This window comes from Dendropsophus ebraccatus, chromosome 8 (genome assembly GCF_027789765.1).
Source record: "Dendropsophus ebraccatus isolate aDenEbr1 chromosome 8, aDenEbr1.pat, whole genome shotgun sequence".
Classification (NCBI taxonomy): Eukaryota; Metazoa; Chordata; class Amphibia; order Anura; family Hylidae; genus Dendropsophus; species Dendropsophus ebraccatus.
In genome coordinates this window covers 81,772,496-81,844,584 of record NC_091461.1, presented here as the reverse complement: position 1 = coordinate 81,844,584, position 72,089 = coordinate 81,772,496, and the positions used below count along the sequence as shown (strand labels likewise).

The 72,089-nt window shown below is 44.5% G+C and overlaps 1 protein-coding gene across 1 annotated transcript; it reads left to right on the top strand.

Moving 5' to 3' along the window:
• The first annotated feature begins 13,191 nt into the window (after nt 1–13,191).
• On the top strand, nt 13,192–67,285 carry PRPF19 (pre-mRNA processing factor 19). The gene is made up of 16 exons (XM_069980762.1): nt 13,192–13,579; nt 26,565–26,714; nt 28,156–28,232; nt 35,919–36,060; nt 52,284–52,354; nt 52,456–52,518; nt 52,609–52,650; nt 53,461–53,535; nt 54,051–54,126; nt 55,635–55,744; nt 57,058–57,213; nt 57,300–57,369; nt 58,018–58,103; nt 59,031–59,201; nt 62,953–63,058; nt 66,685–67,285. The coding sequence occupies exons 1-16, from the start codon at nt 13,561–13,563 to the stop codon at nt 66,780–66,782; spliced, it is 1,512 nt and encodes a 503-aa protein (XP_069836863.1). The 5' UTR covers nt 13,192–13,560; the 3' UTR covers nt 66,783–67,285.
• The last annotated feature ends 4,804 nt before the right edge of the window (nt 67,286–72,089 follow it).

Genomic DNA, 72,089 nt, shown 5'->3' with positions numbered 1-72,089 from the left:
ACAGGGGGGCTATATACTATTGGGGGGAGCACAGGGGGGCTATATACTATTGGGGGAGAGCACAGGGGGGCTATATACTATTGTGGGAGAGCATAGGGGTCTATATACTACAGGGACACCTTAAAACTATGCGGGCACAGAGGGGTGTAACTATGTAGGGGTACAGAGGGGTGTAACTACTGTATAGGGGTACAAGGGACCTAACTACTGTATGTGTTGGAGCCTAAAATATTTGTCTGGCAGATTCTGGAGAGAAGATTCACAGCAAGGGGAAGACTTCAAGGTGGCCCAGGCTGGATGGAGAGAAAAAGAAAAGGTGACAGACTCTGATCGGAGAAGACGCCCCCGGTGAGTCACTGGATGTAACTGCACTCTGTTATAGGGTTGTAGTGTTAGGGGTCATGATGTGGCGGTATTATGTAATGGTATCATTGGTGATATCTTTCTGTTTTGTTAAGTGCAGTTTTTATGTAATATGTAATCACTGTATGGTGGAAATAGTGTTATAAGGGCCATCCGATGCATGTACTGTATTATTTTCATGCCTCCTTGTTTTTAAATATATATTCTTTTTTCTATATGTGACAATAAAGTATGGATTGGATTCATTTGATTTGGGTGTACTGTCTAGCATCATTTTTGTTGTAGGAGATATACATTTCTAAGCCCCGTAACACCCTAAAAAAGTGAAGTATGTTTACGAAATGAAGCCAGAATAAAGAGGACATATTGATAATGTGACTTACTAACTAATTTTTGTCATGTGCCTTTTTTTTTTTTAGAAGCAAAGAATTCCAAAGTTCGTAAAGTGCAAAATTTTCACATTTTTCATTATATTTTGATGTTTTTCACAAAAAACACACAAGACAGTGACCAAATTTTGCCACTAACATAAAGTACCATATGTAACGAAAAACAATCTCAGAATTGCTAGCATACGTTAAAGCATCACTGAGCTATAAGCGCATAAAGTGAGACAGGTCAGATTTTGAAAAATGAGCCTGGTCATTAAGGCCCAAACAGGGTTGGTCCCTAAGGGGTTAAAACTAGGAAGTCAGTTTGTTTGTAGATAACTTTCCAAAGTAAATGAACTCCTTGTGTGGAGTGTATAGTTGTTAGACCAATATAATAGATACCACTGATCCCTGGTGTTCTGTCTTAGATGTACTGCAAACACTGGATCTCTCTGGCTCTTTCACTGTTTGTTGTCATAGGGGAGGATTTATACACATTCACATAGTTTGGTGCATGTGCACCGCTCACCCATACAGCATCTGCGTCTTCTCCGGGGTCACTGGCGTCCCGGTCTTCCCGCAATGAATGCAGTGGCGTCACCAGTCTTGTTCCTGGTCTGTGTCAAAGCGTGGCCCCACTGCCAGTGGTGCAGTAGGCAAAGTGACTGTTGAGCCAGCTCCTCCCAGACTTAGAGGGATGGGGAATAGATCCAGGCGTATGTTCAGGTGACTGTTGAGGGGTGTAGGCAAATGTTAGGTGGCTGACAGACGCGTTTCGAAGCTGCTAGCTTCTTCCTCAGTGGCTGGGAAATGGTGTGAGGTATTGCATTAGTCTCAGCTCTCTCTTAAAAAGTCTTGTAGGATGTTGGGTAGCCTCCGGATTGGCTGCCAGCAGTGGCTACACAATTGTTAACTCCTTCCCTGCCGGGCAAATCTTTTACACCCTGCATAGAGGTGTTGTACCTCTCTATTCCATAGGTTGGTGGGGTACTTTTAACGTACTGCAAGTTCAACGTAAACATCTTAATAAACATAACTGACTAGATATGAACCAATAGTAGTGTATGGATAAATGAAATGGATACATAGATAGTAACAGTCTTGCAACAAAAATACACTGACAGAGGGTGGCTATATGGTATAATAAATAATTCACACTATAGCAAATGTGACGTGGGGCTGCACGTGGTGGCCTCAAGACTCGGTTCTGGCACTGATAATCAGCCAGGCACAGAGCTGTCTGTGGATACCAACAGGGCAGCCCATGGTCACGTAAACCCAAAAAGTTCCACCTCAGCATTTAGGCCTCTGGGTTGTAGACTCCCGAATTCTCAAATTATTTCTGGGTTTCAGCTCTGGACATGCTGGCGATATGATCTCTCCCTTTCCATTTCTTGTGTATTTTCTGTAGTGCTGTAAATGTAAGTCCTGATGGGTCCCTATTGTGGTGTTCTGCAAAATGCGCTGACAGAGGATGTGACAGGTTCCCTTTCCTGATGTTGTTCAGATGTTCTGCGACTCGGACCTTTAACTGTCGCTTTGTCCTGCCTATATATTGTTTGTCGCATTTACACTGTAAAATATAGATGACGCTGTTGGTGTTGCAGGTCAGGAGGTTTTTTATCTCCCATTTGAAATCGGTACATGTAGATTTGACATGAGTGATTTTTCGGGGGAAGTTGGTACTCTTGCAGCTGATGCATGTGCCACAACGATAAAAACCAGAACTTTGTAGGAATGTAGATGATGGAATATTAGTCATATTTTTGACTGAAGGGGCTACTTTGATACCTAGATTTGGTGCTTTGAAATACACAATAGAGGGTCTCTCGGGGAGTTGAGCGCCTAGCAGTTTGTCTTCCTTTATTAGATGCCAATGCTTTTGTATGATTTTCTCGACCCTTTTGTATTCTCGGTTATATGGGAGAATGATTTTGGAGTCAGAGTTCTCTCTGTTAGCTGACTGGTGGGTTCAAAGAAGGTGTTCCTATCATTCCTCTAATAAAGACTGTAAATTGTCTATGGGGTAAAGTTTTTCTTGGAATTTCTTAGTAAGGGCCTCAGCTTCTACCTCAAACTGTTCATTGTAGGTACAATTACGTTTCAGTCTTCTATATTGTCCAGTGGGAACATTCAATAACCATCTCGGTAGGTGGCAGCTGGTGTATAGTATATAGCTGTTACGGGAAGTCGGTTTGTGGTAGGTCTTGCATATGAGTGAGGTTGTGGAGGCTGTGATACATAAATCCAGAAATTCTATGGTATGGGTACTGATATTTGGGGTGAAGCGTAGATTACAGTCATTTGTGTTAAGATGTTCTAGAAACTGGTCAAGTTCTGTTCGGGATCTATCCCATATCCCGAACAGAACTGAAGGGGCTTCAGTCAAAAATCTGACTAATATTCCATCATCTACATTCCTACAAAGTTCTGGTTTTTATCGTTGTGGCACATGCATCAGCTGCAAGAGTACCAACTTCCCCAGAAAAATGGGAGATAAAAAACCTCCTGACCTGCAACACCAACAGCGTCATCTATATTTTACAGTGTAAATGTGACAAACAATATATAGGCAGGACAAAGCGACAGTTAAAGGTCCAAGTCGCAGAACATCTGAACAACATCAGGAAAGGGAACCTGTCACATCCTCTGTCAGCGCATTTTGCAGAACACCACAATAGGGACCCATCAGGGCTCACATTTACAGCACTACAGAAAATACACAAGAATTGGAGAGGGGGAGATCATATCGCCAGCATGTCCAGAGCTGAAACCCGGAAATAATTTGAGAATTTGGGAGTCTACAACCCAGAGGCCTAAATGCTGAGGTGGAACTTTTTGGGTTTACCTGACCATGGGCGGCCCTGTTGGCATCCACAGGCGGTTCTGTGCCTGGCTGATTACACTGGTCAACAGCCAAAAAGGTTCCAACATGAAAACAGTCGAACTTAACTAATTTTGGGGTGCTGAGATTGAAAATGATGTTCAAATTTTTAAATTGGCTCTAATTTTCAAGATATAGACGTACTTTCTATACTTCCCACAGCCTGTGACACAATACAAGGAAAAGTTTGCATCATCAGTACTGCATCATCAACTGGTATATTGGATCATCTTAGAATGACCAATAGCTATGGTATAAGGCTAGGTTAGGCTAGGCTAGGTTAGGCTAGGCTATCCGTTTTTTCATCCGTTTTTTGCGAAAAACGGATTAAAAAAAGGTGCATTTGTGTGCATCCGTTTTGATCTGCTTTTTCATTGACTTCCATTATAAAAAAAACAACAAAAAAAAAACGGATCCATTTTTTCTAACGGACACAAAAGTAGTGTCAACACTACTTTTGTGTCCGTTAAAAAAATCGGATCCGTTTCAATCCGTTTTTTTTTTTTTTTATATAATGGAAGTCAATGGAAAAACGGATCAAAAAGGATGCACACAAATGCATTCGTTTTTCATTCGTTTTTTGAAAAAAACGGATTGCAAAAACACAGTGTGAACCTAGCCTGGGGCGGTGGCGTAGCTACAGTGAAGGCAGGGAAGGCGACTGCTATGGGGCCCCTGCATGAAGGGGGCCCGAGGAAGCCTGCCCTGCCTTCATGGTAGGTACCCCACTCCCCCAGGGGTCCAGAGAGGAAGAGGGACCCCCACTGCACTGTTCAGCCCCCTCACTGTAGTGCCGGGTGAGCGGGCTGAACAGAGGAGCAGGATCTGCCAGACGGCACAGGAGAGGGATTAAGGACCTTTGGGTCACATGACCCAAAGGTCCTTAATACCTATGTGAAGATCAGCCCGGACTACAGGAGGGGTTGAGACTAGAATGTAGTTGCCAGAGGTAGGTCCTACCTCTGGAGACCGGAATCTAGCCCATTCAGTGTGAGCAGGCTAGAATGTAGTTGCCAGGGGTAGGTCCTACCCCTGGAGTCCGGAATCTAGCCCATTCACTATGAGCAGGCTAGAATGTAGTTGCCAGGAGTAGGTCCTACCTCTGGAGTCCGGAATCTAGCCCATTCAGTAGGAGAAGGCTAGAATGTAGTTGCCAGAGGTAGGTCCTACCCCTGGAGTTGCTAAAAAGTAATTTTTACCCCTGAAGTACAGAATTTAGACTGTTCTCTACTGAGCAGGCTAGAATGGAATTGCCAGAGGTAGGTCCTACCCCTGGAGCCCGTAGTTGCCAGAAGTAGGTCCTACCCCTGGAGCCCGTAGTTGCCAGAAGTAGGTCCTACCCCTGGAGCCCGTAGTTGCCAGAAGTAGGTCCTACCCCTGGAGTCCGGAATCTAGCTCATTCACTGTGAGCAGGCTAGAATGTAATTGCCAGAGGTAGGTCCTACCCCTGGAGCCCGTAGTTGCCAGAAGTAGGTCCTACCCCTGGAGTCCAGAATCTAGCTCATTCACTGTGAGCGGGCTAGAATGTAGTTGCCAGAGGTAGTTCCTACCATTGGAGTCTGTAGTTGCCAGAAATAGGTCCTACCCCTGGAGTCCGGAATCTAGCTCATTCACTATGAGCAGGCTAGAATGTAGTTGCCAGAAGTAGGTCCTACCCCTGGAGCCCGTAGTTGCCAGAAGTAGGTCCTACCCCTGGAGTCCAGAATCTAGCTTATTCACTGTGAGCGGGCTAGAATGTAGTTGCCATAGGTAGGTCCTACCATTGGAGTCTGTAGTTGCCAGAAATAGCTCCTACCCCTGGAGACCGGAATCTAGCTCATTCACTGTGAGCAGGCTAGAATGTAGTTGCCAGAGGTAGGTCCTACCCCTGAAGCCCGTAGTTGCCAGAGGTAGGTCCTGGCTAAAAAGTAATTCCTACCTCCGGAGTCTAACCTATTCAGTGTGAGCAGGCTAGAATGTAGTTGCCAGAGGTAGGTCCTACCCCTATAGTCCCTGGTTGTCAGAGATTGGGGGTGGGGGTCTTTGGTAACCTACATGGCAACTCATCACTCACTAAAAAGCTGAGCCTGACAAGCTCAGAGAGACAGACACAGTCCTTACACCACACAGAGGGAACTGATCCATCTACAAGGAGAATGGGAGGTGGATGGAACTCACTGATCCATCTGCCACATTATACAGGCAGGAGAGATGTCAGCACATGGGTATTGTAAGGGTTAGTGCCAGAGATATGTAATTTCCTTAACAAACATCCAACCTTCCAGTATATATCAGCTGCTGTATGTCCTACAGGAAGTGATGTATTCTCTTTAGTCTGACACAGTGCTCTTTGCTGCCACCTCTGTCCGTGTCAGGAACTGTCCAGAGCAGTAGAAAATCCACAAAGAAAACCTCTCCTGCTCTCCAGACTGGAAAGAATAAAGTAATCTAAGAGGTTGCAGGACCATTCTATGGCCTCCCTTCCCTGCTTGCGCTCGCTTTGCGGGGTTTGCGGTCACTGACTGACAGTGTGTAGTGTAGGGACTCAGGGGACCTGCACGTGATACACGAGGCAATATGGTTTAATCAAATTATATACCATCATCCTGGCGTTGGTTTTTAAATGTAGCCGAGAAGCATTAGGGCCCATTCACACAGAGCAAGAGCGGCGAAATGCCGCCAGCCTTAGTGTCTTAATGACACTCTATGGGAGGTGCGCACTGCCTCTCTCGGCACTGAAGAATGAACATGTTCATTCTTCAGCACGGGGAGAGGAGCCGCGTGCGCCTCCCATACAAGGTCATTATGACACGGAGGCTGGCGGCATTCCGCCGTTCTTGCTCTGTGTGAACAGCCCCTTAGTGTCAGCCATAGGTGTGAGGTGCAGCAGCTCCTTTCTCTCCATGCCGTATAATCTAAAAGAGGTTGTTTCTGATAGGCAGGCTTTAAAGGCAATCTGTCAGCACCAGGCCAGACCCAAGGTGCTGACAGTGTAGTATAGGTGTGCATGGTTACTTTCTACAAAGCCTCCCTGCAGTAATTTCTTTAAACTCCTTACAAATGCATTCTAACCAAGTGTCAAAGAGTACTGGCTTGGCATTTGGGCCACACCTTGGCCCGCCTCACCCCATTTTCATGCATTTTACCTATTAGCCTGCCTCCTGCTCCCTGTCGTAGTCACGTTGTTGCACGTCTGCCCAGACAATTCCCTCTGAGGGTGTGCTCCTGATAACACCATTCCTGCATGCACCATAGGGCGGAAGAGGAGGGTGCAGAGGGCATTGGCTTCAGGCCCTCAGCATGTGTGCACCGCACTTCTGTCCAACAACGCATGCACGATTAGCTACATAATGATATCGGGGAGCAGGAGGCAGGCGAATAGGTATATATGCATTAAAAAGGGGAGGAAGTAGTGGCAAGGCAGGGCGAGATGCGGCACAAATGCCAAGCCACCACTCCTCTTTGACGCTTGGTTAGACTGTTTGTAAAGTGGAAAAATCCCACTGCACAGAGGCTTTGTAGACAGGTTCAATGCACACAAGGGGATACACACTGTTAGCACCTCGGGTCCAGTCACTGACGGATTCACTTTGGGGCTATGTTCACACTGCGTATTTTTCCGTCCGTAGTGCAAACCGCGAATATACGCACGTAGTTTTGAGGTTGATGCGTTCGCTTGGAAGTATACGATATACGCCTGCACAATGCACACTACGTATGAGCTTACGGCCCGATCGTATATGGCGCCATGAAAAATTAACAAGACCATTGTTTGAGGACGGAAATGTTGTAACTCACGGCCGTGGATTTCAGTGCGGTCCCGTACAAAGTACTTATTTCAGCCAAATTGAACTTGATTTTTCGATCCAAAAGATTCTGTGTGTTTTATTGGGCTGGGCGAAGATTTCCAAGTAAATGACCTGTTTCAGATCACTACGAAACAAGCTAGGGAAGCATAACTCTACTACGGGCGTATGTTCGCAGTTTGTATCATCCGGGCACATGTCAATTTTTCCCACGCCCGTAGTTTCGGCCGCACACGTACGGCGGCGTACAAACTACGGCCGGATTCATACGCAGTGTGAACATAGCCTAAAGCTTAAAAATGTAGAAAAATAAAAAACTAACCCACATGGGAAAATTTTGTAACTTTTACATTCTGAACCCTGCCAATGCGCAGCACGCAGGGAGACACATCCCCCAACTCACTCGGAATATATATGTATATGTGTGTATAGGGTACTCAGCAACCTTGGTGCAGTGGGTACTGGGGTAATAATGGGGGAAGGTGGGGTTAGTGTTAGCCATTTTATACCAGCTAACACTAAGCCCTGACTCATGGATGCCATCTGTCAGCCTGTAAAGTAAAGATGACAAATTGCAAAAAAAAAAAAATTTTATTCAAAATATAACCCCCCCACACACACACACACACACACACACACACACACACACACACACACTCCTCGTTGACCACACTGGTCATTGACATTGTCCACCGAATCAGACACAAGCCTGTTTACCAATATCTGAAAAACAAAAGTGGAGACACAAAAAAAGGGCAGGAGCAGAACACCCATCATTTTGACAGGTGTTTTGCACCTTACAATATACAGCATTTTGCCAGATGCTGCTTACAGTCCGGTACACAAGGGGTTAAGTGAGGATGCATCACATCTCCCCTTAACCCTTTTGGTGCCATACTGAACAATGTGGCCCACGATGGGGTTGTGAGGATGCACTGTATCCACACCTCCAACTCCCTAGTGGCCAGACCAATCTCACTCTTTACCCATCCCCGCAAGGAAGGGGGGTTAAACGCCCCCTTCCTTTCTGGGATGGGTGCAGTGCGGGTAAAGCGTCCGTACTCACCTTCAACATCTTCCTTCTCCAGAGCCCAGCACACCGAGCTTTTAGTGTGCTGTGCTCTGTCTCTTCAAATCTACCATCAACCACTCAGCGGCTGAGGCGGGGCATTGCTGCAGGCGATGACTGGCTGAGCAAAGACTTATGCAGTCAGCTCAGCCAATCAGCAGCTGATCACCTCTCCCCCACCCCAATAAACACAATGAAACAACACCCCCAGCTCTCCCCCACCCCAATAAAAACATGAAACCATTTTTTTAAACAAACTTTTATTACAAACAATTTAAAGATGAATATTGCACAGTGATCTGTCAGCAGGTTCTGGTTGTACAGACTAATAGTGTGTACAAGGCTTTTTATGCAATCAATATTATACCTTTATTTTGAAAATTAAGGTTATATTCACAGTTTTTTTTTTGTATCCGATGCAGGGATATGTCGCAAAGATGTCTGAGACAGCCCATAGAGGTCTATGGGAGTGCCGGAATTCTGGACACTTTTCTGATGCAGGAAAGTGTCCGGAATACTGGTGACAGGCCGGGGTGGGCGCCTGCATGGAGCTGCAGGCACCAGCCCCCCCCCTCCCAGGCAGATACAGTGCCAGGGCAGCAGGCACTAGGCTGGGAGCAGACCACAGGCATTCTTGGCAGCATTCCTCTATCTAGCTACCCCCCCCCCCCCCAACCTAAGCACAATGATGATCGCTAAGTCCCCCTGGACCACAGCAGTGATGTTTGCAGCCCCACCAATCTCATTCTCGCCAGCAGTGATAATTGCTAAGAAACAACTCCTCCCCCCCCCCCCCCCCCACACCTATCATGTGTCACAAATCCGGAAAATCTGTCCAGATTTCCAGACCCATAGGGGTACATTAGTCATGGACACCCTTCAGGATTTTTTCTGAAGGGTGTCTGTTCCAGAAAATAGGTCAGGATTTTTCACATTCTGTCCTAATTTCATCCGAAATTCTGGCACAGACGCTCCCCGTAGAACTATACGGGAGCACCAGAACTCCGGATGCTTTCCTGATGCACACCAGGAAAGCATCCAGAACTCCTGATTTGTTGCCCCAGTGTTCCTTTTACAGACCTCACTGTGCAACGATGAGTTCCCCTTACCCACCCTAACCCCTGCCACCCGGACCCTACCCTGCAATAATGAGCACACCCCGTACCCTGATTGAGTAGCACCCCTTGTATCTCCCGGCTGTGTCAACGCAGAGCACAGCGCACTACTCACTCTCCCGTGTCCCTGCCGATCCACAGCAATCCTCCACCCTGGACCCTTTGGAACCTTAAAAGTGCTCCCCTACTTCCCCACCAGGACCTCAGGAGTGATCATCCACATCCCAACTGTCCCCAACTACCCCACCTCAGATCTCGGCAGTGAAGATATCAGCAGTGATGGACAGCCTGATCGAACTGGAGGTGGCCTGACCAGGAACCATGAGAGCAGAAAATACCCCTTCAGCCGGGGGCGACAGAGGAGGGGGGGGGGGGGGGGGGGGCTGGGGCAGCTGGGGGGAACAGAGGAGACTGGGGCAGCTGGTGGGGACTGGGGTGGCTGGGGGTGAATGGGGGGACATCTGGGGGGAACAGAGTGAAGTGGGGCAGCTGGGGGTGCCAGATGGGACTGGGGTAGCTGGACACACCTCCTCCGGGCCGCACATGGAGCTCCTCGGTCTCTGGAGGCCGCGGGGACTGCAGGGTAAGGTGATCGCATTGCTGCAGGTTCTGGGGCTGTACAGCAGGATTGGGGGTCTACTCTGCATCCCCTGATCCTGCTGAAGCTCCAGGACTCATAGCAATGTGATCACCTTACCCTGCAGCCCCCGCGGCCTCCTCCAGAGACCGGGGAGCAGGGCTGTATTTACCCGTTCCGCTTGCTCTTCCCCCGGCTGCCAGTGTGCTGTGACATCTGGGGGCGCTCCGCTGCCGGCTGTACAGGGAAGCGGTAGTCCCCATGTGGCCGGCACTCTCTGGGACATGTCCTTCTCCCCTGCAGTACGGAGTGCACCCTCTGCTCCCGGGCACCGCTCACCTCTGAACCCGCACTGCTCGGGTTCAGATGGTCACTCGCCTGCGGCGGTAGAGTGACTGTGATGGGCGTCTCGCTCCTGGTGTTTGGCCGGTAGAGAATGCCGGCCACAATAACCACGTTCAGCGGCCCCATGTTCTGCCTTGTGCAGCTCTTTCTCTCCTCGTACACCTCACCGCCCGCAATGATTTTTACGATGAAATTACGATTTTTACAAAAAATTCTAATCAATTCTAAAATTCTGGGCAAATTAATTGAATTTGATTAATCGCCCAGCCCTATGGTCTAGTGCGCCAACATGCATTCCACACACATCACATGTCCCCTTGTACTGTAGTGCTTCATATCACCACACCATGCTGGGAGATGTAGTTCTACTGTGCCACTGCCTCCTCCTCCTCCTATGCTGTCATTCCCAAATAATCAGCCTATAAGCATGATGGGGGTTGTAGTTCTGGATGGCCACAGGCTGCAAAACTACAACTCCCATCATGAGCTGTTAGCAGGACATGGTGGGGGTTGTAGTTTTACGGGGTAATCTCACCTCTCCTGTCAATTTCCGGTCCTGTCAGGCCGTCACTGCTGATATTTTCACCGCTGAGGTCCATCAGACCTGGGATGGAGGATCAGCCCCTTTGTCCGGGGGACGGTTGGACTGCTGAGGTTCGGGTGGGGGTCCGGGGTATGGTGAGGTAGGGGGAACTTCGCCTTCAGTTTGGGGGGGGGGGGGGGTCAGAGAACTTCTGAGGTTCAGGGGAAGGGGGAGTGTGGAGGTGGATGGAAAGGAAAGCAAGCAGGGTGCTATACAAGGGGCACCACTCCATCGGGCTCCCGGTCAGAGGGGCACTCATCACTCTGCACTGTGAGGTCCCCCATCTCACCCGCTGGGGCCTTCCTTTAAAGCTGCAGTTGGGCACCATGGCAACAATCCAGGAATGGGGGCCCGATCATTAATCATTACAGCTGTCCAGGAGCCCAGGGCCCGTCTTCATCAGTGAGGGGGGAGTTGTGCCACTCAGGGGGCATGATCTTAACTGCGAACCCGGGTGGGGGGGGGGATGATGGGGGGGGGGGAGGGTGCAGGCTGGTTAGGGGCTGTGACGGCCAGCACCGCAGAGGTCCGTGGGGGGCATAGTCAATCATTACAGCGATTCAGGAGCAAAAGCCCAGAGCCCGTCTTCATCAGTAAGTTCAGGGGGGGTGTAGTTGTGCCACTCAGAGGGCTGGTCCTGGATGGGGGTGGTCGATGGTGTCCGGTCTTTGTGATCATCACTGGGGGGGGGGGGGTCCAGGTGGCAGGGGAGTTGGGGGCTGTGGTGGCCAGTACTGAAGGTCCAGGGGACAAAGGGGTACGGTCAGTGCCCCAGGGTGGGGGTATCACTGCTGGCGGCTGGGGTGCACTGGGCTTTCAACCAAAGCAATGGATCCACACACCCCTGACCCTGCAGATCATCTCACAACAGTGCATCCACACACCCCTGACCCTGCAGAACATTGCATACCAGTGCACCCACACACCCCCCTGCAGACCATCTCATAACAGTGCACCCACACACACTGACCTTGCAGAGCATCACATAACAGTGCACCCACAAACCTCTCCCTGCAGAGCATCACATAACAGTGCACCCACAAACCTCTCCCTGCAGAGCATCACATAACCGTGCACCCACAAACCTCTCCCTGCAGAGCATCACATAACAGTGCACCCACAAATCTCTCCCTGCAGAGCATCACATAACAGTGCACCCACAAACCTGTCCCTGTAGAGCATCACATAACAGTGCACCCACAAACCTGACCCTGCAGAGCATCACATAACACATAACAGTGCACCCACAAACCTCTCCCTGCAGAGCATCACATAACAGTGCATCCACACACCTGTCCATGCAGAGCATCACATAACAGTGCACCCACAAACCTGACCCTGCAGAGCATCACATAACACATAACAGTGCACCCACAAACCTGTCCCTGCAGAGCATGACATAACAGTGCACCCACACACCTGTCCCTGCAGAGCATCACATAACAGTGCACCCACACAATCTGACCCTGCAGAGCATCACATAACAGTGCACCCACACACACTGACCCTGCAGAGCATCACATAACAGTGCACCCACAAACCTCTCCCTGCAGAGCATCACATAACAGTGCACCCACACACACTGACCCTGCAGAGCATCACATAACAGTGCACCCACAAACCTGTCCCTGCAGAGCATCACATAACACATAACAGTGCACCCACAAACCTGTCCCTGCAGAGCATCACATAACAGTGCACCCACACACACTGACCCTGCAGAGCATCACATAACAGTGCACCCACAAACCTCTCCCTGCAGAGCATCACATAACAGTGCACCCACAAACCTCTCCCTGCAGAGCATCACATAACAGTGCACCCACAAACCTGTCCCTGCAGAGCATCACATAACAGTGCACCCACAAACCTCTCCCTGCAGAACATTGCACCCACACACACTGACCCTGCAGAGCATCACATAACAGTGCACCCACACACCCCTCAAAACAGTGGTTTACCTCCTGCTGATCATATACACTGCACTCACTATACTGCTGCCTCATGAAAAGCGCGGGAAACCTGCCGCCTCATAGAAAACCAAGCAGAGGAAGAGAGCTCCTCCCACACATGAGGCTGGTCACATGGGCATGACGTCATCAAAGGTCCTCAAGACCTACCTCTGGCAACTACATTCTAGCCTCCATGTAGTTGGGTAATGTACAACCCTGCCGCTAAGGTTGAGACTAGAATGGAGTGGGTAAAAGGAGGCTAACCACAAAGCTCGCACGAAGTATCTGGGCGTTCTCTCCAGCAGCCACCGTCAAGCAAAAGCCATTCACCGGAAGTGCACTCTCTGTCGCGGAAGCGGAAGTCGGGCATACGGTTCCGTCTTGCTAGTTGGCGGCACGTTTTCCTATTCTTTTCGACCGTCGTAAGGAGAGTGCTTTTCAAAGCGGGGTGGGTGATAGGAGAACAACGCTAAGAGAGCGGTAAGGAGGCCTGCTTACGCCAAGAAGCCCAGCGACATGTCCCTCACATGCTTCAGTAAGTGTCCTTAGTACGCGCTCTGTCTTTCTACAAACAGTAAAGCCGTGTGTTCGCGGTTGTGCCAGTGCAGCGGGATTTCTGGGGTATGCATCCCCACTGTAGTCAATCGGTTCATGATACCTCGTCTTTACACCGCATCGTAACGGTGCTATGGCTGCAGATCTTTAGATCTTCGCTGAAGCTTCTCTGTTGTAGATGAAGCAGCAGCTGCAGGCATTTCAGCGATGAAAGTCCTAGGAAATAGTTCTGTATGTAACTTCATTACAGTTAAAGGTGGTTGCAGCTGAAGTATGCAGCAGTGTGTACATGGGTGGGTGTGTATATATATATATAATTAGTGTTGGGAATTTTAAGTAAGATATCTAAAACCAGAAAGTAACATAAAATAAAGGACCCATTACTGGCCTGCAGTTAGTAGTCCCTGCCAGTTGTACGGTGATAGCATCACATGTCTATGTACCCAATCACTGGCCTCTGTAGTCTTGTGCCATACAGGCAAGCGTCACTGCTTAGAATTGGGTGCTCTGGGCATATGAATAATGTATGTGGTGCTATTGCTCCAGAACCAGAAAACAATTTAAAGTGGTTATTCGGCGTTACACAACTTCTAATATATTTAATTTATTGCTGTTAAAGAAAACAATAAACATCTTATGCTTACCTCTTCGCGCTCCCCTAGTGTCCTGTCTTGCTGTTGTCACTGTACTAGTGTTGCACGATGCACCGAAATATCGATACTACTATCGATATTTTGGGCAGAAAAACGGTTCGGTACCGGGATTTCCTGGTATCGATACTTTATGTTAAGCTGCATAATAGCGCAGCTTAATATTTATATTAAGCTGCGCTATTATGCAGCTTAACATAAAGTATCGATACCAGGAAATCCCGCTACCGAACCGTTTTTCTGCCCACGGCCAGAGACCACGGCCGGCAGCTAGCTGAGCGCCGGCCGTGTTCTCTGTGTGCCGCCCCCTGGTGTCCCCTCCTCCGCCCGCGCACTCTCCGCTCCCGGTGGCGCCAACTTCAAATAACCGGCACATAGCGATCGCTAGTGCCGGCTATTTTACAGGGTAGATGCCGCTGTCACAACTGACAGCGGCATTTAACCCCCCCCCCCCCCCCCCCCCCCCCCCCCCCCCCAGAGCCACTCCATATGCAGCAGAAGTCTGCTGTATATGGAGCGGCCCCCACTGCTAATGACTGCAGCCCGCGATATTACGGGTGGCAGTTATTTAACTATTCCCCTGCGTCCTTCCAGTCCTGCCCCCCATTGTCAGCCCGGCAGCCACCTCTGCACCGCCAGTCCAGCCCTTCATCCTCCGTCCCCCGGGACCCGCCGCTGCACTTTGCGGTCCCTCACACCGGCCAGTCCCCTCCCAGCATACCTGCTTGTGCACAAGAAGGTATGCTAGGAGTTGTAGTGCACGGAGGTATGCTGGGATCGGGAGGCTGCTGCTGCACAACTACAACTCTCACCATACCTTCTAGTGCACTTCAACTCTCAGCATACCTCTTTGCACAAAGAGGTATGCTGGGGGTTCTAGTGCACAAGAAGATGCAGTTGTGCAGCAGCAGCCTTCCGACACAACTCCCAGCATATCTCCTTGTCCACTACAACTCCCAGCATACCTTCTTGTGCACTACAACTCCCAGCATATCTTCTTGTGCACAAGGAGGTATGCTGGGGGTTGTAGTGCACAAGAAGGTATGCTGGGAGTTATAACAAACAAGGAAATATGTTGGGAGTTGTAGTTGTGCAGCAGCAGCCTCCCATCACAACAACTCCCAGCATACCTCTTTGTGCACTACAACTCCCACCATACCTTCTTGTGCATTACAACCCCCAGCATACCTCTTTGTGCACAAGAAGATATGCTGGGAGTTGTAGTGCACAAGAAGGTATGCTGGGAGTTGCAGTTGTGCAGCAGCAGCCTCCTGACACCACCCTGACACCACAACAACCCCCAGGATACCTCTGTGCACTACAACTCCCAGCATACCTTCTTGTGCACAAAGATGTATGCTGGGAGTTGTTGTGTTGGGAGGCTGCTGCTGAACCACTGTACCTCCCAGCATACCTTCTTGTGTACTACAACCCCACCATACCTCTTTGTGGACAAGGAGGTATGCTGGGAGTTGTAGTGCACAAGAAGATATGCTGGGAGGTACAAGGGAATTAAAAAGTGTAAAAAAAAACTAGGGAACCTAGGGAAATCCTACTGTGCTGATCCAGGGGAAGGCGAAAACCCCTATGAGGCAGATGACAATAAAAAAAATTTCAGAATAAAAGTTCTAATAATCCCCGCCTTTCCCTTTTATTCATGTCAAAAAATAAACATTTGGCATCATTGCATGCGGAATTGTCCGAACCATTAAAAGTAACAAAAAAAAGTGATCAAAAAGTCACACAAATAAAAATGTGGTGCATGGGGGCATCATACCCACAGTCTGGGTGAGGGGGGGGGGGGGGGGAATGTCATTATATTTGTATTTTAAGTGTTTTTTTTCAAAAGTATCGAAATGGTATTGAGTATCGGAAAAAAAAAGATGGTATTGGTATCGAACTCAAAATTCTGGTATCGTGACATCCCTACACTGTACCCTGCTCCACTTTGTACCCTGCTCCACTTCAGAGTCTAAGAGCTTATTACCACATCCCATATTTTGCGGAAGTGGGAATTTCATGCCGTGAGTGGGGCAACTCTTTGAATCTCCCCAAACTGTAATGATAGAGCTGCATCGATTCAAACAGTTTCCCTATGATATTGATACATCATGCTGGGCAAGGAAACACTCCACTACAGGGATGTGGGAATAAGCCCTAAGGCCATGTTCTTATGACGTAAGACACTGGCTGTTCTGTGACCCAGCCGGGTCACAGAAGATCATCCTGGCCGGTACTGCAGTACCAGCCACATGATCGTCATTTTTGATTAATTAGGATGCGGGCGCAGCTGCACACAATAGAGTGTGCGGCCGGAGCTGCACACTCCATTGTGTAAACTGACATGAATAGCGGCCGCAAAAAACTGACCTGTAATTTTTTTGTGTGGAAGGGATTCCATTCATTCACATACAACTAGTGTGCTGCATAAATCACAGCCGTTGTTGCAAATTGGGGGGGACCGACACACTGACAACACTACAACAGGATACCGGGGGAGATTGGAGAGGTAAGAATAAGGTGTTCATGGTTTTCTGTATAACAGCAGCAACATCAAAATCATGTTGAAAGACAATTGACAGTAAGGATCAGCAGACATCATTCATGTCGGCTGATCGTTGCCTTCTATTATACGGGACGAGTATCGGCCAAATACGGCGAATAATCATTCCATGTAATAGGGCCTTAAAAGAGACTCCATGACCTTTAACCCCCCACTCCAACCTTTAGTTGTCAGTAAATAAACTACAACCACTGGAAACAAACGTAAACCATGCAAAAATCTACATCAGCCTCAGAGCAGGTGTAGATTCTTGCACAATCCCTGTGATAGGCGCAGGTCTGGCCAGCTTTACTTGCGCCTCTTAGTAATTCCAGCTGCATAAATGGGGGTGGGGCTTTATTTAACACTGGAGTATAGTCTTGATACGTCGTCCCCCCGATCGCTATATATCTACATTGTATCCATATGTACACCAGCCAGACCAAAACTTTTAGAGCTGCCATCCTCTAGCTCTCTTTCCTACAACGTCACAACCTGGGTGATGAATGCCGTGATGTACTAGGAACCCAGGAGAAAATAATGTGGTTAGGGATGGAGATGATCGAAGCAAATCCCGTCGTTCTGCTCATCCGACTGCAGGCTTTAAAAGTCTGCTCCGCTCCATGACGCTACTCCTTGGGTGCTGGGAAAAAATGGATCCAGTCCTGGGAAACTGATTAAGCCGTGCTACCCACACACAGAAGATCCTCCAGCAGCAGACAGACCCTGAGTGCCATTACTGGAGAGCAGCAAGGACCCAACTTTACATTCTGCCCTCACTATGCCTACCTTTACTACTGCTACTACTACTTCCCTCATTTACTGCTACTACTCCCACTCCTACACCCAATACTAAGACTGCTACTACAGTCATGGCCAAAAGTTTTGAGAATGATTCAAATATTAAAGGGGTTATCCAGCGCTACAAAAACATGGCCACTTTCCCCCTACTGTTGTCTCCAGTTTGGGTGGGGTTTTGAAACAGTTCCATTGAAGTAAATGGAGCTTAATTGCAAACCGCACCTGAACTGGAGACAACAGTAGGGGGAAAAGTGGCCATGTTTTTGTAGCGCTGGATAACCCTTTAATTTTTACAAAGTCTACTGCTTCATTTTTTAAAATGGCAATTTGCATATACTCCAGAATGTTATAAAGAGTGATCAGCTCAACAGCAATTACTTGCAAAGTCAATATTTGCCTAGAAAATGAACTTTATCCCCAAAACACATTTCAACATCATTGCAGCCCTGCCTTAAAAGCACCACCTAACATCGTTTCAGTGACTGCTCCATTAACACAGGTGTGGGTGTTGAAGAGGACAGGGCTGGAGATCAATCTGTCATGATTAAAGGGGTTATCCAGCGCTACAAAAACATGGCCACTTTTCCCCCTACTGTTGTCTCCAGTTCAGGCGTGGTTTGCAATTTCATTTACTTCAATGGAACGTAGTTTCAAAACCTTGACCAAGCTGGAGACGAGAGGGGGAAAAGTGGCCATGTTTTTGTAGCGCTGGATAACACCTTTAAGTAAGAATGACACCACTGGACACATTAAAAGGAGGCTCGTGCTTGGCATCATTGTTTCTCTTCTGTTAACCATGTTTATTAGAGATGTGCGAACCGGGTTTGGGTTCGAGTCGATCCGAACCCGAACGTTCGGCATTTGGTTAGCGGTGGCTGCTGAACTTGGATAAAGCTCTAAGGTTGTCTGGAAAACATGGATACAGCCAATGACTATATCCATGTTTTCCACATAGCCTTAGGGCTTTATCCAAGTTCAGCAGCCACCGCTAATCAAATGCTGAAAGTTCGGGTTCGGATAGACTCGAGCATGCTCGAGGTTCGCTCATCTCTAATGGTTATCTCTAAAGAAACATGTGCAGTCATCATTGCACTGCACAAAAATGGCCTAACATGGAAGAGTATCGCAGCTAGAAAGATTGCACCTCAGTCAACAATCTATCGCATCATCAAGAACTTAAAGGAGAGAGGTTCCATTGTTGCCAAAAAGGCTCCAGGGCGCCCAAGAAAGACCAGCAAGCACCAGGACCATCTCTTAAAAGTGTTTCAGCTGCGGGATCGGGCTACCAGCAGTGCAGAGCTTGCTCAGGAATGGCAGCAGGCAGGTGTGAGTGCATCTGCACGCACTGTAAGGCGGAGACTCTTGGAGCAAGGCCTTGTCTCAAGGAGGGCAGCAAAGAAGCCACTTCTCTCCAAAAAAACATCAAAGACAGACTGATATTCTGCAAAAGGTACAGGGAGTGGACTGCTGAGGACTGGGGTAAAGTAATTTTCTCTGATGAATCCCCTTTCCGATTGTTTGGGACATCTGGAAAACAGCCTATTCGGAGAAGACGAGGTGAGCGCTACCACCAGTCTTGTCTCATGCCAACTGTAAAGCATCCTGAAACCATTCATGTGTGGGGTTGCTTCTCATACCATGGAATCGGCTCTCTCACAGTCTTGCCTTAAAACACAGCCATGAATAAAGAATAGTACCAGAATGTCCTCCAAGAGAACTTTTCCCAACCGTCCAAGAGCAGTTTGGCGATCAACAATGCCTTTTCCAGCATGATGGAGCACTTTGCCATTAAGCAAAGGTAATAACTAAATGGCTCAGGAAACAAAGCATAGAGATTTTGGGTTCATGGCCTGGTAACACCCCAGATCTTAATCCCATTGAGAAATTGTGGTCAACCATCAAGAGACGGGTGGACAAATAAAAACCAACAAATTCTGACAAAATGCAAGCATTGATTTTGCAAGAATGGACTGCTATTAGTCAGGATTTGTTCCAGAAGTTGATTGAGAGCATGCCAGGGAGAATTGCATAGGTCCTGAAGAAGAAGGGTCAACACTGCAAATATTGACTTGCTGCATTAACTCATTCTGTCAATATAAGCTTTTGTTACTCATAATATGATTTCAATTAGATTTCTGTATCTGATAAAACATCTGACCAACACACATAAAAACCAGAAGGCAGCAGACCATGTGAAAATATAATATTTGTGTCATTCGGAAAACTTTTGGCCATGACTGTATTTCCTTTATCTTCTACTGCTTCTCCCCTCATCTACTGTTACTTTCCTTATTTACCACTATACCTCTCATCTACTATATATCTACTACTACACCCTCATCTACTACACCCCTCATGTACTATACTTCTACTACGACAACAACACCCCTCATCTACTATACCTTTACTGCTACCCTCATTTACTATATATCTAATACTACTACTACCCTCATCTACTATATCGCTACTACTACTGCATAATTTTGGGAAAAAATGAGATTAAATTTTTTGGCCTTATGGCCCAGCCCTAGCGTTCAAAGTACCCAATGTTTTACAGGTTTGGCAGAGACCTCTCCATGTGTTGCTGAAATTGTATGTGTTTGTTGGTGAAAAGCATTGCTTGTAAATAGATTATTGTATTGGTTCATTCACTACAAGTGCAGTTGGTTTGCAGTCTTTCATATTAAATGGGTACTCCTGACAAAGGTGTTTAAAAATTTTTTAAAAAAAGGGGAGGGCAGGGGGTGGTGGGAACATAGTAATAAATTTATACCTCCTTACTGTCACTCTCTGGTCTCCTAAATCTCCTAGCCAGTCAGCGACTACAGAGGTGGCCTGCCTTACTTGCTGATTGGCTGAGCAGGCATTTCTGAGCCAGGTTGTGAAATCAGAGGATCAGGACACCCGTGGGTGGATGCGAGAGGTGAAGCTGCGCTCTGGTGACAATGTTTTTTTTCCTCCTTGTGTTTTTTAACTTTTTTAGGTCATAGCACTTGCATTTTTTCACTTAGAAACCCACACGAGCCCTTATTTTTTGCGTCACTTATTGTACTTTGCAATGGCGACTTAATTTTTTTAATAAAACATTCAGCAAAACCAGGAAAAAATGATAGGCGCTGTAATATTGTAAAAAAAGTAATTCTTTTTCTTTGGGTGGGGGGGGTCGTTTTTACACCGTTCGTCCTGTTATATATTACAATATGCAACTTGCATAACTTTTATATTATTTGATGGCTTTTAAAAGAAATTAAACCTTTTACAGAAAAAAACATTCCTTAAAATTGCTCTATTACCATGCTTATAACGCTTTTATCCTTTGGTCTATTTGGCTGATTGAGGGGTCAATTTTGGCGCCATGATGTGTTCTTTCTATTGGTATCTTGATTGCATATATGCGACTTTTTGATTGCTTTTTATTACAATTTTTCTGGATTTGATGCGACCAAAAATGCGCAATTTTTGTACTTTGGTGGATCTTTGCGCTTACGCCGTCTACCGTGTGAGATCAGGAATGTGATAAATTAAGTTTGCGTAATTTCGCACGCGGTGATACCAAACATGTTTGTTTATTTTTACTTATAAAATGGGAAAAGGTGGGTGATTCATTCTTTTATTAACCCCTTAGGGACCAAGCCTGTTTGGGCCTTAATGACCAGGCTCATTTTTCAAAATCTGACCTGTCTCACTTTATGCGCTTATAGCTCAGTGATGCTTTAACGTATGCTAGCGATTCTGAGATTGTTTTTTCGTAACATATGGTACTTTATGTTAGTGGCAAAATTTGGTCACTGTCTTGTGTGTTTTTTGTGAAAAACATCAAAATATAATGAAAAATTAGAAAATTTTGCACTTTACGAACTTTGAAATTCTTTGCTTCTAAAAAAAAAAAGGCACATGACAAAAATTAGTTAGTAAGTCACATTATCAATATGTCCTCTTTATTCTGGCTTCATTTCGTAAACATATTTCACTTTTTTAGGGTGTTATGGGGCTTAGAAATGTATCAGCAAATTATCAAATTTTCATGAAATTTCCAAAACTGATTTTTTTTTAGGGACCAGTTCTTTTTTTAAGTTGATTTAGGAGGCTTGTATACTGGAAACCCCTGTAAGTGACCCCATTTTCGAAACTAGACACCTTAAAGAATTAATCTAGGGGTATAATGAGCATTTTAACCCTACAGGGGCTGGAGGAAAGTATTCACAATTAGGCCGGAAAAAAATGGAAAATAGAAATTTTCCAATAATATATTTGTTAAGATTAAAGTATCTCATTTTCATAATAAACATGAGAGAAAATGCACCCCAAATTTTGTAATGCAGGTTCTCCTGAGTAGAACGGTACCCCATATGTGGACGTAAACCACTGTATGGGCACACAGCAGGCCTCAGAAGGAAGGGAGCACCTATTAGCATTTCCAGTTCAGATTTTGCTGAAGAAATTTCTGAGCGCCAGGTGCGTTTGCAGAGCCCCTGTAGTGTCAGCAGAATAGAAAACCCCCCAAAAGTCACCCCATTTTGGAAAGTACACCCATCAAAGAATACATCTTGGGGTGTGGTGACCATTTTGACCCCACAGGTATTAGAGGAAAGTATTCAAAAGAAGACAGTAAAAATGAAAAAATAGAATTTTTCCAATAATATGTTTGTTTAGTTTGAAATTTCTCAATTTCACGAGGAACAGGGGAGAAAACTCACCCCAATATATGTAACGCAGGTACTCCTGAGTAGAACGATACCCCATATGTGGGCATAAACCACTGTGTGGGCACACAGCGGGGCTCAGAAGGGAAGGAGCGCCAATTAGCATTTCCAGTTCAGATTTTGCTGAAGAAATTTCTGAGCGCCAGGTGCGTTTGCAGAGCCCCTGTAGTGTCAGCAGAATAGAACCCCCCCAAAAGTCACCCCATTTTGGAAAGTACACCCATCAAAGAATACATCTTGGGGTGTGGTGACCATTTTGACCCCACAGGTATTAGAGGAAAGTATTCAAAAGAAGACAGTAAAAATGAAAAAATAGAATTTTTCCAATAATATGTTTGTTTAGTTTGAAATTTCTCAATTTCACGAGGAACAGGGGAGAAAACTCACCCCAATATATGTAACGCAGGTACTCCTGAGTAGAACGATACCCCATATGTGGGCATAAACCACTGTGTGGGCACACAGCGGGGCTCAGAAGGGAAGGAGCGCCAATTAGCATTTCCAGTTCAGATTTTTCTGAAGAAGTTTCTGAGCGCCAGGTGCATTTGCAGTGCCCCTGTAGTGTCAGCAGAATAGAACCCCCCCAAAAGTCACCCCATTTTGGAAAGTGCACCTCTCAAAGAATTCATCTTGGGGTTTAGTGACCATTTTGACCCCACAGGTATTAGAGGAAGGTATTCAAAAGAAGACAGTAAAAATGAAAAAATAGAATTTTTCCAATAACATGTTTGTTTAGTTTGAAATTTCTCAATTTCACGAGAAACAGGGGAGAAAACTCACCCCAATATATGTAACGCAGGTACTCCTGAGTAGATCGGTACCCCATATGTGGGCATAAACCACTGTGTGGGCACACAGCGGGCCACAGAAGGAAGGGAGCGCCAAGCATTTTCAGTGCATGATTTTCCTGAAGAAGTTTCTGAGCGCCAGGTGCGTTTGCAGTGCCCCTGTAATGTCTACAGAATAGAACCCTCCCCCCCAAAATCACCCCATTTTGGAAAGTACACCCCTCAAGGAATTTATCTTGGGGTGTGGTGAGCATTTTGACCCCACAGGTATTGGAGGAAAGTATTCAAAACTAGACCGTAAAAATGAAAAAAATTGAATTTTTTCAATAACATGTTTGTTTAGTTTGAAATTTCTCAATTTCACTAGGAACAAGGGAGAAAAAGCACCCCAAAACTTGTAACGGAGGTTCTCCTGAGTACAATGGTACCCCATATGTGGGCATAAACCACTGTATGGGCACACAGCAGGGCTCAGAAGAGAAGGAGTGTCATTTTAGTTACAGGCAATATGTGGGTGTTTACTGGTTATCTGGGGTGGTAATAGACAATCTCAGGGTGTTTACTGGCTATCTGAGGTGGCAGCAGGCAATCTGGTGGGGTTATGGGCAATCTGGGGTGGTTACGAGCAGTCTGTGCCAATCTGGGGTGGTTACGGTCAATCTGGGGTGGTTACGGTCAATCTGGGGTGGTTACGGTCAATCTGGGGTGGTTACGGTCAATCTGGGGTGGTTACGGTCAATCTGGGGTGGTTACGGTCAATCTGGGGTGGTTACGGTCAATCTGGGGTGGTTACGGTCAATCTGGGGTGGTTACGGTCAATCTGGTGGTGTTCACTGTCAATCTGGTGGTGTTCACTGTCAATCTGGTGGTGTTCACTGTCAATCTGGTGGTGTTCACTGTCAATCTGGTGGTGTTCACTGTCAATCTGGTGGTGTTCACTGTCAATCTGGTGGTGTTCACTGTCAATCTGGTGGTGTTCACTGTCAATCTGGTGGTGTTCACTGTCAATCTGGTGGTGTTCACTGTCAATCTGGGGTGGCGACTGGAAATCTGGGGTGGCTACGGGCTGTCTGGGGTGGTGATGGGTAATCTGGGGTGGTTACAAGTATTCCAGGGTGGTTACGGGTAATCCAGGGCACTTGACTTTGGTGACAGGCGTAAAAAAGTGCCGGCACCATTTGGAACAAGCGATCAGTGGTATATAGTATATACCGCTGATCACTTGTACTAGGACCACACCGGGTGGTCACCGATCATTGCCCCATGCTCTCCGCCACCTCCGGTGGTGGAGAGAATGAAGCTTGGATCATTTTTAGGAATCCATCACTGTGAACAGAGTCCACTCCAGGGAGTGGAGGGTCAGTGGCCAGGTCACTAGGGTTAATTCTGGGGATGGGGGGACATGTTTTCATCTCCTCTCACTGTGGATTCACGGTGAGAAGAGATGAAAGCGTTCAGCTGCGCTGGCAATGCCCGTTACCGGTAGCCGCCTTTATACTGATAATAACGGCGATCACCGGTGAGGGGACTGGCCGGGACTGACCCCATACTCTCCCCCAACCCCTCAGCTACCTCCGATAGCTGAGAGGAGGGGGCTGCAGGCATTACCGGCGCCGCTGCACTATTCTGCACCATCGCCATAAAGAGCTGATGGCAGCAGAATAGAGCCCATTAGTGATCGCCGTAAAAATCCGTATCGGCGGTCACTAATAACATAATACATGTATTCTCTGGGTCGCTACGGTTACGGCGATACCACATTTGTATAGTTTTATTACCACTTTGGCGCAATAGAAACTATCTTCCTAGCCAAAACCCACAAAAACTGTCCCTGCATTGCAAGATCCATAGCGTTCTCATCTTTTGCGCGACAGAGCTGGTTTTGGGCTTATTTTTTGCGGGAAGATCTGTAGTTTCTATTGATACCAAGTTTTATATGTATGACTTTTTGATCTCTTTTATGACGTATTTTCTAAAGTGGATTGATAAAATACAGCTATTCTAGTACTGTTTTTTTTTATATATTTTTTTACAGCGTGTGTCGTGCGATATAATTATTGATATAGTTTTATAGATTGGGTTGTTACGGACGTAACGATACCAAATATGTATAGGATTTGTGTTTTTGATCACTTTTATGTAATGTTTTATAGTGTATGGGGAATGTAATGCATCTTTATTATTGGGGGGGGCTGTGTTGTGTTTGGTGCACCCTTTTTGACTTTTTTTTACTTTTACACTAGTGTACATTACTGTACACTAGTGTAAAATACTTTGATCACTGATACAATACATTGCAGTACCTGATGTACTGCAATGTATTGTATCATGCCTCATGCTGACAGGCAATAGCCGCGGCCACCCCTGTCAGCATCAGGCATCTCCATGGTGACCCCGGGGACCTTCATTAGGACCCCGGAATCACCATGGAGACATCGGGACCCCGGAAGGCGCCGCGGGACATCGCGATCATGTAAGTGACCCACGGCGCCGTCCGGGATCCACCGGGACCCGTTAGATGCCGCTGTCATGGTTTGACAGCGGCATTTAACGGGTTAAACTGCCCGGAGCGGAGAATCCTCCGCTCCGGGCAGTTACAGGAGGGTGTCAGCGGTCACACTGACCGCTGATCACCCGTCCTGCAGCCGCCGCCGGGCGGTAATTTATTCCGATGCGCCCGCCGTTAAAAGGCATACGCATCGGAATAAAGCCCATTAGTGGCCGCCGTGAAAAGGCAGCATGGCGGTCACTAAGGGGTTAAAGGAGGGGGTTTGTATTAATGAAAACACTTTTTTTTTTTTTTTTTTTTTTTTTTTTTTTTAACTTATACAGTAATTAGAAGTCCCACTGGGGGACTTCTAATACAACTACACTGATCTCCCATAGAGATCAGTGTAGTAATATTACACAGCACCGCTCCATGAGATCGGTGCTCTATTGCTTTGGCCTGCTGCAGACCACTGCAATAGAATACCAAGCTGGGATCATTTCGACGCTGAGTCCCGGATCGGTAAGACGAAGAGATCCCTCCTCTGAAATCGCATTGAGTGGGGGGGGGGAGGAGTATCCCTCCACTATACACCAGGGAAGGTTGCATATGAGACCGTTAGATGCAGCTGTCAAACAGCTGCGTTTAACGGTCTTGATTACAACGGGCGGCGATAGCCCGCTCCCGCTAATAGCCGCGGTCCAGTGCTGCAGATAGCAGTCGGGATAGCGACAGTTCAGAGCGGGTTAGTGGCGCGGCACTCCTCTGAATTTGCCTTGCGGACGTATGACGTACCCTTTTGGCGTACATCCTCAAGAGGTTAAGTTCCCACCATCCCCCGTTTAACCATAATAGTGTGAAACTATATACAGTAGAAGAGGCAGCCACCAGGTAAATGTTAAACATGAGATCAAAATGAGACTGCTTTTAATAGTGTCTGCAGTTTTTTTGTTTAATTCTCCCAGTGACTTTTGTGTGCTTTTCTTCTTACAGTCAGTAATGAGGTCACAGATCGACCTTGCGTGTCTCCATTATCGGGTCACGTCTTTGATAGACGCCTCATTGAGAAATATCTGGCTGAAAATGGGACAGATCCAGTAACTAATCAACCACTGAGTGAAGATCAGTTGATTGATATTAAAGGTCAGTTTTGTCCTTTATTGAAAGTTTTGTTACAATATTAGATTTTGGATTTTGTAACCAAACCTGGTAAAGCACAGTTTAAATGGGATATGGCAACACTTTAGGATCTGTTTGTGTGTGTGTGTGTGTGGGGGGGGGGGGGTACAATCTCCCTTAAAGTGTACCTCCAGTGTGTTTTTATTTTAAATGACGGCACTTTACATTTCACTAGTCTAAGGGTCCTTTTCCACGGGCTGATGGGTGCCCGATCAATGATGGAAACTGGGCCTATTCCACGGCTCGATAATCATTTAGCAAGGGCTGTAGGGACATCGTTACCGATGTCCTTGCAGCCCTTGTTGTTAAACACCATACATTACCTCACCAGGCTGCAGGGCTTCTCCTGCGCTTTTTCTCCCCGGGTCCCGTGTGCAGCAGCGGCTTCAGAGCGGCCTGTCTGAGCTGACAGACCGCTCAGCCAATCACTGACCGCGGCGGTCCCGGTCAGTGACTGGCTGAGCGGTCTGTCAGCTAAGACAGGCCGCTCTGAAGCTGCTGCTGCGCGCGAGACACGGGAAGAAGCAGCGCAGGAGAAGCCCTGCAGTCTGGAGAGGTAATGTATGGTTTGTTAAATCGTCGGTCGCCTGCCACTCACTGCTATTCCATGTAGTGGTGCGCGTTTGGTGACCGATGATTTTAGGCTTGCACCTAAATAAACGATCAGCTGATGACACGATCATCGGCTGTTGGTTGTCGAATTATCGCTCCGTGGAATAGGCCCTAAGTGTATTTAGAATTTGGTGCTGAAATAAGCTTCTAAAGACATGTTCTACCTTCTGCATACAGAGGAACTGAAGATGAAGATCTCCACTCCATCTCCATAGCTCCAGTGAGAGACTCAGCGTCATGCAAATCTATGGCGCTAGGTCTTTCACTGGAGGCAGTAGTGGAGACAGAGTGCTTCAGTTCAGATAGTTATTTTTTGGGGAAAAAATGCTGAAGGTTCATGGTAAGTCTCAGGATTTTTGGGGGTCCAAGAGGTCAGACCTCCACGGATTATAAGGTGATAGTTAGAGATGAGCGAACCTCAAGCATGCTCGAGTCCATCTGAACCCGATCGTTCGGCATTTGATTAGCGGTGGCTGCTTAAGTTGGATAAAGCCCTAAGGCTTTCTAGAAAACATGGATATAGTCATGTTTTCCAGACAACTTTAGAGCTTTATCCAACTTCAACTTCAGCAGCCACCTAATCAAAAGCCGAACGATCGGGTTCGGATGGATGAGTTTCGCTCATCTCTAGTGATAGTATGTTTTAGCCTTAGCCTTAGGGATATTCCCATGTTCTTTGTTACAGTCCAGATGGCAGTTGTTCTTTACCAATGCTGCACGTACGTAAATGGGTTGTATAATAAATTCAATGTTTGGAAAATGAATTGATTCTTACATTATGTGCCTACTTTAGTTGCTCACCCAATTCGTCCAAAGCCACCTTCCGCTACAAGTATTCCTGCAATCCTAAAGTCTCTGCAGGATGAATGGGTAAGTGTTTCCTCCTATACTTTCCATACAAGCATGTAAATGCTGCTAATCTTTTCTGTCTCGTTTTTTTTCCTGCCTGCTGCTCAAATGCTTTCACATACTGATGCATATCTGTCCTTTTATGAAGTAAATAATGACAATGAATGTTACATGTGTACATTATATGTACACATACACACAAACTACATGGCTTATTTTTGTCTAAAAACAATAGATTAGTCTAAAAACAAAACAATAGATTTGTCTAAAAACAATACATAATAAAACTATTGTAATGACAAAAAGACATACAAAGACTAGATATGCACAGACTTGTACAAAAGGGGTATTCCAACATAAAACATTTAGTAATGTTTCAGAATGGAGCAGCGATTTACAGCAAGTTCTGGCATTTATGTTGTGGACAGGGGGGATAAGAGTTTTAACCCCTTCAGGACCAGGCTAATTTTCCGTTTTTGCGTTTTCGTTTTTTCCTCCTTGTGCTTAAAAGACCATGGCACTTGCATTTTTACACCTACAGACCCACATGAGCCCTTATTTTTTGCGTCACCAATTGTACTTTGCAATGACAGGCTGAACTTTTGCATAAAATATGCTGTGAAACCAGAAAATAATTATATGCGCAGTGAAATTGAAAAAAAAAACACAATTCTTTTTCTTGGGGGGGGGGGGGGGGGTCGTTTTACGCCGTGTGTCCTATGGAAAAACTGATATGTTATAGATGTTCCTCAAGTCGTTACGATTACAACGATATGTAACATGTATAACTTCTATTGTATGTGATGGCCTGTAAAAAATTCAAACCGTTGTTAACAAATATATGTTCCTTATAATCGCTCCATTCCCAGGCTTATAGCGCTTTTATCCTTTGGTCTATGGGGCTGTCATTTTTTGCGCCATGATTGTGTGTTCTTTCTATCATTACCTTAATCGCGCATATGCAACTTTTTGAACGCTTTTTATTACAATTTTTCTGGATTTGATGCGACCAAAAATGCGCAATTTTGCACTTTGGGATTTTTTTGCGCTTAAGCCGTTTACCGTGCGAGATCAGGAATATGATTAATAGTTTGGGCGATTACGCACGCGGCGATACCAAACATGTTTGTTTATTTATTTTTATAACATGGGAAAAGGGGGGTGATTCTGACTTTTATTAGGGGAGGTTTTTTTTTATTATTAACACTTTTTTTTTCAAACTTTACACTTATACTAGAAGCCCCCCTGGGAGACTTCTAGTATAAGTGCACTGATCACTCATTGATAATAATAATAATAATAATAATAATGCTTTTATTTGTATAGCGCACACAGATTCCGCAGCACTTTACATAGTTTACATAGTTGATCTATCCTGTATATACTTATACAGCATAGATCGATGAGATAGGCACTCGTTTGCTTTCGGCACGAGTGCCAAGCTGGGATCAGCACCATCTTGCCGGAGACCCCGGCCGGCACCACACACGGAGATCGCTCCTCCGGGACAACGATCTCCGCCACCACGGAAGTGGTGGATCCGGTAATCGGATGCAGCTGTCTTCTTTGACAGCTGCATCTGATTACCTTATTAGCAGGCACGGCGATCGGACTGGCCCGCTAATAGCCGCGGCCCTGGGCTACATGAGGCACCCGGGACCGCGGTGGTTCAGAGCGGGGTCGACGCGCGGCCCCGCTCTGAACGCCAGCACCCGCGCCGGGTTAAATTAGATTACTCCATTTAGTCAAGTATAAAAAAAAAATTAATGAAAAAAAAAGCTATGGCTGCTTTGTAATTTTAATGCATTCCACCAGTGTAAAAAAATTCAAATAGTTTCAGAAAAATCTGCAACCTTTGTAAGAACAGCTACGTACATGTAAGAATTAAACAGAAATAGAACGCTCTGAGGCAAAAATGAAAAATAATAAACTGCAGTCCTTGAATTGGCTTGGTTTATAAACTGGTAAAAAGTTCTGTAGACCAAAAAAAAAGCCTTAACCCCTTGGTGACCGCCGATACGGCTTTTTATGGCGGTCACTAATGGGCCTTATTCTGCTGCCATCAGCTTTTTAGGCGATGGCAGAGAATAAGGTAGTGGCGCAGTAAGGCCCCCACCCCGTCATCCCAACTACCGGAGGTAGCTGAGGGGTTGGGGCAGTGTGTGGGGTCCGTCCCGGCCGGCCCCCGTACCGGCGATCGCAGCTATTAAAGTTATAGCGGCGGCCGGTACCGGGCATTGCCGGCGGCGCCGTATGCTTTCATCTCTATCATCTCATGATTTCATCTCTATATACTGTATACCGCTGATCGCCTGTTCCCAGTGCAGGGATGCACTTTTTATCCCCTGTCACCATAAATCATTGGTGACAGGGGATAAAACGTGAAGTCACCCCCCCACCCCTTATACTTACCTGATCCAGGGAGGTCCTTCCTCCTCAGCGTCCAGACTGCTTCTGAAGTGCGCATGCTCTTCAGAAGCCGTCAACTCTGAAAATTTAAAACTATGATTACTGTGATAGAAAATATCATAGTAGTACAGTGGAAAAAAAGTGTAAAAGCACAAGGAAAAATATACAAATAAAATAAAATACACTTTTTATTATAGTAATAATAGCGGTTTACTCCCAGATTACCCGTAACCGCCCCAGGTTGCCTGTAATCACGCCAGATTGCCAATGACTCCCTCCAGATTGCCCGTAATCACGCCAGATTGCCGTAACCACCCCAAATTACATGTACCCACCCCAGATTACCTATAAGCACTTCATTTTGTCCGTAACCACCCCAGATTGTCCGTAGCCACCCAAGATTACCCGTGACCACCATAGGATGCCCGTAATCACGCCAGATTACACGTAACCCCCCCAGATTGCACGTAACCGCCGCATGTTGCCCATAACCTCCCCAAATTGCCAGTGACCCCTTTCAGATTGTCCGTAATCACCCCAGATTGCCCATAACCACCCCAGATTGCCGTAACCACCCCAAATTACATGTACCCACCCCAGATTACCTATAAGCACTTCAGTCCACCCCATGTTGCCCGTGTCCTCCCCAGGTTGCCCGTAATCTCATTTCTTTTATTTTATTTTAGTAACTGCACTATTTTTATAACTTACTAGCTGCGGTTTTGCTCCAGCAAATTGGCACTCCTTCCTTCTGAGCCCTGCTGTGTGCCCATACAGTGGTTTATGCCCACATATGTGGTACCTTTGTACTCAGAAGAACCTGCTTTACAGATTTTAGGGTGCATGTCCCTTGGGAAATTGAGAAATTTCTAATTAAAAGAACATATTATTGGAAAAATTCTAGTTTTTAATTTTTACTGGGCAATTTTGAATACTTTCCTCTAATACCTGTGGGGTCAAAATGCTCACCACACCCAAAGATGAATTATTTGAGGGGTGTACTCTATATAACTTTCGGACATTGGTTAATTTAATTAAAAAAAATATATATATTTGCCAGAGTTCTCCCTTTAAGTGTATGCTCACACTGAGCAAATGTGGCAGAATCCCGCCTGCCTCAGTGTCAGACAGCATCTCTATGAGAGGGCTCGCTCAAAGAATTGACATGTAAATATACATGTCAATACCCTACCCTAAATATGTTTAACATAACTTCAGTTACACAATAGGTTATTTTTTACCACATTTCCTTATTTTTTTTTATTATACCAGACCATGGCCTTCCAAACTTTTTTGCAGTGCTAGAGAACCATTTTTAAAGCTGGGGTCACAAATCAGCAGGAAGGGTAATTCTATTTACTTTTAGATCCAGTCCTTTTTCCTGCCTCCAAAAACTACATTTGTGATTCACGCCTTTATCTTTAACCCCTTCCCTCCGCAGGACGTACCGACACGTCTTGCGGCGGGTGGGGAGGTTCAGAGAGCGGATGCATCTAACTGTGCTTTACAGCCCCTTCCCTGATGTCCAGTGGCCGGAACTACCCCCCCAGCTTGGCATTCTTTTATATGTGGTCTGCAGCAGACCATTATTATAGAGCACCGATCTGATGGATTAGTGCTCTATTATATACACAGCATTGATCTCAATGGGAGATCAGTGCTGTGTATATTGAAGGCCCCCAGGGGGCTTCTTATTACTGTTAAAAAAAATTAAAATAAAAAAAAGTATTTTTAATAATAAAAAATCTTCTCCCCTAATAAAAGTTTGAATCACCCCCCTTTTCCCATTTTATAAATAAACAAACAAACATATTTGGTATCGCTGCGTGCTTAATCGCCCGAACTATTAAATTATAATATTCTTGATCTCGCACGGTAAACGGCGTAAGTGCAAAATTGCGCATTTTTAGTTGCATCAAATCCAGAAAAATTGTGATAAAAAGTGATCAAAAAGTCACATATACGCAAGTAAGGTACCGTTAGAAAGTACATATCATGGCGCAAAAAATGACACCTCACTTAGCCCATAGACCAAAGGATAAAAGCGTTATATGGTCAGAGGCGACGTGCGGTCGCCAGAGGTGGTCATAGGCGACGTGCGGTGGTCATAGGCGACATGCTGTAGTCAGAGCGGAGTAAAATCTCGCCATAAGTCACCCCATTTTGGAAAGTGCACCCCTCAAAGAATTCATTTTGGGGTGTGGTGAGCATTTTGACCCCACAGGTATTAGAGGAAAGTATTCAAAAGTAGACAGTAAAAATGAAAAACTCGAATTTTTCCAATATGTTCCTTTAGTTTGAAATTTCTCGAGGAACAGGAGAGAAAATTCACCCCAAAATCTGTAACGCAGGTTCTCCTGAGTAGAACGGTACCCCATATGTGGGCATAAACCAATGTAGTCAGAGCGGAGTAAAATCTCGCCATAAGTCACCCCATTTTGGAAAGTGCACCCCTCAAAGAATTCATTTTGGGGTGTGGTGAGCATTTTGACCCCACAGGTATTAGAGGAAAGTATTCAAAAGTAGACAGTAAAAATGAAAAACTCGAATTTTTCCAATATGTTCCTTTAGTTTGAAATTTCTCGAGGAACAGGAGAGAAAATTCACCCCAAAATCTGTAACGCAGGTTCTCCTGAGTAGAACGGTACCCCATATGTGGGCATAAACCAATGTATGGGCACACAGCTGGGCTCAGAAGGGAAGGAGCGCCAATTAGCATTTTCTGTGCAGATTTTTCTGAAGAAGTTTCTGAGCACCAGGTGCGTTTGCAGAGCCCATGTAATGTCTACAGAATAGAACCCCCCCCAAAAGTCACCCCATTTCGGAAAGTACACCCCTCAAAGAATTCATCTTGGGGTAGGATGAGCATTTTGGCCCCACAGGTATTAGAGGAAAGTATTCAAAATTGGCCAGTAAAAATGAAAAACTTGAATTTTTCCAATAATATGTTGGTTTAGTTTGAAATTCCTAAATTTCACAAGGAACAGGAGAAAAAATGTACCACAAAATCTGTAACGCAGGTTCTCCTGAGTACAACGGTACCCCATATGTGGGCATAAACCACTGTATGGGCACACAGCAGGGCTCAGAAGGGAAGGAGCGCTAATTTGCTGGAGCAAAACCGCAGCTAGTAATAGTTATTAGAATAGCGCAGTTACTAAAATAAAATAAAAAAATTAGATTACAGGTAATGTGGGGTGGTTACGGGCAACCTGGGGTGGTTACGGGCAATTTGCTGTGGTTACGGATAAACTGAAGTGCTAATAGGTAATCTGAGGTGGGTACCTGTAATCTGGCGTGGTTACGGGCAATCTGGAGGGGGGTCACTGGCAATTTGGGGTGGTCAGAGGCGACGTGCTGTGGTCAGAGGCGACGTGCGGTGGTCGCGTGCAATCTGGGGGGTTACATGTAATCTGGCATGATTACGGCAACCTGGGGTGGTTACGGGCAACCTGGGGGGGTTACAGACAATCTAGAATTGTTACGGATAGACTGAAGTGCTTATAGGTAATCTGGGGTGGGTACATGTAATTTGGGGTGGTTACAGGCAATCTGGGGTGATTACGGACAATCTGGAGGGGGTCACTGGCAACGTGCGGTGGTTACGGGCAACGTGCGGTGGTTACGGGTAATCTGGGGGGTTACGTGCAATCTGACATGATTACGGGCAACCTACGGTGGTTACGGGTAATCTGGGGGGGGTTAGGGGTAATTTGGGAGTAAACTGCAATTATTACTATAATAAAAAGTGTGTGTTTTATTTTTTGGTGTGTTTGTCACTTTTTGTACTTTATACATTCATTTTCACTATATTACTATGATTACTGTGATATTTTCTATCACAGTAATCATAGTTCAGTGACAGAGACCAAAGTGGTCTCTGTCACTTAAAATTTTTAGAGCTGGCTGGTTGTGGAGCGCATGCGCACTTCATAACCAGCCAGGACGTCGAAGAGGAAGGAGCTCCAGGATCCGGTAATGTATAAGGGGTAGGGGGGGTGACTGGGGGACGGGGGCGACTTGGGGGGTGGGGGGACATCACTTTTTATCCCCTGTCACCAATCATTCATGGTGACAGGGGATAAAAAGTGCCTGGAGCACATGGCACAAGCGATCAGCGGTATATAGTATATACCGCTGATCGCTTGTACCGGGACCCCACAGGGGGGGTCCCGATGACTGCCCCATGCTCTCCGCTACCTCCGGTGGCGGAGAACATGTGGCTTTCATTCATTTTTCTTTTTTGATCACTGTGAACAGACATTAGTCTGTTCACAGTGATGGCGGCGGCCATCTTGGATCCAATGGTTGCCGCGGCAGGGGGGGTTAGTGACTGGGGCACTAGGGGGGCTGATCTGGGGTCTGATTTTACTTATTTCATCTGAAATGCAGCAGCGGCATCGGCCCATTAGTGATCGCCGTTTCGGCGGTCACTAAGGGGTTAATGGGGGTCAGCTGCGGGATCGCAGCTGATCCTCATTATTTCCGGTGCTGTACACAGATGAGAGCTGGCTCGCTGTCCCTGCAGCGATGCCACTCTCATCACAAAGCCTCTGTCAGTCAGAAACTTATATATACATTCCTACTGCACGGGGCATGTGCAATAGGAACGTATATATACAGATTGCTGACGTGAAGGGGTTAAGGAACATTTAGTATTTTTTAAAGGTTTAATTTTTTAAAAGCTGTCAAATAAAATAAGTCATGCAAGTTGCAAATCGTTGCAATCGTATCGACTTGAGGAACCTAGATAACACGTCAGTTTTACTATAGGCTACTTACTATATGCTGGTTTCGCAGCATATTTTATGCACAAATTAAGTCTGCCATTGCAAAGTACAATTAGTGGGGCAGAAAATAAGGGCTCATTTGGGTCTGTAGGGGAAAAAATGCAAGTGCTGTGGCCTTTTAAATACAAGGAGGAAAAAATGAAAACGCAAAAGTGAAAATTGGCCCAGAAGGGGAAGGGGTTAACACAGTGTTTTAGAAAAATGTTGTATTATAAGAAGTACAGAAAAAAAGAAAAATGATCTGTAAAGGATCCTGTCGCTGCCACAGAAATTCTCCAAGTAGTTAGGTTGCAGGAGAAGTTTTGGCTTTATTAGCACATAAAAAAAATGTTAAAGCAATAATGGATAAAAACAATGATGTAAAAAATATTTTTTACCCTTCATCAAGTTATAAGGAGAGTATAAAGATAAGGCCAAAAATTGTTACTTAGTAGCTTAGTCTACAACGATAAACTATGCAAAAAGTGGTAACTTTCTAATCTTGTGTTTTTATATATATATTTTTTAGGATGCAGTAATGCTCCACAGCTTCACTCTGCGGCAGCAGCTACAGACAACTCGCCAAGAACTTTCTCACGCTCTCTACCAACATGATGCTGCTTGTCGTGTCATAGCACGTCTTACTAAAGAAGTAACAGCTGCACGAGAAGGTACAGTCTTTACTTGTTTACAAGTACAAATTGCTATTGTTAAAATAATTAGAAATGATAATTGTTTAAAGTAAATCTGTCAGCTGCAATTCACATTCTACTTCCACACTGTTAGAAAGCTGTTAGGTTAAAGGGAATGTGTCACAAAGGAAAAAAAAATGGAAAGTGAAATTGCATATTTTTTTTTTTTTTTTTGTTAACTTGTGTTTTTTATATTTTTTATAAGTAAGGAAATATGAAAAATTAACAATCTAATTTTTCATATTTCCCAGTGATGCCCACCAGGGGGAGCTCCAGCAGAAAACTGCTCATTAAAGTAACCTGAAATACGGCAATGCTGAAAAAAGAGGCAGTCTCTGCTCAACTGCTGTGACATTATCACCTCCCCCCTCTTTTCACAGAACAAAGAGGGGAAAGGAGCAGTGCCATTTTTTTTGTTGTCTGTATAGCAGTACAGATACAACAAGCGTGTCCCCAGCCAACTTTACAATACACCTCAGCTCTGCTCCAGATATCTAGAAAATCTGGATACAGTCCTGCAAACTTCAACCAAGAACTGTATCCCACTTTTCCAGACATCCAGAGCAGAGCTCAAATGCAGCCAGCTGACAAGCCGACAGCTGTGCGAAGCACTTCACTACTACCATTAATTTGCTCCTCCCTGATGTACACTCAGACAGCTCACACAGGCAGCTCGTACATGCACACTCATACAGGGAGATCGTACATGCACACTCATGCAGGGAGATCGTACATGCACACTAATGCAGGGAGATCGTACATGCACACTCATACAGACAGGTGGGTCTTCTGACAGTGAGTCTTCTGGCAGCTGCTCCTGGCACTCCAAAGCTACCCTCGGATCTCCATCCTCATGCAGCTCCCTGATCAGGCTCCAGTAGCCACTGACCATACCACATACCTCAGCTACTGTAGAATCCCTTACTACACGCCTCAGCCGCGGCAGAACCTGCATGCTACACCTCAGCTGCGGCAGAACCTCCATGCTACACCTCAGCTACTGTAGAATCCCTTACTACATATCTCAGCTGTTGCAGAACCTCCATACTACACCTCAGCTGCAACAGAACCCCATACTACACCTCAGCTGCTGCAAAACATCTTACCACATGTTAGCCTGGCATTACATATACAGATGCAGTGTAGTAGCCATAGGCAGTGTCCCGACATTGGGAAGGAAGGGGTTAACACAGTGACTGCTTTTATTTTTATTACTCAGGTCAGTGTGACACTTCTCTGCCGCCTCCTCCACTCACTATCTCCTCAGGCCCAGCTTCCCCTGTCCCAGCATTAGGCACTTTACCTCTCTAAGCTCCCCTCCCCCCTCCTCCCTGCTGCCGGGCTCCGAGCAGGAGGAGAGAGCCGGGCTACCTGCTGAGGTCAGTGCTGGGCACAGTGCACATTCTCTGGGGGCTCCGTAACTATGGCATCTGGCTCCCTCTTCAGCTCTGTGTGTGTGAGCTGCGCATGTCAGCACTCAGCTACATTGCAGCAGAAGGGACGGGAGCCATCTATTGACTCCTATGTACTGAGGGCTGCCATAAAGCAACTGTGTATGTGTCGTGCAGGGAGTCATACACAGATGCTGCTGCAAATGGCAGCCCCTAGGACAGCACATTATTGTTAATTTTACAAAACATAAAAACAGGAATCAAAGTCTAACTATTTTTAAAGACATTAATTAAATGAAACAAAAATAATAATAAAAAGAAAAAAAAGGTGACACATTCCCTTTAACCTCTTAAGGACCCATGACGTACCGGTACGTCATGGATCACTGTCACTTAAGGACCCATGACGTACCGGTACGCGGGTCTTTTAAGAGGGCGCCGCGGACCGGCCGCATGCGATAGGGAGAGATGACCTCCAGAAATACACTGCAGCCCCCCCCCCCCATGCCGACGATCGCCGCTATTGGCTTATCAGTTCAGATCAGCCAATAGCGGCGATCGGAACCTTTCCGGGCCATCGGTGACCCGGAGAAAATGGTGGTCGGTGCTGTCCGAGGACGGCACCGACCACCATTACTGTAAAAAGTAATGGTGGTCCCGGTGACACCGGCCCGATCGCCGTGAACGGCCGGCCGTTACCGGACGGCCGTTCACGGCGATCAAAGTCCCCAAAAATTATAAATAGTTATACTCAAAGTTATACTCACCTGTCCCGGGGTCCTGATCGGCGTCTTCCGGGTTCGCGGCGTCCTCGTCTTCTCGTTGGGTCTTTGGCTTCTTCCGTGCGACCGACTTTTTTGGCTTTTTTTTCGGCTTTTTTCGACTCCAGCGTCGTCTTTTTTCGGATTTTGCGCTCTGCTGCCCTCTAGCGGCTGATAAGTGTAATACACTTATCAGCAGCTATAGGGATGTTCAGTATGTAATAAAGTTTTTTTTTTCTATTTTCCGCACCCTATCGCCACGAAAGTGCGCTGCTAATCAGCAACTCCTCCTTTTTGGCGTAGGGTGTTTTTTCTATATCCTACTGCCACGGTTTGCTGATAAATGCCGCACATTTAAGTGCCGCGGCATTTATCAGCAACACCATTTTTGGCGTAGTTTTTTTTTTTTTATACTTACTGTAAAAAAACACGTAAAAAACACTACATTACACCACACTACACTACATTGAATAAAGTTTGACCCTACACCACTACATACCCCATATACCAATCCCTATATAAAAGTGGCCCCCGCCGTGTTTTCGGTGTCGGACGCATACGCGGTTATTGCCTCCGACACCGAAACAGCCAGTGAGGATGAATGGGGGGATCCTTCGTTCCTCCATTCATCCTCATCCTCCAATAACTAATCTGGGGGTAGCGAAGCGTACACTGCCTCCCAGACTCGTCTTTTCCGCCAGTACCGTCCCAATAAGAGATGACGGTATGGCGTGAAATTCTACTAACTCTGTGGGAGTACCTCAGGGTACACTTACAGATTTAGGGTACGTGCACACTGCGCAATGACGAAGGATGCATGGGCGGATTCCATCGTCCGTCCAAAGAATGAATAAGTTGGACGGAGAGCAGTATCCGCCCGTGCATAGAATGGAGTCTATGACACAGACGGAGACGTGCGCCCGCATCAGTCCGCCAGTGGGTACCAGTTGCGGAATGCACAAAGGGTTATCCTTCGCCATTCCGCAGTGTGCACGTACCCTTAGAGTGTATGAAGGAAGGGACACCCAAATCCAGCCCCCAGATGCCCCCCCATCCTCCGAGATAGTGGGAAGATCGTTCGGGAACTGATCTTCCCACTGCTGGATAAAGGTTACCACCTGGACGGGGATAACTTTTATACCAGCACCCCCTCTTCCGGTCCCTCGCTGCCTGAGCTACTGTAGCTTGCGGCACGATCCGAAAATATCAGAAGTAGTAATAAAGCCCTAATATTTAGCAGCCATGGAGCGGAACCAGCGCTTCTGGATATGATGGACCCCGTATCGCACCAGGGCAACATTTTCCAGGTGACGTCCCGCACACTGGAAAACAGGAGACCCCAGAAGAAGTGAAGAGTGTGGCGTAACAGGGGGATCATGAAGGACGCCATTTTCCAGTGTGACGCCTGTCCTGATCACCCCGGCCTCTGCATACTGGATCGCTTCAAGTCGTACCACACGTCATTGGAGTTCTACATTATCTAAATTCTGGCCCTTATTCCTATTTCAGGGGTCACGTTGATGCGGGGATTATTCTGATCGCCATTATAGAGTCGGGAAAGAATTTTTCCCTGTGATGAGGCTACTGTCGTCTGCCTTACGAGGGTTTTTTTTCCCTTCCTCTGGATCAACACAGGTTGAATTTGACGGACACCTATCATTTTCAACCTTATAAACTAATAATTGGCCTAATACCCCCAAATAAATTAGAATTGTGCCTTTTCCCCAGCTAAATAGATATGGCCGCCATTCCCATTAGAGGATGCCATGATGCAATTACAAAGCCTCTGTGTGGCCAGGACAGTAGAAACCCCCCACAAGTGACCCCATTCTGGAAACTACACCCTATAAGGAATCTAACAAGGGGGGCAGCGGGTATATGGCCCCCTGGTGACAGCCACATTTGGGACGTGAAAATGAAAAATTTTTTATTTTTTTATTTTCACGGCACATGTTCTACACATGTGCCCGTCACCAGTGGGGTCCATATGCTCACTGTACCCCTCATTCGATTCCTTATGGGGTGTAATTTCCAGAATAGGGTCACTTGTGGGGGGTTTCTACTGTCCTGGCAGCACAGGAGCTTTGTAATTGCGACAAGGCCTCCATCCTCCATTCCAGCCTCTAAATGGCGCTCTGTCCCTTTGGTGGCTTGCCCTGTGCCCATATGGCACAATATGTCCACATGTGGGGTATTTTTGTACTCAGGGGAAATTACCCTACACGTTTTGCGTTTTTCTTTTTTAACCCCTTGTGGAAATAGAAAAAAATCAAGGCTAGACCAACATTTAGTGTAATTTTTTTTTTAATTTTTACTCTAAATCATTGATCTTGTCATGATTTTTTCATTTTCAAAAGGGGCTAAAAGATAAAAAAAAACACAATGTGTAGAGCAATTTCCCCTGAATACGGAAATACCCCACATGTGAACATAAAGCGCCATGTGGGTGCAGGGTAAGCCTCCAAGGGAAGGAGCACCATTTGGTTTTTTGAGGCTGGAATGGATTTCGAGGGGCCATGTTGCATTTAAAAGGCCCCTGTGTTGCCAAGACAGTTGAAACCCCCCACAAGTGACCCTATTATGGAAACTACACCCCTCAAGGAATGTAACAAGGGGTGTAGTGAGCATATGGACCCCACTGGTGACTGACACAAATGTGGAACAATGTGGTGTGAAAATGAAATATTAAATTTTTTACACTCTAATGTTGGTCTAGCCTTGAATTTATCATTTTCAGAAGGGGTTAAAAGAGAAAAAAAAACACAATGTGTAGAGCGTAAATACCCCACATGTCGACATAAAGCGTCATGTGGGCGCAGGGCAAGCCTCCAAAGGGAAGGAGCGCCATTTGGATTTTGGAGGTTGGATTTGGATAGAATGGATGATGAACGCCATGTCGCATTTACAGAGCCCTTGTGCTGCCAAGACAGTGGAAACCCCCCACAAGTGACCCCATTCTGGAAACTACACCCCTCAAGGAATCTAACAAGGGGTGCAATGAGGATATGAACCCCTTGATGACGGGCACATTTGTGCCGTGAAAGTGAAAAAATGAAATTTTTCACTTTCACGTCACATTGTTCCACATTTGTGCCCGTCACCAGTGAGGTCCATATGCTCAATGCACCCCTTGTTAGATTCCTTGAGGGGTGTAGTTTTAAGAATTGGGTCCCTTGTGGGGGGTTTCCAGTGTTTTGGCAGTACGATGTGCTTTTGCAGAGTTTGGGGGGTGCAGTTTATGAAATGGGGTGCTTTGTGGGGCTTTCTAACATACAGTCCCCTTAAATACACTTTAAACCTTAACAGATTATCAGATTTTGAAATTTTACTGAAAATTTGGAAATTTGCTGCTAATGTTTTACGCTTTCTATTGTCTAAAAATAATGAAAGATAGTTTAACCCTTTAAGGACAGAGCAAATTTCGATTTTTGCGTTTTCGGTTTTTCCTCCTTGTGCATAAAAGGCCATAGAACTTGCATTTTTCCACCTAGAGACCCACATGAGCCCTTATTTTTTGCGTCACTAATTGTACTTTGCAATGACAGGCTGAATTTTTGCATAAAGTACACTGCGAAACCAGAAAAAAATTCAAAGTGTGGTGAAATTGAAAAAAAACCTGCATTTTGTTTATTTGGGGGAAATGTGTTTTTACGCCATTCGCCCTGGGGTAAAACTGACTTGTTATATATGTTCCTCAAGTCGTTACGATTAAAACGATATGTAACATGTATAACTTATATTGTATCGGATGGCCTGTAAAAAATTTAAACCATTGTCAACAAATATACGTCACTTAAAATCGCTCCATTCCCATGCTTATAGCGCTTTTATTCTTTGGTCTATGGGGCTGTGTCAGGTGTCATTTTTTGCGCCATGACATGTTCTTTCTATCGGTACCTTGATTGCGCATATACGACTTTTTGATCGCTTTTTATTACAATTTTTCTGGATTTGATGCGACCAAAAATGCGCAATTTTGCACTTTGGGATTTTTTTGCGCTGACGCCATTTACCGTGCGAGATCAGGAATGTGATTAATTAATAGTTCGGGCGATTACGCACACGGCGATAGCAAACATGTTTATTTATTTATTTATTTATTTATTTACTTTTATTTATAACCTGGGAAAAGGGGGGTGATTCAGACTTTTATTAGGGGAGGGGGCTTTTTACTAATAATGACATTTTTTTTTAAACTTTTACACTTATACTAGAAGCCCCCCTAGGGGACTTCTAGTATAAGTGATCTGATCTCTCATAGAGATCTCTGCAGCATAGATATCTGATCTGCTGCAGAGATCCATGAGATAGGCACTCGTTTACTTCCGGCTGCTGCAGCCGGAAGTAAACGAGTGCCGAGCCGGGGACGGCGCCATCTTGGAGCGGTCCCCGGCCGGCTTCATTTACGGAGATCGCTCCTCCGGGATAACATCCCGGAGGAGCGATCTCCTCCACTAGACACCAGGGAGACGCTGGATCCGGTAATCGGATGCAGCTGTCATGTTTGACAGCTGCATCCGATTACTGTATTAGCGGGCACGGCGATCGGACCGTGCCCGCTAATACCTACGGTCCCGGGCTACACGCGGCACCCGGGACCGGCGCGGTTCACAGCGGGGCCGCCGCGCGGCCCCGCTCTGAACTCCCTTACCGGCATCAGGGCGTAAATTTACGCCCGATGTCGTTAAGGGGTTAATAAATGCCGCCAGCATAAAGTAGACATGTTGGTAATGCTACTTAATATATAATTTATGTGGTATAACCATTTTCTGTATAAGCAGAAAAGTTGGAAAAATGCATTTTTTCACAATTTTTCACGCTATTTTGGTTTTTTTCATAAAGATTCGTTATAAGTATCGACTCCAATTTACTAGAAATGTGAAGTACAATATGAGAAAACAATCTCAGAATCAGCCGGATAAGTAAAAGCATCCCGAAGTTATTAATGAATAAAGTGACACAGGTCATATTCATAAAATTTGCTCCGGTCCTTAAGGCCATTTCAGGCCCGGTCCTTAAGGGGTTAAGGAGGCATATAGGGTATTTTTTTTACTTACCGTAAATCATCTTTCTTGTAGTCCTAAGCAGCAGCATGAATGGGGAAGATTATCTCCCTGCAATGATAGGACAGATGGTAACAAGAAATTAAAGACTTAATTGAACCCTGCCTATAAGAACCTGGCCTACCCTAGGCTCCTTGTGTAATCCTAACGACAATAAATAATAATAAAAACATTGGGAGGGTAGTCCGTGCTGTGGCTTAGGACTACAGGAAACATAATTTACGGTAAGTAAGCAGCAGCACGAATGGGGATGTAGCAAGCCACATAAAAAGGGGAGGGAACAATTATTTGCCATAACCACCCTTCTGCTGAATGTTGTTCATATTACCTAATGTCCAGGCTATAAGTAGGAAGCAGTTATGCATTTTTTCAATGAGTACAGAATTCCTGGACATGGACATTGCACTTGTAAAGGGAGCTCTAATAGGCTGAGGTACTTTAAACCTGTCGTCCTGGTAAAATACTGAGTAGGCTGTATTATCCACTTAGACTTAAAGGATTTGCAGATTCTTGCTTTTCCTCAACTCTTCTTCATTGAAGGGTTTCAGCTGGAACAAAGGCGACTCAATCTGTCGATTTGTTTTAAATTAAAGATGCAACCTTTCGAGTAAAATTCTCACCAACGCCCAATCCTACAGGAAGATAAGGTAGGGCTCAAAGCCCCAGTGCTGGAATTTTACTTACCTGATTTGCTGAGGTAATAACTGACAGAAAGCAGAGTTTCTGAGACAAGAAGTCAACTGGCAAAGTCTCACAAGCATAGCTGATCCGCTAAGAGTTCCAAACCCCAGCTGGGGATGTGTCTGAGATTGTAGGCCCAATTCTCTGGATGGCCTTGATAAATCTCTGCATGAGCCCCATCATGCAATAATCTTCTGTCTAGGATCACAGAGACTTGAACTCTGATGTTTGCAGGGGTTTTAATCTTTTCTTTAAACATTCTGAAGAAATGGATTGTAACAATGAAAATGTGGAAGAGATTTTCACCCACCAGACTTCAAACATCCTCTTTACCTTCAGGTAGGTTCTATGGGCAGTTGTTGCTCTGGACTGAAGAAGAGTGTTCACCACTTTTGACAGCATATCAATTTCCATATTGTTGAATGCAGACAAACTTCGGACCAGCCTGCCCTCTTAAGTTATTAACTGAGGGTATACAGAAGCCTCCAGATTATTCCTCTGGGATTAGCATCAGGAGAGAACGCCATGCTTTTAGATAATAAGAGGCTATCATGAAACCAGAGACTTGCTACTTGCAAGATTTTCAGACTCAACTCCCAGCGGCCATGCCAGGTGTGGGCAATGTCTGCTACTCTGTCAGTAGCTGAGGAGACTGGGGGAGTTCCCAGAAGATTATCTTAGGCAGGTGCTCACCATTGTGAGCCATGCCATCTTGGGTCAATAGGGGCAAAGAGGATGACCAAGGCCCAACCTTGTCTCAGGTCCTGTGAAACTCTGGGCTTTATAGGAGTGAGGAAAAAAAGGTTTTACCAATTTGAACCTTCCATGGGAAGACTATGCCATCTATCCTCCATGCAATTTACCATAAAACTTCTGATCCAGAGACCCTTCCTCTGACAGGGTTACATCGCAGCATAGCTTGTCAGCAAACAAAATGCCTCTGCCTCCAGTAGTAATGCTACTGATTTAGTGCCCCTATAAAGATCGATATGCGCCATCCTAGATGCGGTTTTGACCTTATACTGATAGCTTCCCATAGATTGATGTGCTGAAGTGGACTAGTATTCCCTTCATCCTTCAAATGTTGGTTGACAGCAACATCTCTGATGGGGTTTAAGGCCTCTTTGCTCGCTGCTTCTGCATACAAGCGCCCCACTGTGTGCTTGATATATCAGTGGTTTTCTATACCCACTTCATTGGGAGACTTGCCATTGAGCAGGAAAAGTTATCCTTGTCTCTGGATGTTAATTCCAGTGCAGACATAAGACCCAAGGGTATCAGATGAAGTGACAGCAACTGGGAAGTTCCGAGAACCCTGAATTGTTCCATGCCAGAAACAATGATGAGCTTAAATTTTCTCAAACAGTCAGAGTACGATAGACCTCACCTTGGTGACTGTAGATGGAGCCAAGCTGATTCTAAACAGAAGGGCTGTAAATTGAAAAGTATGTCACTTGCTTGGTACAAAGGTCTTGATGTAAAGGAATACGCAGTTTTGGCTGCAGAGAGATACATGCAGGTATACATGGTCAGATAACGTCCTTCTAGGAGGCAACTACAGAGCATAAATCCTCCATACCGCACCTTCCTTAGATTGTGAAATTCAATATGATAGCCTTTCCTAACATATAACACTGTTACATACCTCTCTCATTATGGAAAAAAAAATTGTCAGAAAAGACAGTCACGAGTTCTTGTCCCGATCCCCAAGGCCTCCGAGACGTCTGGTCCTTCTTGTGCAGGATCCCTTTCCTGCACCTTATGTACTAGAATTCCTACAGAATGTGAAACAAAAGTAGGAGTTCCTTTTCTTCTTATTAGACTGGGGCAGATAATGGACCTGATCATAACAAAAAGGACTTTCATGAGAATGTCCAATACAGATCCAACAATTTTTATATTGGAGTGAACATCTGCCCCCTTTCAACAAATGACCTGTCTCCAAACTCTGGGGATCGGGCAGCCAACTATACTGCTCAACTGTAGTAATAGACAAAATTTTATTATTATTTATTTTTATTGAAAATCACTAAGAAAAAAAACTTTGATCAAGGTCTTTGTTCATCTGAAGGAGCCATGAACTTGGACTCCATCCAGTTAAACCTGTAGATCAGGGGTACTCAACAACTTTTAGTAAAGGTCCACTTACCGGGGTCTATTGTCAGGTGAAGGTCCGAGCTGAACATCAGTAGGAAACGTGTTTTGTTACTTTGTCACAAACGTTCAACTATTTATATACAGAATTGCTGCTTATTAGCGGGAAAACTGGCATTTTTTTCTCTCTGACCAGGCCTTTGATATTAGGTACAAAGGGGGTGACTGCCCTGGTAGTATATAGCCAACCTGTTGCTCCCCCAGTAGTGTATAGCCCCCCCTGTGCGCTCTCCCTCAGTAGTATATAGCCCCCTGTTGCTCCCCCAGTAGTATATAGCCCCCCTGTGTGCTCTCCCCCTGTAGTATATAGCCCCCTGTGAGCTCCCCCCAGTAGTATATAGCCTCCCCATGCGCTCTCCCCCTGTAGAATATAGCCCCCTGTGAGCTCCCCCCAGTAGTATATAGCCCCCCTGTGCGCTCTCCCCCTGTAGTATATAGCCCCCTGTGCGCTGTCCCCCAGTAGTATATAGCCCCCTGTGCGCTGTCCCCCAGTAGTATATAGCCCCCTGTGCGCTGTCCCCCAGTAGTATATAGCCCCCTGTGAGCTCCCCCCAGTAGTATATAGCCCCCCTGTGCTCTCCCCCTGTAGTATATAGCCCCCTGTGAGCTCCCCCCAGTAGTATATAGCCCCCGTGAGCTCCCCCCAAGTAGTATATAGCCCCCCTGTGAGCTCCCCCCTGTAGTATATAGCCCCCTGTGAGCTCCCCCTGTAGTATATAGCCCCCTTGTGCGCTGTCCCCCTGTAGTATATAGCCCCCTGTGAGCTCCCCCCAGTAGTATATAGCGCCCCTGTGCTCTCCCCCCAGTAGTATATAGCCCCCTGTGAGGTCCCCCCAGTAGTATATAGCCCCCCTTGTGCTTTCCCCCTGTAGTATATAGCCCCCTGTGAGCTCCCCCCTGTAGTATATAGCCCCCTGTGAGCTCCCCCTGTAGTATATAGCCCCCTGTGAGGTCCCCCCCAGTAGTATATAGCCCCTGTGAGGTCCCCCCTGTAGTATATAACCCCCTGTGTGCTCCCCCTAGTAGTATATAGCCCCCTCAGTAGTATATAGCCCCCTGTGAGGTCCCCCCTGTAGTATATAGCCCCCTGTTCGCTCCCCACAGTAGTATATAGCCCCCTCAGTAGTATATAGCCCCCTGTGAGGTCCCCCCTGTAGTATATAGCCCCCCCTGTGCGCTCTCCCCTTGTAGATGCCCCCCAGACAGAAAAAAAAAAATAACAAAAACAACTCACCTAGCACCTCGTTCCCCGCTGCGGCTGTCTTCTTCTCTTCCCGTCGGTCCGGCCCCCGGCTGATACGCGCTCTGTAGGGATGTCCCGGGGATTCCCCAGCAGAGCGCGCATCAGTGACCTCAGCGTACGCCGCCGGCCTGCACTTCCGGGAAGGACAGGCCGCAGCGTACACTGAGCTCTGTGGTGCGCGCTGTGCTGGGGAATCCCCGGGACATCCCCAGAGAGCGCGTATCAGCCGGGGCCGGACCGACACTGCCCCCAGACCCCCAGGCGTACCGACATCTAAGGACAGTTCGCCTATGGGGCGGGAGGCAGTGCGGTGGGGAGCGGGACGGACCGGATCCGGGGCGGTTAGAAGGTCTGACCAGGGGTCCGGACAGCTGGCCTCCGCGGTCCGGGTTCGGACCGCGGTCCGCCAGTTGAGGACCCCTGCTGTAGATGATCATTCAGAAATCTTAAGCAGTCATTGCCTCTTCTGAGAACAAAGTGGAATCCTGTAGGATCTGTACGCCAGGTGACTGAGCTTTTCCAAAGCTTTCTCCCCTCCAGAAGTACTGTCACCAGAATCCTGCTACATCCAAGGATGTAAACTGTGCCAGACTGACAGACTCGTGCAGAGTTCAAGGAATCAGCCACACAGGTGCACTGTATACACAACCAGCAATTCTAAGGCAGTATTCACACATAGCAGCTTCATAGAGTTACTGCGTCCTTCAGTAGCAGTATTGGAGCGGCATACAGAAGCGCCATAGGGTCACTGCATCACCCTCTATGACGTGACTCCATTAGAATCAATGGAACCCTATCATAAAGGGGCTAGGGTTTCCTCCCGATAAGGGTGTGTTGGCCCGCCTTCAGTGCTTCAGCCTGGGCCTGGTGGTACAGTCACTTTCAATAGCAGCACACAGAAGCTCCATAGAATCACTGCATCATCTGATGGCAGTATTAGTGAAAAGTAATCAGATAGCAGGTGTACACAGTACACAGCAGTAAGCATGTGCTCACACATATAGCTCCATATGTTCATTGCATCATGTGATAGCCGTATCAGGGAAAGTAATCAGACAGCAGGTGCATCCAGTACCCCACTAGCAGTTGTAAAGCAGTGTTCACACACACAGTAGTCTTATACGTTCACTGCATCATGTGATGCCAGTATTAGTGGAAGTAATGAGACAGCAGGTGTTAAACAGTACACAACTTTAGACTCCAAAGATGCGTTCACACACACAGAAACTTCATAGGACACTGCATCATCTGATAGCAGTATAGTGAAAGAAATCAGACAGCAGGTGTACACAGTACACTACAATTCTAAGGCTGTGTTCACACTGTAGCTTCATAGCTTCACTGCATTCTTAAATAGCAGCACACAGAATCTCCACATGATCCCTGTATCAGGTAATTAGACAGCAGGTGTACATAGTACTCAACTAACAACTCTAAGGCTATGTTCACACTAGGGATGCACAATGCACTGAAAAATCGATACTATCGATTTTCAGGGCAAAAAAAACGGTTCGGTACCAGGATTTCCTGGTATCGATACTTTGTTAAACTACAAAATAGCGTAGTTTAACAGAGTATAGTGCAGAGAACATGACAGGCGGCTACCTGAGCGCCTGTCATGTTCTCTATGTGCCACCCCTGCAAACACAGACCTGGGACCCCGATCTTCCGCGCACCATGCTGCTGCCGCCGGTCGTTCCTGCCTCTTACATCGCCGCGGGGGACACGTGTGTGCCACAGCGGGGTTGGCAGCTGCGATAGTGCTGAGGTCTTATGGAATAAGATGAGCGGCATGAGCTTCCCCCCTCCACAGGCACCGGGCATGAGACAGAGCTGGGCCCGGTGAGTATCTGACAAGAGCCGAGGGGGACGCGGGGTCCCGGGTCAGTATAGCATTACAGAGCAGCGTCGGCGGCAGGAGAGGGAAGAGAGAGGCTGAGAGCTGCACCGTCCGGGGGAGAAGGCTGGAGGTGGGGGAGGCGAGGAGGAGATCTGACAGGAGGTGGATGGCTGTGAGGTGGGAGCCGTCAGGACACTCCTGGGCCAGCATCAGCAATGTGGGGGGTGAGCAAAAGGTTGGCCTGGCTGCAACTGGGAAGGGGGAGGGGGGCTGTAGCCTGCACATTACTCTGCCGCCCGAATCCAGCTGGAATAATGCAACTACAACCCTAATCATCCCTGATAGCTGAAGTGTATTACATGACTACAGTTCCCATCATCCCTGATAGCTGAAGTGTGTTACATGACTACAGTTCCCATCATCCCTGATAGCTGAAGTGTGTTACATGACTACAGCCCCCATGATCCCTGATAGCTGAAGTGTGTTACATGACTACAGCCCCCATCATCCCTGATAGCTGAAGTGTGTTACATGACTACAGTTCCCATCATCCCTGATAGCTGAAGTGTGTTACATGACTACAACCCCCATCATCCCTGATAGCTGAAGTGTGTTACATGCGTACAACCCCCATCATCCCTGATAGCTGAAGTGTGTGTTACATGATTACAGTTCCCATCATCCCTGATAGCTGAAGTGTGTTACATGCCTACAACCCCCATCATCCCTGATAGCTGAAGTGTGTTACATGCCTACAACCCCCATCATCCCTGATAGCTGAAGTGTGTGTTACATGCCTACAACCCCCATCATCCCTGATAGCTGAAGTGTGTGTTACATGCCTACAACCCCCATCATCCCTGATAGCTGAAGTGTATTACATGACTACAACCCCCATCATCCCTGATAGCTGAAGTGTGTGTTACATGACTACAGTTCCCATCATCCCTCTGATAGCTGAAGTGTTATTGTGCATATTATAAGATTATCACCTTCCTGATGACGCACGGTAAATGGTGCAAGCGGAGAAACCACCAAATTCAGTACCACATAAAAACGTGCTACTAAATAAAACTACAGATTGCCCCACAGCCATGCAGGCTAAAAGATAAAAAAGTGTTAGGAGTGAGAATAGGGCAATTTTTTAAAGAACATTTATTTTAAATAAGGCAAACTTTAGTTTAAAATAATATGGTCCGTACGGGCGCATCTCTATTCTTGTGGGGTTTTTTTAAATAAAATTTATTAAGTATCGAATTGGTATCGAGCATTGAAAAAAAAAAGTTGGTATTGGTATCGAACTCAAAATTCTGGTATTGTGACAACACTAGTTCACACACACAGTAGCTTTACAAGTTCACTATCATTTGATAGCAGAACTGAAAAAAATAATCAGACAGCAGGTGTACACAGGACACAACTAACAACTCTAAGGCCGTGTTCACACAAAGTAGCTTCACTGCATTCTTAAATGACATTACTGGAGCAGACTGAAGCTCCATAGGGTCACCGCAGTATTAGTGAAAGTTATTAGACAGGAGGTGTATACTACACAACAACAACAACCCTAAGGCTGTGTTCACACACAGTTTCATAGTTTCATTGTATCATCTGATAGCAGTACTTGAAAAGTAATCAGACAGCAGGTATACATAGTACACAACTACAATTCTAAGGCTGTGTTCACACACACAGTTTTATAACTTCACTGCATCATCTGATAGCAGTACTGGAGAAAATAATCAGGCAGCAGGCCTTCACAATGCACAACTAACAGCTCTAGGGTTGTGTTCACACACACACAGTTTCATAGCTTATCACTGTATCACCTGATAGCAGTGCTAGAGCAAATAATGACACAGCAGGTGTATTAAATACAAAACTAGCAGCTCTAAAGCTGTGTTCCTACACACACTGTAGTTACACAGGTCACTCATTACATGAAACAGTGTAACAGGACTTGCACAACATTTGTAAAAAAAGTGAATGATACTTGAATGAAACATTTGAGGTGTAAAAGCCTCATGATATATTATATCCAATAAGACTAGATAAACCTCCTGACACACAAAGAATAAGCAGCAGAACTTATCTTGCTGAAGTATCAAGAAGCATCAGCAGCCGCCCAGGTGAGGACACAGATCTGGCCAGCACCATGATACTTACTGCAGCAGCTTCATAGCCTACCTCACACAGCAGCTTCATACAGCAGAGAAGCTGAGCCATAGCTCTACTAAAAAAGTAAAAAAATCTCCTCTCTGATACAGCAGAGCAGTAAAAAACATCATTTATAACCCCCCCCCCCCCGTCCAAAATCTGTCAAGATAAATCTTTCTGTGTAAACGCACCCTCAGTCTTTAATTGCTTGATACCATCTGTCCTATCATTGCAGGAAGATAGAATCTTCCCTATTCATGCTGCTGCTTAGGACGTAAGGGAGGGTACCTTTCATATATATAGCTGTGCCGCCATAACATATAAAAATGTTTTTATTCTTTACTACTGGCTTTTCCAAGGTCCTGAAATGCAGCAAGCTGTAATACCTCCTCACTATTCCTGACCCTGCTGGAGACTTTGCTTCCAGGTTTCAGTCAAGCAGGAAGGGGAGAGAGGACTCTCCATATCTGTCTGTCCAGGATGTAGAAAAATTTTTTCTTGAGCTCATGAAGTGCACCAGACTGTCAGGGTACATGCACACTACTGATTTTCCACTGAGACTTCAAGCAGATTCCGTTGGACTGCCTCCACTTGAAGTTCCGTCCATTTAATAGACCCAGTGACATTTGCCTTCACCTTGAGCCTTCCACCAAAAGAATTGGGCATGTCAATTCTTTGGGCTGACGGACCAAAGAAATGTTTTTTTTCCCTCTTTTGTTTTTCTGGTCAGGAAACACTGATGATTTCCCAAAGCTTCCTGATCAGACCATAAAAACAGCCATGAAAGTGTGAAGGGGGTCTTAGATTTTAGGGTGACTGGGGATTTAACACTAGACATTGACTCCAATTTCACTGTGGTAATATGTTCAATATACAGCTTTATAATTTTCGTTGGTGTTTATTCATTTACAGCTCTGGCGACACTCAAGCCACAAGCCGGTATTTCTGTGCAAGCCAACCCTACCCCACAAGCTGGGGCAGCGGTAAGTATATTTTGCCTTCTATTGTTCATTTGTAAGTTTGTGTGCAGCTTTTTCTTTGACCCACCCTTTTTCTGAGTAATTTTTTAAAAAATTTTGGCTAGGGATCAGTGGAAGCTATGGACTTGGGAGAACTGGTGGGGATGTCAGCCGAAATCATACAGAAGGTAAGTGTGTCTAAAAACAGTCTAAAAGTTACACTCTAATACAGCTGTACTTGCTATTTTTGTTTATGATCTTTATTTCTTTTTATTCAGCTTCAAGACAAAGCAACTGTGCTCACCACAGAGCGTAAGAAGGTAAGGAAAGCTTTTAAATAGAGGATTGAATTGTCCTTAACTTATCTTTAAAGCATTCTTGTCGTTTAAAAAAAATTTTTTGACAAGCTTTCAGGTAAGGCTGGGTTCACACTACGTTTTTGCAATCCGTTTTTTTGCAAAAAAAAACGATAGAAACGGATGCAAGTGTGTGCATCCTTTTTGATCCGTTTTTCCATTGACCTTCATAATAAAAAAAAAAACAGATCAAAACGGTTTTTTTTCCCCGTTTTTTTTAGCGGACACAAAAATGAGGTCGACCACGTTTTTGTGTCCGCTAAAAAAACAGATTCGTTTTGATGGTATTGATCGCTCTTCACTTCTTACTCCTCAGTCTATCATTTGACTCTTTCACTTCATAGGCTATAATGAAGTAAAGGAGTTGGATTTAATTGACAGCCACACAGAGATGCACACTCTTTCCTTGGCTGTTGCGATTTATAACTTTTTATAAAAAAAAAATTTCTTTATAGTTATTCCATGGCATAAGGAAGGTTACCTAGTTACTTGGTAATGTTTTACCTAGCTGTTTGAGTAAAGGCTGTGATAAAAGCTTCTAAGAACTTTAAATGTTTTTAGGTGAAAGACTGTCTCATCCCACCAGGGTAGTTGAGTCAATTTGACAAACCCCGACCCCCATAGCTTAAGTACTATTTTTTAATGTGCGTGGCCACATTATTTATTTTGTCGTGTGAGATTACTATATGACAAATTTATCACATGCTTACCAGTTGAATACCGTACAATACATTATTTTTGTTAATCATTGTTTTCTCATTTGTTATTTTGCAGCGAGGAAAGACCGTCCCAGAGGATCTTGTCAAGCCTGAAGAACTCGGCAAATATCATCAAGTATCCTCACATGTGGTGGGTGTCTGCAGACTTGCCACTTTGCATCTTGTTTCCTCAGATGCTGCTTTTTAGTAGCATATGTGGGGAAAAGTATATAACAAGTGTACTGTAAAGCTAGTAGTTAATTTATTGACACAAAAATAAATTAAGGGATTGTCAAGTAGGGCTGGGCGATATAGTATAGAAAATATTTTTTTTTTTTTGCACAATAAACAAACAGTAATCAAAAAATTGCATGTATGCAAGCAAGATACTGCTATAAATAGAGATCATGACACCTCACACAGCCCCATACACCAAAAACTAAAAGCATTATAAGGATAGTAATAGAGCAATTTTAAACACATTTAGTTTTTCTAAAAAAGATTTAATTTTTTTAAAAGCAATAAAATTAAAGTTATAACCCCCTTCAAAATCAGCTCTGTTCTAAGCTGGGTACCAACAGAAAAAGGAACAATACCTTTGTGTATACTAGACATTTTGAATATTTATTTTTATTACTGTGTCAGAATTCTGATTTATGTTTGCAGGGATTACACAGTGCAAGTGTTCCTGGTATCTTGGCTTTAGACTTGTGTCCAACAGACACCAACAAAACCCTTACAGGTGAGAAATCCATTTTAAGTTCTGCACTAATCTTAAACAAAAACCTTAGGGAATCTCTTACTCATTCTATACCCAGAGGTTAACATGCTGGTTTTTAAAGGGAACCTGTCACCCTCCGTGCCGGGGTGACAGGCTCCCGACCCCCCGCTGGAGCACCCTATACTCACCTGATCCCGCCTGGTCCCGCTTCTTGAGCCGGTGGGGTAACTGAGATATCAGCGCCCGAAGCCCGGCGCGCGCGCTCCTCAGATGAGTCCAACGCTCATAGAGAATGACGGAGCGTCAGACTCACCTGTCATTCTCTATGAGAGTTGGACTCATCTGAGGAGTGCGCGCGCCGGGCTTCGGGCGCTGATATCGCAGTCACCCGGCCAGCTCAAGAAGCGGGATCAGGTGAGTATAGGGTGCTCCAGCGGGGGGTCGGGAGCCTGTCACCCTGGCACTGGGGGTGACAGGTCCTCTTTAAATGTTTCATATCTAAATCATAACAAACTTTGTATAAGGCAGCACTCCAGTAAAATTTAATCTTACAATGTTCCAAATTTGCTTTTTACCAGAGGGCTTTCTTCTACATAGTGTAGGGATAGACCTGTGGATTAACCTGTTCAGGACCGAGGATGTAACTCGTACATCCTTTAATGAAAATCCGCTGTATATAAACCCATAGAAAATGACAGGACACTGGATCACAGCGGATTTCGCTGTGGAACTTGCAGCATGAAATCCGCTGTGGATCCTGTTATGTGTGAAACTGGCCTTAGAGTGGCCTTATCTAATGCAGCTAGCCAGCTGGCAAACTAAGTGTGGCGCATGCAGGCATGGTTTAAAACGCAAGTATTTGACTGCTTGTGCAGACGCAACCTAAGTTTGTGTTCACAGGTACTAAATATGCTGTGCATTTTATGCTGCAGTTTTTCTTCTGGTAAGGCCCCCTTTACCGGGTGCTTTGCCGGGGATACACAAGTTGCAACCCCCCCCCCCCCCTCAGTCTCCAGCTCTGGTTGGTCAGGTGGGCGCTCTTCATTGCATGGGGAGTTGCTGTGTAGCCGCCTGTCTCATCGGCTTGGGCCTTCCTTTAAGTTGTGGGTTTGCACACCGCACAGCTAAAAGGGATCATCGCGGCAACAAATTAGGAAATCAAGGCGCTTTCTCAATGCGCATCAGGAAAACGTCCAGAGTTTCGCCGATCTCATAGACTTGTATGAGGGTGTTCTGGATGAACAAAGGCCAGGATGTATAAAGTCCTAACCTTTTTTTCTAGAACAGATACCCTTCAGGAAAAGTGCTGAAGGTTGTTCCCCATGGGTCCGGAAATCCATCTGGATTTTCTGGACGTATGAAGGTGAAGTCAATGGTGAAATCTGCGTTGTGCATATACTACGTGTGAATATACCATAATAGTGGAGATAAAAGGTTTTTGTTTTGTTTGTTTTTTTAGCTCTGTTTGTATGTTCAATTTGTGTATTGTGAATTTAGGTACTAAATTTAGAGGTGTTTTGTTCCCACAGGTGGGGCTGATAAGAGTGTTGTGGTATTTGATGCCATGTCTCAGCAGATCCTTGCAACTCTGAAAGGGCACACCAAGAAGGTCACTAATGTTGTGTTTCATCCTTCCCAGGTACTGTGCCTTAGAATCTAGATGTAATGTTTTAACTTTTCAGAGGCTTCTTAATCCAATCAGCCATAACGATAAAACCACCTGCCCAATATCTTGTCCCTTAACCACTTTCAGACCAAGTGTCTCTCTCTCAATAAAATTCACATGATTATACCCACACAGTGACTACAATATGTCACGAAAAAAAAAGACTTAGAATTGGTAAGATAAGTTAAAGCACATGGCGCTATAAACACATAAAGTGACACAGTTCAGATTTCAGAAATGGAGCACACAAGCCATGGTACGGAACTTCCGGACGCGCCATAGGCTGCATTGTTAGTTTCTCACAATGCAGTCTATGGCACTTCCAGGAGTTCCATACCATGGCTTGTATGAGAAGAGGACTGCCCACATTCAGGGTTCTTTTTAGTCGATCCTGCTGCGCCACCAAGTGAGAGATAGTGTTAAAGATCAAAAGCGACTCTGTACTGGCAATCTGACCCCCCCAAAACCACTTGTCCCTTCGGATAGCTGCTTTTAATCCAAGATCTGTCCTGGCGTCCGTTTGGCAGGTGATGCAGCTATTGTCCTAAAAAAAAAACAACTTTTAAACTTGCAGCGCCGTGACCGACGGGAGTATCTTTGCACAACCCCTTCATCCCTCCTCCCCACCCTCTTCATCATTAGGAATGCCACTGGAACATGTTCTTCATGCTGAACATTGCACAGGTACCTTAACGATCCAGCCAATATGTCGGGCTGACACAGGTGGGGAATAGAAGACAATCTGCCTGGAGCATTCCTAATGATGAGGAGGGATGGAGAGGCTGTGCCAGCCTAATGCATAGACATTCTAAGCCCCGGCCGTTGCAAGTTTTAAAAAGTTGTTTTTTAGGATAATAACTGTATCACCTGCCGAACGGACCCCAGGACAGATCTTGTATTAAAAGCGGCTATCCAAAGGTACAAGCGGTTTGGGGGGGGTCAGATTGTGGGTAAAGAGTAGCTTTAAACTTGAGTCTCGCTGTTTCTGGAAATGAGCAGCTATATTTTTCTAATCCTTGAATAACATCTTTAACATGCATAATTTATCGTATTTTCTTTATTTAATACTGAGGAATTCCCCTGTAACTGAGGCTTATACTATATCAAATCCTTCCTCCTGCCTTTAGCAAATCAATGTTACCATTTTTTTGCTGCCCTCCATTCCACCCTGACGGATGCCATTGTCACGAGTTACATAGTTATTCGCTCCACATGTTTTTTTTTTATTTAATGTTTTACAAGTTTTCTATTTGTTTTAAATACATAATATTTATTATATTTTTTAGGAGCTGGTGTTCTCTGCCTCACCTGACTCTACAATACGTGTCTGGTCTGTGCCAGAAGCCTCCTGTGTTCAAGTTTTAAGAGCACATGAAGGAGCCGTAACAGGTCTAAGTCTCCATGCAACTGGAGACTACCTTTTGAGCTGCTCAGATGACCAGGTAAGTACATCTTAGAAACTTTAAAATGTTTATTTTGTTACTGTTTTATATCTCTGAGCATTTTGTCCATCTTCTTTTATTTCAAGTACTGGGCATTCAGTGACATTCATGCAGGACGTGTTCTCACTAAAGTGACAGATGAAACTTCAGGCTGTGGTAAGATGATTGTTTGCACACAGTTATTTTACACAATAATTCTGTAAACTTTAGAGTCACTGTCGATATATATATATTTTTTTTGCAGAAATTAATAGTCCAGGCAATTTTAAGAAACTTTGTACTTAGGTTTATTAGGCAAATATGCCATTATCTGCATTTAAAAAGCCTTTTCCCAGGTCCCCCTCCTCTCCTTTCTGTCATTCACTGCTCAGAATCAGGAAATCTCGACTCTTTTTCATCAGTCGGATCCTGTCTGAGCTATGGAGAGGGGAGGGGGGAGGAGGAAGGAATGAGATTAGTCGGCAGCAGAGACTAGAGAACAAAGTGATTACACAGCTTCAGAGTGCTATTCAGAGGTCACAGAGGTCAGTGGTGACTTCAGAGAAGAGAGCCTGGTGATGTAGCTCTAAATTAACTTTGTTTTCCTGTTTTGGTGCCTCATCTCCCTCTCTCCATAGGAAAACCATGAAGACAGGGGGAGAGCTTGAAACTGCTTTTTCATTACAAAAAGTAATTTTTCGGCTAATAAACCCATTTACTTAAAAGTTTCTTAAAATCGCCTGTACTATTGATTTCTGCAAAAAAAAATAAAAATAAATTAACGACAGTGACACTTTAACTAAGCTCATATATTTCCCTCTGCAGCTCTTACTTGTGCTCAGTTTCATCCCGATGGGCTCATTTTTGGTACAGGAACCATGGATTCTCAAATTAAGATCTGGGATTTAAAGGTAAAGAGTGTGTGACTTTAGAGTGAGCGAGAACTGTAGTCTCCTTACAGCTTGTGTGGTTTTGTGTAAGCACAGAAGGTCGAACAGAAATAACAAGAAATATTCCTGTGCATTTGAATAGTACAATCACTGTGAATGTGTCTCTGAGACTTCACCAGTGAATGCAGCTTATTACTTGCTGCTGTGCAGTTCCCACTGACACTTCAGCATTTGTGCACATCAGATACACCTTACGTTGACACTTTGTGCACAGGTTCATAAAGTTTCTAAATGCAAAACAGATTTTCTAACACCTGATCAAAAAGTCGCATGTGCGCAATCAAGGTACCAATAGAAAGAACACATCATGGCGCAAAAAATGACACATCAATCAGCCCCATAGACCAAAGGATAAAAGCGCTCTAAGCATGGTAATAGAGCAATTTTAGGGAACATATATTTGTTAACAATGGTTTGAATTTTTTAAAAGCCATCACATAAAAGAAAGGTTATACATGTTACATATCATTGTAATCGTAACGACTTGAGGAACATATATAACAAGTCAGTTTTAACCCAGGTTGAACAGCGTAAACACGAAACTCCCTGAAATGAAGACAAATTCCTTTTTTTTTCAATTTGACAGCGCAAATGATTTTTTTCCGGTTTTGCAGCATATTTTATGGTAAAATAATGTCTGTTATTGCGAAGTACAATTGGTGTCGCAGAAAATAAGGGCTCATATGGGTCTCTAGGTGAAAAGTGCAAGTGCTATGGCCTTTTAAACATAAAGTGGAAGAAACAAAAGCGCAAGAACGAAAATTGGCTTTGACCTAAAGGGGTTAAACTCCACTATAACCACCACTAGATGGATTACAATGATTATATCCACAAATGTTTGTCAGATTGTCTGAAGAAACTGTAACATTTGTTCATGTTCTTTACCAGGAACGGTCAAATGTGGCTAACTTTCCTGGACATTCAGGCCCTGTATCGTGCGTGGCATTTTCAGAAAATGGTTATTACTTGGCAACTGCTGCTGACGATTCCAGTGTCAAACTTTGGGATTTGCGTAAACTGAAAAACTTCAAGACGCTGCAGCTAGAAGAGGGTTACCAGGTATTACATCTTACAAGAAGTCTTGTACACTCAACAGATAAATATTTATTCCATAAGTAAAACTAATGCATCTGTTTTAGGGGTATTCTCATCTCAACCTATTCCTGATATGCCTGCTGTTTTCCTTAAATTGTTGACAGCTCATTGTCTAGATTACCAACCACCTCTCTGCTCTAATAGCAGTGTTTTGGCTGGTAAATATATATAAGGAGGCAAGTTTAAATAAATGTATTGGCAAAAATACATTTAAGACCCCTAAAAGTTTAAGGAGGTATTTCTGGAAAAATTAACTTTTCCCCTATCCACAGTATAGGGAAAAGTAGGCAATCGCGGGGGGGGGGGGGGGGGGGTCTGACCTCTACCCCTCTGCTGATCCCCGTATCGGGCCCGGCTGGCTCCATAGGACTGAAAGAGCCTCAGGTCACGTGCCGCACCCGCGGTTCTATTCATTCCTACAGAGCCAACAGGAAGAGCAAAGTACAATGGGCCAAATGTGGAGATTGATTTGGGGGGGGGGGGGGTACAGAGATCTACTTTTCAGAAAAGTTCATTCTTCCTGGATAACCCCTTTAATCAGTTGATATGGGACTTAGTTAAAGGGATCTTTTTGCCTCAGTCAAGCTGTGCTGCAATACCAGTCATGACCGGTGAACAGGTGTAACAGTATTTACTGCTACGTTGTTCTAATCCTACTTCTAATCCCACATTATCTACTTAAAGTGTATCTGTTTAATTTATTTATTTATTTATTTTTTTGCAAAAATCAATAGTACAGCCAATTTTAACCCCTTAGTGACCGCTGTATCAGCTTTTTACAGCGGTCACTACTGGGCTTTTTACGTCGGGGACAGAATAAATGGTACCGGCGCAGAAGATCAGCTGTCAGCATGACAGCTGATCTCCTGCTGCAACTACCCGGAGCGGTAATTTACAGCTCCGGGTAGTTTTAACCCGTTATATGCTGATGTCAAGTCATGACAGCAGCATGTAATGGGTTTCCGGTGAGGTGCAGTTATATACTCACCTGATCGCGGTGAGGTCCAGGCCTCCGATCGTTGTCATGGCAATCCTAGGGGCCTTCTGAAGGCCCCCAGGATTGCGAGTGTAAAGCCTCTCGTATGGCTGTGTAGATTTTTCATTGCTGACATAGGCAATACAGTGCATTACAGTAGTAGTGCAGTGTATTGTAACATTGATCAAGAGATCTATGCTTAGTATACACTAGTGTACAGTAATGTACACTAGTGTAAAAGTGGGGTGGGGGAAAGTTTGCACCAAAACACACACACAAAAATCCCCACCAGACCCCCAATAATAAAAATACATTAAATTCCCTATATAGAATAAAACATTACATAAAACCACGTAAAAAACATAAAACCTATATGTTTGGTATCTGTGCCTAACGACCCAATCTATAAAACTATATCAATAATTATATCGCATGACATGCGCTGTAAAAGAAAAATAGAAAAAACAGCACCAGAATTGCTGTATTTTATCAATCCACTTCAGAAAATACGTCATAAAAGAGATCAAAACAAACATATATGTGTGTATATATATATATTTTATATATAAACAAGCAGCACTCCGTTCTCTTAAAGTTCAAAAAGCGTGAATTTATTCCATATACAAGTGTGACGTTTCAAATGCCTCTCGCGGTCTTTTTCAAGCATGCTTGAAAAAGACCGCGAGAGGAGGTTAAAACGTTGCACTTGTATATGGAATAAATTCACGCTTTTTGAATTTTAAGAGAATGGAGTGCTGCTGGTTTATCCTTGTATATACTACTGTGGACCTAGTCTACGGTCCGACCCGCTGGCACCATCTACTACCTGAAGTAGCCAGCTCTGTTGCGCTAAAGATAAGAACGCTATAGATCTTGCAATGTGGCGACAGTTTTTATCCTTTTTATCAGAAAGATAGTTTCTATTGCACCAAAGTGGTAATAATTAAAAAAAAACTTTGCAAATTTGGTATCAACATAACCTCAGTGACCCAGAGAATACAATAATTGTTATTTTTACCGCATGCTGAATAGCATATGTTTGATTTTTAAAAAAACAGGAAAAATGAATGATCATTTTTCCAGTTTTTCATGATATTTTGATGTTTTCAACAAAAAAAATCACACAAGATAGTGACCAATTTTGCCCCTTATATAAAGTGCAATATGTCACAAAAAACAATCTGAGTCGCTAGCATACATTAATGCATTACTGCGCTAAAACAGGCACCTAAACAGGACAACAAAGAGTTAATTTACAGCTACATCACTGGGCTATCTTCTCATAAGTCAGCACTGACCTCTCTGGCCTCTGAATAGAGGCTTTCACAAAGCTCCCGCTGTGCAATCGTAATCCTTTGTTCTCTACTGCTGACTAATCTCCCGCCTCCACTCTCCATAGAACAGACAGGGGCATGTCTTCTGCAACAAGACATGATTTCCTGATAATGAGCAGTGAATGGAAGAGAGGAGGGAGGGGAGGGGGACCTAGGAAAAGTCGTCTTGAATGCAGATAATGGCATATTTGCCTAATAAACCCAATTACAAAGTATGACTATACGGGGGGATAGGGGTGTATGACTATACAGGGGGGGATAGGGGTGTATGACTATACAGGGGGCACATAGGGATAGGGGTGTATGACTATACAGGGGGCACATAGGGATAGGGGTGTATGACTATACAGGGGGTGGCGCAGATAGGGGTGTATGACTATACAGGGGGGCGGCAGGGGTGTATAACTATACAGGGGAGGGTGGACAGTGGTGTATGACTATACAGGGAGGGATAGGGGTGTATGACTATACTGGGGGATAGGGGTGTATGACTAAACAGGGAGGGATAGGGGTGTATGACTATACGGGGGGATAGGGGTGTATGACTATACAGGGGGGGGATAGAGGTGTATGACTATTACTGTACAGTATAGCAAACAGCATGTGGAGTATAATGTATAGTAAGTGCATAAAGCTGAAAAAACAGCGGCAGTTTGTAGATACAGAATGGAACTGCAGATGCCCACAATGCAGTAGTGTAGTACAACAGGTTAGAATAAAGAAGCAGGGCTGCTGTCAAAGGTCTGTGTGGTCACATGACAGTAATGGGGAAGGGGTGCGTGTTCAGCATGGACCAATCAGGAAGTGAGAATCACAGAGCTGTGCAGGAGGACATTGACAGAAACCTCTCTATACAGTGTGAGTGGCTTAGTGTAAGTGCAGGCACATTATAGCCGCAATGTGTATAGCTGAGTGTGAGTGCAGGCACGTTATAGCAGCAGTGTGTATAGCTGGGTGTGAGTGCAGGCACATTATAGCAGGAATGGAGAGGATGGGAAACACAAGGGCTTACAGACTGCAGGGAGCATGTAGGAATGAGCAGAACATATGTGGGCACATAAATGCAGCATACTCTGTCCGGGGAGGGAGGGGTTACAGAAATTACCTCCACAGTCATGTCCCCTGATAAAAGCCCCAGCCTGAAGTGGATCTGCTTTGATTTGGAAGGTGAGGGGGAGTTCCTGGGTCAGAGTACAGTGCTGTAGACCCCGCTACGCAGACTATACCTCCTACCCAGGACAGGGCTCTCTTAAACCAAATCACAATTTTGAAAAACGGTGAGCTTTTCTTGCAAAGCGTTCTTAATCCAAGTTACTCTGAAAACGAGGTACCACTGTGCAGCTTGAGTGGAATGTGGTAGCCCTCTTAAAATTAACTGTGGTTTTTCCATCATCTTCCCAAACAGGTGCGATCATTGGTATTTGATCAGAGTGGTACTTATCTTGCAGTTGGAGGGACAGATATCCAAGTTTATATCTGCAAGCAGTGGGCTGAAGTTTTGCACTTCACAGGTTTGTTTTATGGCTTTAAGGCATATGATGCTAACAGAATGTGTAAATTATGTTGTCTTCAGGACATTTTTAGTAATAAAATTGTGACACTCTAAGGTTATTCATATTTAACACTATGGGATAAATTTATTAAGGGCTTTGCGCCTATTTTAGGTGAATAATTACATTTTTTTACCGTTTTTGGTCTAAGTTCTATGTATGAGCCAGTATTCGACGGGTGAATATTTTTTTTAGATGAGACCATTTTTTTTTAAATCCGCTTGTTTAGCATTTTCACCCCAAAATTTGCATATTCCAGTATTTGCGCCCAATTTATCATTTCCGCCTATTTTAAAGTCACAAAAACTGGTGCATGCTTACGTCTGGTCATTACCAGGTGAATTTGTTTGCGACCTTTTTACTTAGACACATTTCTTATGACAGTGCAACTTTTCCGTAAATCATACACAATATATTGTAACAAAGTAAACACCAACCCAATTAGAATATATACACTCATTAGACTTCTTAGTAGATGTCTACCAGTTTTGGACTTACCTAATGATGGGTCAAATCATCCTAAAGTAGTGGATCAGTCGGGGGGTGTTTTGGGGTGTTAGTTTTATTTGAATACCATTTTGTGATATGAGAGATGGCTAAATTCCTGAAGGGCTCAACTCATAATCTCCTATTACACGCGTTGGCAGCAAACAGGTGAGTGCAGAGGGAGCTGGGGGGGGGGGCTGGCCGTGTGATTGCTAGCCCATAGCAGATAGCAGCAGTCTGCTGCCGTCGTTCCTATTCTGCAGATCGATGGAAGCATATCACTGCTATTTCAACATGTTGAAAGACGAACTACTGCAACAATTAGCCGACATCGTTCATGTCGGCTGATTGTTGTCTTCTATTACACAAGTCTATTATCGTCCGTAACGGCCGCTTATCATTTCATGTAATAGGGCCTTTACTAAAGACTTTTTTTTTTAAACTAAATTATATTGCAGTGAAGAGCTCTCAGGTGCCAAAGAGTGATAATTTCTTTTGTAAAAGTTAATAAGAGTTGAGACCATTAGGCATTTAGCCTTTCAGAGCATATCTCATATCAGGAAATAGTTTTATTTGAATAGAATCATCCCAAGACACACAACTTTCTAAAGTAGTGTAATCGCTTATAGTACTAGCTTTAGCATGGTTTTGCATGCTTTATGCTGATAGGAAATAGAAACTAGAAGTTATACAAAATGTATATTGTCTGCAGCTCTCAAGCTCCCTCCCACTCTGTAGGCAAGGCCTCATCTTCACAGGAGGCTTGGCTGGATCTAGTCTGAGGCCAATGCTCCACCCCTCAGTGAGGTCTTTATCTCAGACCAGCCCCTACTTTACCATCTCTCCCTTTCATATGCACTACATATACATCTTCATTGGGGTATTTATGGAGATTTAGGTGTGAATACACCATGCTGCCTTGTGCTGAATGGAGCAGCTTGTTCTGTAACCTCACTGGTGTGCGGGGGGAGTGGCAGCATGGTGGGCTGTGATGAAAAGCTGGGGGAAAGCAATGCATTCTGGAAATTGCAGCACTGAGCAGCACCTCAACCAGGAAGTACAACCACAAAATACATAAGGCTATGTTCACACAGCGTCAAAAATAGAGAAAAGGCTGCTGATTTTGAGATATATATATATATATATATATATATATATATATATATATATATATATATATATCTCAAAGTCTGTTATTGCTGCAATTTAACTGACTGCAATGGCAATGCATTAAAGTCAGTGGGAAGACGGACGTCCAATGCGCACAATGTATTGAATAACGGACAATTTTACCGCGGACGTCAGAATAATGAACATGATCATTATTTTCAGATGTCTTTTGCAAACAGCGGAGGTTTTTAATTAGTTTTTCACACACAGTTTTTCTTTTGTCTCGGTTCTTTCTCCGTTTTTACTAATGCAAAACAGGAGTCCGTGGAGCCTCAGTTGTGAGTCTCAAAACACGGGATAGCCAGATATCTCTAGCCTGTTGCCACGGGGTGCCTCCATGATAGGGAGAGCACCACACCACCCTGATAAATAGCCCCTTAAGTCCCACTCGGTTGCGAGTATTGGAACATAAATAGGGAAACTCTTGATTGAGTACTTCATTGGAATTTTTTTCAAACTCTTGATTGAGTACTTCATTGGAATTTTTTTCACTGTTCTCCTTGAGTTCAGTGTTAACTGTGTTTTGTTGGTCGATTTGCTATTGCCCCAACTAGCCAGAATCCTACTCCACACTGACGAGGGGCAATAACCCTGAAACGGCTGTCTATGGATGGAAGCCTAACTTGGCAAGCCTTGTCATGATCGCAATACTCGCACCTTGAGTTAGACATTGACAAAAAGGGGCCACCCTGGTGTTTCCCTATTTATGTTCCAATACTCGCAACCGAGTGGGACTTAAGGGGCTATTTATCAGGGTGGTGTGCTCTCCCTATCATGGAGGCACCCCGTGGCAACAGGCTAGAGATATCTGGCTATCCCGTGTTTTGAGACTCACAACTGAGGCTCCACGGACTCCTGTTTTGCATATTTAAATTTTGGGGGGCATCAGTGGAGACTCTTGATTGAGTACTTCATTGGAATTTTTTTCACTGTTCTCCTTGAGTTCAGTGATAACTGTGTTTTGTTGTCCGTTTTTACGAAGTCCATTTAGTAACCCAGGCTAGAATAATGTACAAACACCAGTCATTGCACTAAAGGGAGGCCAGGCTGCTAAATGACGTCCGTTATTTCAGACTCAAAATGACGGACGTCATTTTAAACGGAGCTGAAAAAACGTTGTGTGAACCTAGCCTCACAAAGACCTCCAGAAAAAAATAGATTTTTGGTTTTAGAACTGGGACAGATAGGTAAGCAATGCTATTTGCTTCTGCAGCAGGTTTATTTAATTTTTCTTTTTTTACATGCTATAGGAGTACTCCTTTAAAGAAGCAGTTCCCAAAAAACTATTATTGCCCCTCCCCCCCTCCCCGGTAGCCGCTGGCATGTATACTCACCACAGCTGATTGGTGTCCCGCGGCACGGCTGCGTTTTGGTCCAACATCCGCCTCTGCTGTGAGTCCTCTTCTCTGTCCTGTCATTATACGTTGGAAGTCACTCGCTTCCATGCATTCTCTATAGAAGCGCGTGACTTCTGGCATTCAATTACAAGGCAGAGAAGAGGAGTCACTGCAGAAGCTGCAGTGAGCGCCCGCTGGATTTGAACCATGCCGCGGGACACCGATCAGCTGTGGTGAGTATACATGCTAGCGGGGGGGTGTATTGGGAGCAATATTTTTTTGTGAACTGCTTCTTTAATGCATTTTCTAACAGACGCTTATTCAAAACACAATGCATAAAGTGCCCTGTAATATAGAAATAGCCATTTAGAAAAAAGAAATGTAAGACTTTGTTGTTCTGATAGTCTTACCAATGTTCCTACATTCAAAATTTGTGATGCTTAAAATTAGAAATGTCTTCCCTAGGTTCACAAATGTCTTCCAGGTTGTAGAATTTCTTTCACAGTTAAAATGTATTCCTAGTAGTAAATCCTGCAACAAGGAGGAAATATAATCCCTTGTATAGTTATTTTCTGAGTTTTCTTTCTTCTACAGATCACAGCGCACTCACAACAGGCCTGGCATTTGGTCAGAATGCAAAGTTTCTGGCATCTACAGGGATGGATAGAAGTCTCCGTTTTTACAGCCTTTGATGTGGCAGTATGGACACCTGCTGATGCTATTGGAACCACACCATTGACATAGTTTGCGTAACATGCTTATGACTTGTAAAATGTTTGTAACATCTGTGTGGTTAATAGCTGAACTATTGGAGCGTATTCTCTTCTGCAGAAGCTGTTATTCTTGAATACTAAGATGCAACCAGAGAGCAGTGCTCTCATACAGCTTAATGTTGCTTCTACCAGCTATTCTAGCAGTTGTGTATCTTGACTCCTGGGATTTTGTTATATTTTATTCTTTTAACTTACCAGTGATTTCTTTTTCCCTCTCCTTCCTTGAAACTGACTTCTAATGAAATGAGCTGATCTAGCGGTAGTTGTTTTTGTCATTGTGCGTTCACAAAAGGCACAGTTTAAACATTTTTTTCCTTTTGCATTTGGTAATGCTTTATTAAATTAGTAATAAAAACAGTAAAAGTTACTGCAAATGGTTGTTGTATATGACCAAAAATAAAAATATTTTGTGAGTAAGTAAAGTGAATGATTAAGCCATCTTATGATCTCAGTCATACAGGGACCCTAGACTTGCACACAACAGAGCAGGTTCTGGCTACTATATCTAATGGACACCCGCCTTCTGCAGCAGAGAATTGGATATCACTCTGATGGCAGGAGTTTAACTTTCTCTCTTGTGGCTGTCATGTCAGATCATCCTGCCGTAGGTGTTCAATGTGCAAAAATATCCAAACTGGTCTATTTAAAACACTTATTCTTCATAAGGAAAATGCTAAAATTGTGGTCTATTTAGTCACCACACATCCCACAAAAATTTTATAAAATGTGATCCAAAAGTCCAGTCTAACTTCACCAATAAAAAGCTGACAACACTGTGGAGGAGATAAGCATTCACCTTGACTAAATAAAAATAATCTGGTCAGAATAAGGCTATGCAGGGTACTAAATCGCATACATTTTTTATTGTAATCATACCCATAGAATAAAGTTAAAGGTGAATTCCCATATCAAGTAACATGGTGAAACCTGTAGGGCTCATCAAGTAAATATTTTTGCAAATACATTCATTTAGCACATATGTTTCTTAAACCGACTGATAGGCCTGTCGAAATTTTGGGACTTTAGGGACTTGGGGGTTGGAACACTGTGCAAATGGGGCATGACTATGGCAGTCTGTCAGATTTACTATATAAAATAAATTTGGTTAGACTAATAAGAATAAGACTGTAGGAAAAATCAGGACCCAAAAGCTTCTTCACAAAAATTATTTCTTTGTTGCTTTTTCATGCAAATACAAACTTCAATGTACAAAAATACAAAAAAAGAATATGACCACAGTGCTCGGGAACTGAAGAGTCAAGTGTATACACTATAGCGTTGGTAAACTCTGCATGTCCCGTCAGACTCTCTCACTCTCATCAGATCACCAATTGGTGACGTCTGGACTTGCTTTGTTTCGGGGTCTGCCCCTTGTCATAAACGTATAAAATCTTTTGATTGATCGGGGACTGAGTGTTCAAACCCCGATCAAATCAGGAGAACCAACTGGAAGAAGTATAAGTTCAGCCCATTCACTCATGAGTTTATCAGGTGACCTAAATGGACTTCAAGTGCAAGTCAATAGGGCTTTCTAGAACTAGGAACAGAGCGATCAGGCTCTTTAGACCATGACTGATAAAAACCTTATGATATGTCTCTCTGACATGAAAAGTTTTATTTCTACCGACAGGTATTCTTTAAGGCATGTAATCCCATTTTCAGGGTTAACATTTTAAAGACCAAAGCATTGTAAACCTGAATCGTGGAAATGCTTCGCGATCGTGGAGGGGAGATCCCTTCTTACCGAGCTGGGCCTCATTTTATAAATAAATAGATTTGGTATTGCTGCGTGTGTAATCGTCCATACTATTAAACTATCACATTCCAGATGGTAATTGGCGTAAGCGCAAAAAAATGCTAAAATGCAAAATAGGGGTTTTTTTGTATCATCAAATCCAGAAAAATAGTTTTGAAAATTTGATCTCAAAGACGCATATACGCAAGCAAGGTACCGATAGGGGGAACAAAACATGACAAAAAATCTCTTAGTACTTCTCATATACTTTTAAAGTATTAATTTTATTAGGCATTTTTGACTTGTCACCAGACAATGTCCTACAACACCATGGAAGTACCTGATTCTAATATTTACCTGATTTTACGACCTTGTTTTGTCCCCTACTCCCCAATCACATGGATTGGATCTTCTGTATGTTGTACCATATTTATACCACCGCTAGTAAGTATTTGAACGTATGCCTGATAAAGACCTTTTCTGGTCGAAACATTGCCATGCTGTACTTGGATATGCAGTACAAAATTGGATTATTTTTTTCACACATTTGGATGCTGCTGTTCTCTTATGTATGTTAAGTTGTTGATCGCAGTGGGCCTAATTACTGAGCAAAAGTCAGATCTTTGGTCAACCAGGGAGCGGAGTGCCTTGTGATCAATAACTTTTGAAATGTTGACACATCAAAGATTGTTACAGTGATGCTTTAAGAGGGTTATCCAGGGTTAGAAAAAACTGCTACTTTCTTGCAGAAGTAACACCACATCTGTCCTTAGATTGTGTGCGGTATTACAACTCTGCTCCACTTACTTCAATGGAACTGAAGTGAAATAGGCTTAAAGTGACATGGTCACAAGTCATTTTGACTTCTCTACACAGGTGTAAAGGATAAATATAGCAGTTTTCCTACCTTATTTTATATCATACGTCATGGTGCGTGTTTAAGTAAAAAGTGATCTTTTATCAATTGCAGATTGTGCTAAGTGGGCGGGGCTTCACGGCAACAGCGACCCCAGGACAGATCTTTAAGGCAGCTATTCAACGGTACAAGTGGTTGGGGAGTCATTGTGGCCTGGATTTGCTTTATTTGGTTTGTTTGCTGGCTGCATTTAATGGACTGAATATATAGCTGGAAAGTGGGCTTGCAACATGAATGGCCAGAGCACTAAACTACCCAACTGACAGGTGTGTCAGTTCAGTAGTGTACTGCTCTGGCCATTTGGGAATTCACTGCTCCATAATGAATTATGGTATAGTTCTGTTACAGATAGATGTGCAGTGTGTGATATGTGACCAGCACACGGGCTGTATATTACAGGCTGCACGTGGTGGTGTGTTTTAAAGGGGTTATCCTGCCCTACAAAAACATGGCCACTTTTGTCTCCAATCTGGGTGGGTTTTGCAACTTTGTTTCATTGAAGTGGATGGAGCTTAATCATAAACAACATCTGAACTAGAGACAAGAGTTGTGTTGTCTCTTAGAAAAATAACACTTGGTTATCTATACATGTTTTTATAAATGCAGGTTCCATACTGGGGAATTGCAAACTAGACAGGTTGGGGCAGGTTCTTATAGGGGTGAAACTTTTGTGTATCTTGCATTAATGCTGGTAACTGTAGTTATATTTTTCATTATATTATTGGTATTATACACTAAATGTATTAACAAAGGTTGGGGTTTTATCGTTTGTTTCAATAACCCTTTGGTTCCAATAAATCAGACCTTATTCCTATGTATGGCCCTCTGTTTTTCTTGTTTTCAAGGGAACCAATTTGCATGATTGTGGTGATAAAAGTCCCATCTGCGTACATAAATGTACTAACCAGCTCCTCTAGCATATATGCTGTTTCTTTCGTTGTAGCTTGACATCCAGGAAAAACAGCTTTTAATCCGCCACACAACTACAGTTTCCCCAGAAAATAAGACCTAGTAGAGGTTTTGCTGAATTGCTAAATTTAAGGCCTCCCACGAAACTAATAGCCCTATTCCAGGGAACGATTATCGTTCATAAACTCGCTCCAACGACCGCTCCTTAACGATCACTAAACAATTTTATTTTAGCGAATGATAACACATAACGTGAACGATATATGTAGTATAACGATTATTTTGCGGTCGTTACATGGTCGTTTAAAACGTTCGCCGGAGTGATCATGACCATACGACACACCTACTTTTTTAAACCTTTTTACGAATGACTGAAAGATTTCTAATTTTACGAACCGATTAGCGAATTATCTTTCAAAGACCAACGACTTTTTTTCGACATGCTGAAAAACAATTTTGAACGACAGTATAATGATTTCGCCTTTGTCGTTCGCTCGTTTACACCAATTCCACGAAGCGATTATAGTTAAAGAGCGGTCGTTGGAGCGAGTTTATGAACGATAATCGTTCTGTGGAATAGGGCTATAAGTAGAAGGAAGTGCAGGGGATCCCTGGGGTGTAATCTGGGCCTCACTGTGCCTCCAAGTCTCAGATTAGGAATTTTGGGACTTATACCTTTTACTGACTTATCCAGAGACGTGGGTGGCTCTGTGCCCCTGGCTGTGGAGCGGCTGCACAGAGTGCCATAAATGGTTTTATGAATATAAATGTGCTCTAAGCGCAACAATGTCAGGTAAGTGTAATCCTCACCTGTCTTTCTATTCCTACACTGTTACAGATTCACCCATGGATCGCCTCTTGTGTCCTCTGTAGCCCTATATTGTCCCCTGAAAGTAAGACCTAGCAGCAAAGTTTTTGTTTAACCCCTTAAGGACCGGGCCTGAAATGGCCTTAAGGACCGGAGCAAATTTTATGAATAAGACCTGTGTCACTTTAGTCATTAATAACTTCGGCATGCTTTTACCTATCCGGACGATTCTGAGATTGTTTTCTCGTGACATATTGTACTTCACATTTCTAGTAAATTGGAGTCGATACTAATAACGAATCTTTATGAAAAAAAAAAATAGCGTGAAAAATTGTGAAAAAATGCATTTTTCAAACTTTAAAACTTTTCTGCTTATACAGAAAATGGTTATACCACATAAATTATATATTAAATAGCATTAGCAACATGTCTACTTTATGTTGGCGGCATTTATTAAACTATCTTTCATTTTTTTTTTAGACAATAGAAAGCGTAAAACATTAGCAGTAAATTTCCAAATTTTCAGTAAAATTTTAAAATCAGATATTTTTAGGGACCTGTTCAGGTTTAAAGTGTATTTAAGGGGACTGTGTGTTAGCCCCACAAAGCACCCCATTTCAGAAACTGCACCCCCCAAACTCTGCAAAAGCACATCCAGAAAGTTTTTTTTTAACCCTTTAGGGGAAATATAAAAGCTAAGTGTGTAAGAAATTAGAAAATTTTAATTTTCTGTGCAGAGATTTTATTGTAATCCAATATTTTTCATAATTATGAACCTATTAGCAGAGAAATGCACCCCAATATTTATTGCCCTGTTTCTGCAGTTTCTAGAAATACCCCATATGTGGCCCTATTGCG

Bases quoted from the DNA above. Each gene is read 5' to 3' on its own strand.
- PRPF19 (XM_069980762.1), top strand. The intron at 52,355-52,455 runs GTAAGTATATTT...AATTTTGGCTAG, and splicing joins CCCCACAAGCTGGGGCAGCG to GGATCAGTGGAAGCTATGGA. The intron at 52,519-52,608 runs GTAAGTGTGTCT...CTTTTTATTCAG, and splicing joins CAGCCGAAATCATACAGAAG to CTTCAAGACAAAGCAACTGT.